Source organism: Megalops cyprinoides, chromosome 13 (genome assembly GCF_013368585.1).
Source record: "Megalops cyprinoides isolate fMegCyp1 chromosome 13, fMegCyp1.pri, whole genome shotgun sequence".
NCBI classification, from domain to species: Eukaryota; Metazoa; Chordata; class Actinopteri; order Elopiformes; family Megalopidae; genus Megalops; species Megalops cyprinoides.
Genome location: NC_050595.1, coordinates 20,356,510 through 20,408,381, shown reverse-complemented (window position 1 = coordinate 20,408,381; position 51,872 = coordinate 20,356,510). Strand labels below are relative to the sequence as shown.

The 51,872-nt window shown below is 40.3% G+C and overlaps 1 protein-coding gene and 1 long non-coding RNA gene across 3 annotated transcripts; both read right to left on the bottom strand.

Annotated features, from left to right (window-relative positions):
- Nucleotides 1-741: 741 nt before the first annotated feature.
- chd2 (chromodomain helicase DNA binding protein 2) lies at nt 742-29,672 on the bottom strand. 2 transcript variants are annotated; one of them, XM_036543398.1, is made up of 39 exons: nt 29,060-29,672; nt 28,588-28,706; nt 22,092-22,326; nt 21,550-21,636; nt 20,699-20,760; nt 18,926-19,054; nt 18,297-18,458; nt 17,413-17,552; nt 16,840-17,065; nt 16,625-16,725; nt 16,007-16,048; nt 15,506-15,687; nt 15,010-15,134; nt 14,626-14,842; nt 14,416-14,505; nt 14,089-14,279; nt 13,576-13,764; nt 13,124-13,286; nt 12,870-13,022; nt 11,857-11,928; nt 10,777-10,926; nt 10,490-10,638; nt 10,008-10,104; nt 9,656-9,748; nt 9,353-9,526; nt 8,628-8,797; nt 8,396-8,437; nt 7,994-8,133; nt 7,725-7,863; nt 7,208-7,361; nt 6,435-6,557; nt 6,157-6,279; nt 5,495-5,635; nt 5,083-5,199; nt 4,711-4,889; nt 4,307-4,406; nt 3,955-4,156; nt 3,465-3,714; nt 742-3,054 (listed from the first exon to the last, which is right to left on the bottom strand). In XM_036543398.1, the coding sequence occupies exons 2-39, from the start codon at nt 28,647-28,649 to the stop codon at nt 2,745-2,747; spliced, it is 5,481 nt and encodes a 1,826-aa protein (XP_036399291.1). In that variant the 5' UTR covers nt 28,650-28,706; nt 29,060-29,672; the 3' UTR covers nt 742-2,744. The 2 variants fall into 2 exon arrangements, with proteins under 2 accessions (XP_036399291.1, XP_036399292.1); XM_036543399.1 differs by lacking the exon at nt 18,926-19,054.
- A 1,085-nt stretch (nt 29,673-30,757) lies between these two features.
- LOC118787752 lies at nt 30,758-40,562 on the bottom strand. The gene is made up of 5 exons (XR_005005391.1): nt 40,264-40,562; nt 38,237-38,298; nt 37,997-38,058; nt 37,271-37,321; nt 30,758-31,121 (listed from the first exon to the last, which is right to left on the bottom strand). It is a non-coding gene; the product is annotated as an uncharacterized LOC118787752 (long non-coding RNA).
- Between the last annotated feature and the right edge of the window lie 11,310 nt (nt 40,563-51,872).

Sequence of the window (51,872 nt, the reverse complement as noted above, 5' to 3'; positions counted from 1 at the left end):
CTGTTGTGCATGTGCCATGATGATCAACTATACTGCAAGAGCAGGCACTCTGCCTAGGACACCCAACAGATATAATTTTTTCATTGTAACATGAAAATATGTTAATATGCTTTACAAGTTGGAATTGAAAAGTATGTCAAGTAAGTCGAGGAGGCTGATACTTTTGAGGGGTGGTAAACTTGTAAAATGGTAAACCAGCCGATGCACTTTGGATGAATGTTTTGACAGGAGCAACTACAAAAAAGAAGTTTTAAACTAGCATTTAACTAGTCTTAAAATGATGAATTTACAGTTAATGACTCTTGGATGTCACCGAGTTAAATTTTGCAGTGCCCAACACACTCTCACTGAAATACTCAATTCTGGCCCTCATTGTCTTATGAGGCAAAAGCACTTAAAGCTATATGTTCCTCTACAGCAAAGCAGTACAAGCATGAAAGTTCAAATGCCTGGAGTCAGAGCACCACCTGGTGGCAAGTAAGGGTCATAGCTTAATTTAGTTGAAACTGCATGTGTAAATATTTCATCAATGTTCCATCTAATTATGCAGTTATGCATTCGTTTTCCACCATGCCAAAGCAGGAGTATCCATTTCATGACCCCAAACTGTTGAAACACATTCTGAATTCTGAACAAGCAGGTGAACAAAGACATAGACAAGCATTTCATATTGTAGGAAAATTTAATGCATATAGGTCTATAAACGACATATTTACAGCAACATTTACGTGAACAGTGGCTTTCTCACAAATATAAATTATTTAGATTGGTTTCTTCAAAGTTTCCTTTAGAGAGTAGTACACATCCGAGGAATCGAGGAACCAGAAAAAAAAAAAAAAAAAGACGGAGAGGGGTCCACTGCCCCCGACTCCTGTCTCCTTGTTGTGGATGTCCAGTTATCTGGGGGCGTGTCGCCTGCCGCTTCTTCTGTGCAATGAAATCCTTCCTCACGATTCTTTGGACTTTTCAAAGTTTAAACACGATCAACAAAATCCGCCTTCCCTCCCCCCGGCTGACATTCTCGGCGGAACAAGCATTTCATACCACGACTGAAAATTTTTTTTTCTTTTTTTGCGGTTTAATACTGCTTCCTCTCTGGAGTTCAATGATGACAATATCTGTATAGCCATACTTACATATACATACAGTCTTTCAACAAGAATAAGGCACAGCTGGAAAGCACACTACACCGTCGGACAATCGTTAACGGGACAGGACAATTTGTGATATGGCACTCAAAGTGTTATCATCATCACCCTCACTGTTCACAGCCAAGGAACCTTTTTTGTCATCAATACTCAGACCTTTACACAAACCAATTGGCATTCTCATGGTTTTGCGGGTTGTTTAAAGGCATAATTTACATATATTAACTTTAAAAAATATATATGTGAACTGGAAAAAAAGGAGTATTTTCTTTCATTATGCTGTATTGTAGATTCATGTTACATAAGAATCAGCAGAAAAGGTAGAATACTGTACTTGTAGTGCAAGATCAGCTGCACAAGTCTCATAGATTTGTTGGCCCTGTATTGACATTATTCATCCACAACAAACCCAGAAGAAAAAGTCAATTAGAATAGCTTACTTTTAATTATAGTGTTTTAATCATTTGCACATGGTCTGTATTAACCTGAAATACTGATGAGACCGAGCAAATGTAACTCGCCATTATCAGCTAACCTCTGGGTTTTTGACAGCTATGGACTGACGACATGACAGGGCAGGGGGTGTGATTTCATTACTGTATTACAGAAGTAACTACCCCCCGAGATCAGTAAGTTGGCCTTCTTGAAACGTTAGGGGAAATATCCTCGTAGAGCAAGGATCACATGAAGTACTTCATGAAAAGGTAGAACCCACTCCCACTCACATTTTTACCAGCAAGAATAATCAACTTAAGACAAATGTCTGTTTTTGTCAAATCATAACCTACACATTGCCTCTGCCATGAGAAGCCATGAGCTTCTGTAAGACCCAGATGACGTCAGTGTACTCAGCTTTACACAATACTTGGTAGCAAGAGGTGACCTTATTTTGAAAACAAATTTTAAAAAAATGCCACGTTGGGGGAAGAAATCCCTACACATTTAATATCTGTCAAAAGATAGGCCAAGTGTTTGAGGCACTTTCATATTCCAAATCCAGACTAATTGTTAATGTGAAGGCATTGAACTCTCCCCCATAAACAGTCCATGGGACTAACCAAGCTTGACAATTCAACTCCTTTACAGCACATACCTGCCCAAAGGGAGCTTGCGCTCAACTTAACCGTGTTAAAATAACAGGTGTTTCAGACTTCAACATGATTCCTCACGTTTTCAGCTCATTTCCACAAGAATACCTTTTACTACACTTTTGATTTTTAGTCTGTGCCCATCACATTACTACAGTCACACAAACAATGAAGAGAAAAAGGTGGGGAACGGGGCGGAGGGGGGCGGGGGGGGGCTAGCTGCTGGTCAACGGCGCTCTCATCCTCTCTGTGTTTCTCCCACCTTTCAGTTTTATTGGCAAGTTGAGCCTAGAACTTCACAACAAAGAGAAGTGAAAGTCTTGCCAGGACTGGCCTTTTGTTTAGCAGCACACTCAGCACGCGCACGTGTGTGTGTGTGTGTGTGTGTGTGTGTGTGTGTATGTATATGTGTGTGTTCTCCTGCATCCCTTTTTATTCTGTTTTTTTTATTCCCCCAGCGTGTTGTGAGCACGCTCAGTCTGGCCCCCACTGGGTGAGCGCGGCACCCTCATGTCTTTCTATTGTTCCAGTTGAAGTCGGTGGGGTTTTTGGGCTCTGCGGTCCTTTCCTGCGGCGAGCGCGAGTCGTGCGGGGATCTCTGGGCCTGCGGGGAGCGGGGGTCCAGGAGAGGGGGCGGCTTGTAGTCGCCCGGTTTGTCCGGGTGGAAGGGCCGGTAGTGTTCTGGGGCCATGGGCCCGTGGTTGGGCTGGGCCCTGTGGTCCGGCACCCTCCTGAAGTCCTGCGGGTGACCGCCGCCGCCCTGGTGGTAGTTCTGCGAGCGGAAGTCGTCGGTGCGTCGCCTCTTTGGGTCCGAGTGCCTGCAACAACAAGGGACCTTTGCTGATGCGACCACAGTACACTGCTATGCCACAGTCAAGGCAGTCAGCTCACTGTGCTTCACATTGGAGGCTCTGCCTCACTGTTGAGCCTGTAAGTGTTCTGATTGGCTAGCTTAGTAGGAACATGGTCAACAACAGAACACCCACAGCCTGCACAACAATGCCAACAGCAACAGAACCTCCCAGACAAGCAAGTACAGAGTACAGAAGGATCACAAGAACTGCACATCTGGTCATGCTATTAAATATCACTGGCTACAGTTTTTCTTGCCTTCTCCAATGCTGTTGTGGAGCCAGCCAGTGCAGTTTATTTAGTCTTTATTCTAAAGAGAATAAACACCTCTCAGCCACCACTCTGAACTGCCATTTAGTTTCACCCCTTTGCTCACCTGTCGTAGTAGTCACGGTGGCCCCGGTGATCACGGTCATTGCCGTACTGGTCATACGGCCTCTTGCGGGGGGACCCGCCCATGCGGTAGTTTCCGGAGCTCCGGTAGGGGTCGCCATGTGGCCGGCGATCGCTGTAATGGTGATCCTTGTAGCGATGCTGATCGTACGGGTGATGGCGTTCCCCCTGCCATGACTGATTGCTGTTTCCGGGGTAGTTATACTTCCGATCTCTCTGCCACTCTCCTCGGTCTGGATTGAGCGATACAAAAAAACAAAACACATTACTACTTGCAGGTAATGCTTTTTCCTGCATTCACGCTCTGAGAGATAAAACTGAGAAAACTACATTCATCTAGATTGGTAAAAATGGGTACCTGGTGCCGGGGATTGTAACTGAATTACTCTTCTGAATTCTTAATCCAACATAAAATGTCACCACAGAGAATGAAAGTGTCTGATCTTGCCATTGTTTAATAAACTTGCGCTCACCGTCACCCCCGAAGTGCCGCTTATTGGGCTGGTTGTAGGGCTCTCTGTGGTGCACATGGGTGGGCGCCTGGGGTGGGTGAGACAGAGGTGGGTGGGACTTTTGGGACGGCTGGGCGCCCATGGAGTCTCGGCTGGAGGCAGACGGCTCCGGCCTGAAGGGCTTCTTCCTGCTGGATGAGTCCTCCTTCTTCTTCTGTTCTTTCTGCATGCATTGAAGCCAGCAGAGAACGAGACGGAGAAATGAGTTACAGTACAGCAGCAGATGGCAGGCGCTTAAAAAGAACAGAAAGAGCGAGAAGCAGGCTTCGCAGAGGACTTTTACAGTCCTGTGTGCCAGGGCCTTGTCTCTCACCTCTTCCTCCTGCGACCTCTTCTTCTGGGCCATTTTATATAGCTTGTGTAGTTTCCTGGCACCAAACTCGGTGAACTTGGACACGAAAATCCAGAGGTTTCTACCACAAAGGAAACTGTCAGTCAGCAATACTGCCGCCACTCAACTAAGAACACCCCCTCAGCTGGAGAGAGGTAACAGCTCAGGATCCATATAACATAACCACAAGTACACATAACAAAAATGACACTTTAAATGTAACATGAAAAGGACAAAATTTACCAAAGACAAAGTGCATTAGACTGAACCTGGGCCTAGGTCAGATGCTGCCCCTTCGTTATGACTTCAATTCTATTCAGACTTGCTTAACTGATCTGGAACTAATGACGGAGCCACTGTACAGATTCTGTGAGCCAATGTCTTACCGGCGCCAGGTCTTGACGTACTCTGGGTCGCTGTAGGCTTTGAGGCACTCTGTGATGCGGTCCCCAATCTTCAGCAGGCAGGTACGTGTGTGCTGCAGCTGCTCCTGGACCGACAGGCCCTCGTCCGGCTTGTCCAGCTGCTTCAGGGCCTTCTTCACCGGCCGCATCCTCTCCTTGCACTGAGAGGAACATAGACTGTTCTCATCCTCCTACTATACCAACATGTTCCCTCATGAGCACACTCCTCTTTGTGTCTGCTTATACTACAATGCGCACAGACACACACACGCACACATATAGCTCCCATCTTCTGTATATACTCACACATACACACAGGCTGTAATAAGCTCAGTGCCGGTGTGAGTCACTCACAATGCTGAAGGTCTCCTGGTCCAGCTCGTCATCCTCATCTCCGATGGGAACAGGTTCACTCCCTGCGGTGATGTGGACTGGGCCCTGCTGCTTCTTACCTCTGGACCCTGCTTTGGTCTGAGAGTTACAAAACACACACAGAACAGCAACAGATCATCAACACACAGACATGTATACACACAAAAAATATACGTATGCACACAGTACTGTGAGAAATCCTCAAAATACACACACACACAAAATATAAAAATACACACACATAGCACTTTGCGAGCCCTCTGAAAACAAACGCATACACATATGCACACATCACACCACTTGGTGGTGTCTATGGTTGACTGTATGGCCTTTCATATGTAAAGAAATCTCAGTGATGACCTTCTTGAACACACAGTGCGCCTGGCAGAAATACCTTCTCCTTCTTTGGCTTGGAACGCTTTTTCTCTTTGTCTCCTTCCTTCTCTTTCTTCGGAGTTCCCTGTTTTTCCTTGTTCTCTTTGTTGTCCTTTGTCTTCTGTCTCTTTTTGCTGGGGCTCTTCTCCGCGCCGTCATCCTGGGCAACAATGTAATAAAACACAGTTAAATTCTGCATGTTACAGCAGTGGCACTACTATGTGAAGAACGCGCAGCTCAATTTAAATATCCTACTCTGGGACCTAGGAGGTGTACGAATTTTCAAGTATCCAAAAACGTATGGAAAAATTGTGGCATGTCTGCACATTAAAGGTAATGGCCACCATACATAACAGCGTGGCAAGTATTTCTCAGAAACTGCATTAGGGTACAACCTCAACATTACTAATGCCAAATATGAACTGCTTTTTTCTCTTTTAAACAACGTACAAAAATATTCTGTATGCAAATTCAGAATAAGGATCATCGTTCCAAGTTTTATGCGGGTCAGACTATGTCAGGATAGAAAGAGAGAAAAGACCTGACTATAGTGACAGATTTCCCATCATCGTGGCCCTGACAGCCAAAATGAGACCACCGTGGCCTTCCCCTGAGCGGGCCTGGCTTGTGTAGTATGCGCCAGTGAAGGGTGGGGGTGGCAGCTGTGCAGGTAGCACGCACCTTGACCTCTCCTTCCTCCGACGGGACGTCCGAGAGCCGCGGGGAGGCCATATCGTTACCCTGCTCGTCTTTGGGAGCCTTGTTCTCCTTCTTCACGCGCGGCTTCCTCTTCTTCACTTTGGTCTGAGAGGAGCGCAAATTATTGTTAACATGACTAATAACAATAATGATACCTGTGCTGCTGTAATATAATCGACACACCTTGCCCCGGGTGACTGACCGTTCATCAGAGGGTAGGGGTGTGTGACCATGTGACCGCGGCGGGCGCCTTTACTAACCTCGTCCCCCGGTTTAGGGACATCTTTGCTCTCCAGCTCTTTCTTCAGCAGCTTGAGGAGGTAGTCTGCTCTCGACTGCAGCTGTTTAGCCTGTGGCTTCTTGTCCGGGTCGTCTGGAAGAATCTGTGCACGACAATAAGGACGTTAACTGGAGCCGAACCACAAATCTGGATGAAATTAAATCCAGATGCACCTTTTTTTTATGTGATCTGTTTGCTTAGGGGATTCTGTTATCCAGGGTGACTTTCAGAGCTCCTGCACGTCATATTATTCACGGCAACAGCTGAATATTTACTTAAATAAACCAAGCGTCTCATGGGCACCACAGTGGTGACCATCTTGGATTCAAATACTGCAAGGTTCAATTCCTTGACTAGTCCTCTACATGGCAGCCCTCAGAATCATAAAAGCCTCATCTGGGTCAACATCAAATAAGCATGATGTTTTCCATGACTTTTCAATGGCATTTTAAGCACGAACATATGCTTTACAAGACGTGCTTTTTATTGTATCAATATTCAAATTCTGGTGAATTTGGGCCACTTCAAAGATGGAATTATTGGGGGAAATACTTTTGAAGACATATTTCAAAATATTGTGTATTGGCAAAGTTGGATTTGGATCACAGTTAAAGGAGAAAGAATGCTATTTTCTTTCTAGATAAGGGTCAATTTCCATGACTTTTCAGTGCCTTTCCAGGGTGAAAGTATTTAAGCATTTTCCACAATCGATGGGAACCCGGTCTATCTGGTTTAGGCCTCTTTCCAGAATACCTTAGTGGAGAGCTTGAGATCTGGGTCGGTTTTGATCAGATCCCAGTTGCCATAGCCATGCTCGTAAATCCCCAGCAGGAGCCTGGTGTCGTCCTCCACATCCCAGTCCACGTCAAAGTGTGGCATCTTCACCCGACAGGTCAGCTGGAAACCCCTTTTACACACAAATCGAGTAACATTTCATTAAAAGGCTTTCATGGGTACTGCAGACCATATTCTGGAAAAAATAATCATTTAACACATGGGTGTTACATGTAAATGAACACCAAAATTATTGGTCCTTGAAAAAAAAAAAGTATTCGAAAATTAACCCCTGGAAAAAATGTTCCAATTTACCTTTTAAAAGCCTTTGCTTCAGTAGGTCTGATTTAAAAATGCCTGACACATCCTATAAAAGGCTTTATTTAACTGATTTGAATATGCAGCCACTCAATGTGCCCTTTTCAATGCCAAAAATGTGTGAAATAGTAAACTAAAACTAAACTACTGTCAGAAAGGTAGTGAATGTTTCATTTACTTGGTCCTCTCTGCAGGATTGGAGGGAATAGCTTTGTGCAGGGGCTCAAACTCCTCCTCGTGCTGAACAATGGACTTGGCGTTGACCTGAACCCCAGAGATCTTGATGTTGATGCCTCTGCGCTTCCCTGGCCCTTTTGCTGCAGGAAGCCAGAAACAGAGAGAACAGTCAGGACACAGGCGCAAGCAGAGCTAATTCAACTGGCTGAGCGGTTTCAGAGCACCTCCTGGTGGCCACTGTAAGACATGCGCTCTCTCTTTCTCTCTCACCCTCGCTGGGGTTCTCCTTAATGTGCTCCTCATGCTCCTGGACTGCAGTCACGCAGCTGCTGTGGACCAGCTCTCCCAGCCGCTTCAGGTCAGCAACCGACTTGTCCACCAGCTCCGCATCGCGAGCGATGGCCTCGAGCCTGAGGAAAAATACACACACTTTACTCACACACAGCAGTCTGGGCCACCTAATGCTGGCTGCTCATTGGCTGAGACATTAAAAGAAACACGTCCACTCTGTTCCATCGAAAGCTAGCAGAGTCACTCGCAGAAAGGTTTTTCATGTTTTTAATGAGAGCAAACACTGATGCACTTTAAGACTAAAGGATTCAATTAAGCGACCAAACTGTGGCGAGGCTTCAGAGCGTTTTGACGCAGCTCCAATGATATCATTCTCCATACCTTTCTAGAGGAGCTCCAAACTTCTTATAAGCCTTGATGAACCTGAAAATGAAATAGATTCATAAAATAAATTATAACTCACAAAATTCCAAAACTTTCCCAACTTTAGAAGAACATTAGTAGTACACTGGATGAGTGTATGTGCAAAAAAAAAAATGCTGATTAATATGAGTATTAATGTTGATATATGATAAGAACTGTCTGCTGAAGTAGTCCCGGGGCGTCCCGTCACCTGCGGATCTCGGGGTCCGTGAAGCCCTCCACGTTGTTCTTGCGAGCTCGCGGTCTCCCCCGCCTCTTCGGCCTTTTGTCATCCTCGCTGTCGTCCGTCTCGCTGTCCGATCCCGAAGACCTGTTTTTCAGCTTGGAGCCCACGTCGCTGTCGCTGTCATTAGCCTGAGCCTGGAAAACAGCAAAGGAGTACTCAGCAAGTGTAATGCATGGAAGTGTGATGCACTCAGGTACTGTAATGCCCGCATATTGAAAGTGTATTCTGACCCACAGGCTTTGAAATGAGATGGATTTATAGACAAGCAGACACTGACAATGTGTGTGGCTATGTGTGTGCGTGTGTGTGTTGAGAAAATGGGGCCTGTAATTCATCTAATATGTCTCAGAATGAAAAGCAGACATTTGGAGGACCACAATGTGACATCCAAAGGGACACGTCACATCTATAAACTGTTATGAATAATTATTCACACTTTTGAAATGGTATCCAAACAGGGTGTGAATGACCCAGCATAGTTCCAAAGGACACACTCTGGAAATATTTATACTGTCATCTGGCTCGAATTCTATTAATAACAAGCTTCCGTTAGATTTGGTTTTGTTAAAGCAGTCTTTAAAATCACTTTAAAATCCACAGGCTTTGTTTTGACTGCCTTCCTAGGAGCACTTGAATATGAATGTGCATCTGTATGTTAAAGGAGCTCCAGTGCTTCTGCATCTGCTCACCTTCTTGTTGGAGCTCCTGCTCCTGGGAAGCATGTAGATGTCCTCCATCTCCTTCTGCTTCTCCTCCTCCTCCAGCTTCCTCCGCTGGTCCTCCGGGATGATGTCATCCCAGTCGCGCACGGGCGGGGCCTCCAGCTCAGGGGTGCTCTCATCCATGGTGGAGAAGTTGGCCACCTGTGGGAAGGTGAGGAGGTGAGAGGTGGCATCTCTGAGGTGTGACGTAAGATGAGAGGGTGACTGAGGACAGAGGGACACGATTTGGATGGAGACACCCTCATCACAAATTCACAAACTACTGAATACCTTAAACTGGGAGAGCAGTTCGTCTGTGGCACTCGAACCCTGGTCACTCTCCCTGGTTTCGGCCAGGCGCAAGATCTCATCGATGTCCATCTCCTGCAACAGGGAATATTCTTCATTACTAATGGTGCATTTAACTTATTGCCTGATAAGTTCATAAATTCATATGACAGCAGTGCATCTTTGGGGTTATGAAATAATATATGTAACCACCAGGTGGCCTATCAGAGTCCAATAAGGCCAGTGCCACTGGACCCTTGAGCAAGGTGCTGATGCTAAGCTGCTTAAGGAGAAATGTAAATATACAAGATGGCAGTGCGCAAGGTGAGAGGTATTCAAGTGGCCCCGAAATTACCTGTGGTTCTGACTCCTCCCCTTCAGGCTCCTTGAAAAGGTCCTCAGCTCCGAACTTTAAAATGGCCGTTAGCTCCTCCTTGTTGAATGGATTTGAGCTGTGGAAACACAGGACAACACGTGCTTGACACTTTCAGAATCAATGCAGGCAGGCTGTCCAATCAAAGTGTGGAACCATAAATGAGTGTTTGTGTGTGGAAACTGTAACCACCCACAGTCAGCTGTGGCCAACATGACATGCTAAAGACTAGAAGTCTGTTCAGTACCAAGCACACATTAAAGCATTTTTTATTTATTTATTTTTTTTTACATTTAATTTCATTTCTGCCAGCAGCCCTCTTCATGAGAATGTTATTTACTGCAACAGTTGCACAGAGGAGAATACGTTGTCATATATAGGTAAGTTCTTTAATGTTTAAACCATTAATGAACATTTTTTTACATGTATGGTTTATGTATGCCACATAAATGACAAATACTCACTTTGAAGTTCCTGAGTTGTTGTCCAGTACAGTCCGTCCGGTCGTGTCCATTCTCTGAATGACCAGATGGTCTAACACCATCTTCTTCTTTGCTCTTTCGATGATGTCCTCCTCAACCGTTCCCTTGGTGACAAGACGATAAATATTTACCTGCAGAATGAAAAAAAGTCAAAGAGGAAAAAAGGTTACTCCAACATCCGGTGTGCTCTGGCTACGTCAAACCCACGACACCTACGACACCTCCCCCTCACTCTTCTGGGATTTCACTGGTTCAGGGGGGTACATTACCTGTTTCTTCTGGCCTATCCTGTGCGCCCTGGCCTGCGCCTGCAGGTCGTTCTGTGGGTTCCAGTCTGAATCGAAGATGACCACCGTGTCTGCAGAGGCCAGGTTGATGCCCAGGCCGCCGGCTCGGGTGGACAACAGGAAACAGAAGTCCTGAAACACAGAGGAGCTTCCTGTTCTCAAGCAGTTCAACAACTCCAGCTAAGTCAGCATCTAAGCAGCATGGATTTTGCTGCTGCAGTTGCTCAAAATCGTAACTTTAACATGAATTTAAAGTCCTCCAGAATTTACACCCCCTGCAAAAATGATCAAATGTACTGTCTGGTTTTCCAGACTTAAACAATTCCTTGACTATTTATGTCCAGCGTCATTCACTCAATTCAACCTTTTTTAAAGCACACTGCTTTCCAAAAACAACTGTGATCATTTATGCATGCTGACAAGGTGATTAACACATTAGCCTAATGCTCCCAAGGGGTATTACTGTTAAATACAGTGGATAATTTGCACAGCACACTTAGTATAAAATATCTTGCCAGCAGAAGCAGAGGATATGTTTTTAGTCATAAACGAGGTCAGCAGCCGAATGCACTGCTGAGGCACGGCGCTGTGCGCGATATTAAAACGCGCCTGAAAATAGTCCTCAGCTTTGTACCTCCATTTACCTCGGGTTCTGAATCTCAGGGGGTTTATATGCAACACAAGATTTGCACTCAGCCATGCAACTTCATTAAGGATGCAGGAGTATGTACTTCACATTCAAACTTTAATAGTCACAGAGCACTTTAATATCTTTGGAGTCACCTTATCTTTGTGTTCGCCGAGTGCAAACAAATTGTTCTTGTTGGCATGTGCAAGGCTGATAATGTAATTGTTAAGACTGCAGCATAATCATATATTAAAGTCAAGCTTTCCTGCACCAGATAATTCTAGTGGCATGTTTTAAGAGAGCTGCATGCACTTATAACAGATCTCGATGCAGGTTATGTGCTGAGATTAATGAGTTCATTATCAATGCTCCTGTGATAAACAGCCAAAATGCAACCACTTGCACCTGGACAGAAACAGACTGGTGCTACATACCTCAGAGCCCTCAGCATTAAAGTGGTCAAGTGCTTGTTTTCTGATCTCTCCCTTTATCGAACCGTCCAAGCGCTGCAAGAAAAAGGAAAAAAAAAACAGCTTTGGTTTCACACCAAAACAAATTCCTGCCAGGCTCCCGCAACAGAAGGAGAGACTCTAAGTTCTGAAACGCAGGTCGACATTTTCCGTTATAAAAAGAAAATCTGACAAGCGGTCAACGGCTCGCATTAGTCAGCAGATTACAGCTGCTAAAAGCTAGACCTGAGGGCACGAGCAGATTGGGGCTACTGCTCTGCCAGTCCCCATTAAAAATAAACCAAGTATAAAAATAACCAGGGGCTCTATCAGAGCCCGCCAAGCATGTACACAGCCATACTGACACTCGATACCCGCAAAGCTGGAGTCAACAACTCCAGAACTGCTTTCAAAGCCCCTTCCTGCCCTGCAACTTCGGACATGGTTCACAGTACACTGGATTACTTTTATATACACTGCAGTCTGTTCGGAATTACTACTACAAAACCTAACCGCATAGAGTGATCAAAAACACCAGAACTAAATAATTCCTATAATAACACCTTCTACATACTCTCCTTGTGTGAATCAAGTAATCTGCTTATAAGAACCATTTTGGGCTCACTCACAACATGTAATGCAATACTCACAGTTAAGTGCAAGTGGTAGGTGAAAAAACCCTCTTACAATTTCTTAAAACCTGACTGCAGTGAATCTCCTATCTTACACTAATTATAGTAATGCAAGAATAATACTGTGCAGTTTAGTTTTGAGTGAAAATGGTAGAAAAAGAGGCTTTTTTATTAGGAAAAATATATTTAAAAATATAAAGTTTTGTATTACTCAGCCATGGAGCTAACACTGCAAAACTGAAAATAAAATTTTCAACACCTGACTTTTGTGAATGATGACCTCACAATAGGTGAAATGTTAGCGTGGCTCTAACAGTGCTGTGATCATGTGACCTCAAGGCACGCCTCTCTGTCGCCCCCCTGTACCTGAAAAGGGCAGCGTTTGAGAGCCAGGTACTCCGCCAGGATATCCAACATTCGGACCATTTGGGAGAAGATGAGGACACGGTTCCCCCTCTCTCTCAGCCTGGTCAGCAGCTTATCCAGGAGAACAAGCTTACCACTGCCCCTCACCAAGCCCTGAAGCAACGGTAGACACAGGGGAGACACAGGTAAGGTGAACATCAGTGCCCTTGCGGGATTAGAACCGGCACCCTTCCGTTCCGGTCCCCTCACCCCACCTGGAGGCGCTCCTGCTGGGTGGCATTGTCGCATTCTTCAGACTGCTTGATGAGGAAGCCGTGGTTGCAGCACTTCTTCAGCTCCATGACGATGTTGAGGAAGCCGGAGGAGCTCCCGCGCGTGCCCTTGGAGAGGGCTCTGTAGTTCCGGGTCAGGATCCATCTGGTGGGGGACAATGGTGCAAGGCCATTAAGGGAGGAAGAGCTCAAGTCTTCCACATTAGCCACAGGGTACTCCCATCATAGCTAATAACACTTAACTATTACTGATACTACTACTGGCAAAAATGCTTAAAATAATTTTCACATAAATATATCATGAATATAATACATTGTGACCCATTATAAATATTATAAGTTTTATTAACTGACTCTTAAATGTTTACAATAAACATCAGAACATGCTTGCTCTTTGGACTTCAGTAAAATTTGCCACACAGAGGGGGCCTTACTTGTAGAACTGCTTCTGCTGGGCCGTCATGTCCACCCGCAGGATCTGCTCCACTTTGGCCGGGAGGGACTTCTCCACGTCCTTCTTCACTCTCCGCAGCAGAAAGGGCTCCAGGACTTTGTGCAGGCTCTGATAGCCGTTCTCCCTCCCTTTGCCATGCTCCTCCTCAAAATCCTCCCAGGACTCAAACCTGCGAGACGGCAAGACACAGGGATTCACGCCAAAGCCTCATCGCCTACTAGGCTAAAGGCCTCAACCCATTCATTCAACCCATTTCTCCATTTAATTCTGTAATGGCAAAACACACTATACAAACATTTTAGGGAAATACACATTTGCAGTTTTTTTTTACACAACGCACACTCAGAAGTGCAGTAAGATTACGTCAAATATCCCGCAACGTAGTATGGGAAGCACAGCAAAAAGATTTCAAACCTCCCACAATGTTCTATGGGAAGTGCAATATGATGATTTAACTATTCTGCAGTCCAATAAGGGAAGTACAGGCCCTTACTTGTCAGGCATGAGGAAGTGAAGCAGGGACCACAGCTCCTTTAGGGAGTTCTGCAGCGGGGTCCCGGTGATCAGCAGCCTGTGGTTGGACCTGAAGTCCATCAGCGTTTTGTACAGCAGAGAGTCATCATTCTTCAGTCTGTGGGCCTCATCAACTCCCAGGAAGGCCCAGTTTATGTTTCCCAGAACCCCCTGCAATGAAAGCGGGACCACTGAGCAGAGTACAGACTTCATTCAAATTCAAATGAATGAAAGAATAGAGGGTCACGCCCTGACTGGACTTATGGATCTGTATCAGCCATATTTGTGTCTGGGGTCCTTTACTTACCTTGTCTTTCAGTAGAATTTCATATGTGGTCAAAAGTGCATTGAATCTTATTCTCTTCGTCTGCTGGTTGACCCACTCGTAGTCACGGATCTGGTTTAAAAAAAGGCACAGGCACAGCTAGAACTCATTCCTTTAACAATGTCTTACAATGAAATAGTTTGTAAGGAGGAAAAAAAAGCATAATTCAGTGCCATAATGCAGCTCCCATACCGTCTGCCTGCTTAGGACATCCCCCAGGTAGACCACCACATTCATGTCCGGGGCCCAGGTGTCAAACTCGCGCTGCCAGGAGGTGAGTGTGGACAGGGGCACCACCAGCAGGAAGGGGCCGTAGAGCTGGTGCTGATGGAACAGGTAGGACAGGAAAGAGATGGTCTGGATGGTCTTACCAAGGCCCATCTCGTCGGCCAGGATCACGCTGTTACACCTGGGAACAGAGAAAATCAAGCACCCAGACTGAGCTCTCAGGAAATCCACATGGACTCACAGTCTGCCAAATAAGTCAAATGTTCGATCTATAAATATTACGGCAACACACTACTGCCACGTGCTTCTGGGGAGGATAGAGGAGACATGTGACACTGTGATCAGTACCTGCACCAGGAATGGGCGAGCCAGTTCAAGCCTGCCAGCTGGTAATCTCGGAGTTCCAGATTCTCTCCCCCAATGTACAATGGCTGTTTCTTCAAGGTGACAAACCTTGGCCTCTGTTTCAGCACCTGAAATGAAGAGATTTAATCTTTAGGCCACACAGAACAGTATTATCAGGTCATCACACACTTACTCACCACATGAATACAGCCATATACCACTCTCTCACAAGGCCTGTATTTTTATTTTTTTCATTATTTCTACAATATTAAGATTTGAGGGCAGTACTGCAAGTTTCCCTGAATGAACTGAAATTTGTTTTTATATTTCTAGCGAGAAGGTAATTGTGTTTCACAACACCGTCAGTTTAAAAGGAATCTGATTCCAGCAAAAAAAAAATAAACAAATAAAAGATGAAGCCTATCTGGGACCCAGATCCAGAGATGGGTTTCTGAAAGTTACCAACCTTCCGTTACAGGGTCAGGCTGTTTTCACTCACTTTGCAGTCTTTGGAAGGGATGGTTTTGCTGGAGTTCCTGCTGTTGAAGCTGTCTATGCAGTGCTGAAACTTCTTTCCAATGAGAGCTCCATCCTCCCAGCTACACTCGGCATAGGGCAGACCCATCCACTTACACAGGTACTCCGGCTCGTTGGAAGACGACGGCGTCTTGTGACTGTGCGCTGTCAGGGGAAAGACAACGCCCTGCCGATTTTAGCAGTGTGTTTTCTCTAATACATCCGTGTCCTCTTTGATCGCTCCCCCGAAAAAGGCTAAAGATATAATAATATAATACACGCTCTCTAAACTGAGTTCAAATGAAACATGTTTTGCTACAGTGCTTCTGACGTGTACAGGGCCAGTACACCTTTGGCGTTTTCTGTTGCCATTGGGGATATTATACCCCATGCAGTTTGAGATGTTTCCAGAGCATGCTGGTGAGTGGCTAAGCCTGTGGTGCTGAACTGTGATGAGTGTTGGCAGATCAGAGAGGTCACTCACAAGGGAAATCAGAGGAACCCTGGCTCTTCCCGGTCTTTGTTGCTGTTGGAGAGAAAATAAACCCCGTGTTACATTTTACAAAGTCTCATTACACATTGGGAGGTTATATACATAGGTGTACAGTTACGCATCGATATACATACACAGACGTATGTATAGGAGGGGCGGCAGTGTAGCATAGTGGTTAAGGAGCAGGACTCATAAACGAAAGGTTGCTAGTTCCGATTCCCCGCTAGGGCACTGCTATTCTACCCTTGGGCAAGGTACTTAACCCACAATTGCCTCAGGAGATAACCAGCTGTATAAATGGATAACATTGTGAAAAAACTGTAATTGATATAAGTCACACTGGATAAGGGTGTCTGCTAAATGCAAATGCACAAATATAGATGTATATCAATGTGTCATAACTGAAAATACACAAATGCATTGCAACTTCTTAAAGTGTGAGTTTAGGAGCTCCAGAGATATATATGCCTTGACGACATATATATACATTTATATATACATATTCAGTTACATGTATAATGGAAACCAGTCAAGCCTACCTCTGAAGAGGGTACACTGCACCACATAAAATGAAAGAGATAACATCTGCTTCCACTACATAGTGCTTACCTATGACTCTCTCAACAATCTGAAACTGCTTGTTGAGGTCAGAGTTCAGCTCCTGTTGGCAGTTGTAGTACTCCAAATCCTCAGGGGACGCCTTCGCCAACCTGGAACAACGAAAATGATAACATTACCTGGACCCACTATTGCGCCACACACAAAGAAAGGCGAGGAAGCACATCCCTGTACAGTGCCATAATGCCCCTGTCTGCCCCCCTCACCAAGCGTTGAGCTCCTCGTTCTTCTTCTTGAAGTTCTCCAGCTTCTTCAGGCCCTTGACCTTCTGCTGGGTCAGGGACTCCATGCTCTCCCAGGTGTTGTGGATGTAGGACCAGCCCTTCCACTTGATCAGGTACTGGGTCTCGCCCTCGTCCTTCTCAGGGTCGAAGTCTGCGCCCGGGTCTCCGTTGGCCTCCACAGCATACAGCGTGGTGGCAGCTCCTGTGGCTGATAGGTGACACCACAAAAACATTCAACATACATATGCACTTTACCTCATCTATATCCGTACACATACACGTAGGTAATTCTCTGATCAATCCGTGCAAAGAATGTTCGACTCTGCCTCAGAACAGTTTCATTCCCTTAACTACATCGGTTTCTTCTCAGTTCTTCAACTACTTTGTGGCTTCTCTTCTGTCAGAGAAAGTGGAGTAGCCAGCTAGGACGATGCTCAGCCTACCCCATGCCATGTATACCTCATTACCCTGAGGGAACGTCTTCAAATGGCAGAGCTAAAATTCAGCCAAAGTGAGAGCAGAGGCCACAGCCTGCAGCGCTAGGAGAAAAGTTACCTCCTTTTTTGCCTGTTCTGGTGTCCATGACCTTCTCAATGGTTTCGCTGTCATCGTCCTGCTGCTCCTCCGCCCCATCCCCCGCCATCTCGATGAGGTCGTCGGAGTCCGTCTCAAAGTCGTTCTGATCTTCCTTATAACTAGGAAAAGAGAAATGGAGACACTTTAGCACAGTCATGGAAACAGACATACTTATTACCTTATTCCTAGTCATTATCTACTTACACTCAATAGCCCTTATCTGGGCTACTTACACTGCACTTCCATGAACATACTATGCATTTACCCAGCTGGATAATACCTCAGCTGGACACCTGCTGAGACTGGGCAATTTCAGTATTTTCCTCAAGGGTCCTTTGAACCCAAAACCTGTATTCAAGTCCAGCCCCGCCACAAAGCCCAAAAAATCCCAAAGAAACTGAACCAGATTCTTTAAGAACAACATGCCAATATGTAACAGCTTAAGCCTGCTCTTCGTGCCACTGCTGTCATTTCTAATTATGGTTCATGAGAGAGCCTCTTTTTTGAAAAAATGAGGCATCAGCACACGCACGCACGCGCACGCACACACACACACACACACACACACACACACACACACACACACACACACACACACACATAAGCGTGGTGCTGCAGAATAAATCCCCATCAAGCTGCACTTCAAACGAAATAAATCACATGGTTCTGAACACATTTCACACTATAAACACTTAACACTTCACTGCAAAAGATCTTTTTTTGACTTGAACTGAATAAACCTTTGCAGAAGGAAATGAATTATGTGTGAGCCTATTTGACCTCTTCACCATAATTAACCGTCTACATCATTTTCTGTTCTCTTTTGACTCTCTGAGGCAAAAAGCCAGAATACGTTTTCTCACCTGACTTTTGTAGCTGCTCTCCGCCGTGTTTGTCTCTTTGGAGTGTCTTCATCATCGTCATCATCTTCCTCCTCCTCCTCATCATCAGACGACTCCTGCTTCCTAGGTTTCTTGGTCTTTTGTGATTGCTGCTTTTTGACCGCAGCTGTTTTGGTCTGTGGTCTAGAAAACATCAAGCAGAAACAGGCAACCCCATCAAAACATCATCTGCGTCATGGTGCCTTTGTAAGGACCCTTTCCTGATTTCGTAATCTTTGTGTAGCGATCCAGTACCACCTCCAATGGTCTGCACCACGTACCAGTGGCCTTGAGACAGCTTTGACCATCTTAAATAAATATATTTCAAGATAGTATTTATCAGAAATGGATGAAATGTAAATGTTGAAAAATCACACAGAGGGGCTCATTTCATTTAACACCACATCACATTTATCTACTATAGTAAAGAATCTGGGTTAAACAGATGAGTTAGATCATTTAGGGTATGATTTTGGTAAAAATCAACAACGTAAGTTTGAAAGGCTTTTTCCATAAATGGGTGATCAAGGGAATTGGATAAATCGAGAGTGATTGACAAAGCAACCAATCGGAGGAGCTGTCTGAAGACCAGGCTTCGCTACACCCCTTACCTTCGAGCTGGGAGTCGTCTGGATCTAACTTTTTTCTCTTCCTGCTCACTGTCTGAACTGCTGGCTTCATCCTCATCCTCATCCTCCTCCTCCTCTTCGTCGTCATTTGAGTCATCTTTCCAGGTATTTCTTTCAACACAGAAATACCACAGTTTCACCCATAACGATCCTATCCCCTGTGTGCTCTTTGTCCCTGCGTCCAGGACGCTCCCACTATGATCTTGTTTGAACCTCTCCACAGCAGAAATTTCATGCGAATACACATGTTGAACCCCTCAGAACGCGATGGAAGAGTGCACTGTCCAGGGGTACAGTACCAAACCTTCCATGTGGTGGCAACAGTTAAAAATGTGCTGGTCTATCCTTCCCCAAATCAAGAAAACTTCAGCAATACTAATAACCTGAGAGGAAGAACACTAATAACTTACAAGAGGAGGAACACAACTGAAAGGAGGAATAACAGAGCTTAAATTTAGCTCTAAATGTAAAACATCTTGTAGTTACGCAACTGCTAAACCGTATCTAATCTGTAGTTGTTACAGCGCAATGGTGATATGTTATTTTAATAAGGGAAATAACTCAGTTTCATATAATCGCTCAAGCTGTACCGAGTATATAAAGGACTGATTATTCTTCGACAACCATGTTTGCTGTGGTTACTTTTTGTGCTGAACACCTTAGCTCTGCCACCTAGTGGATCTGGATGAAGTGCCTACATAGTCTATGCGCAGAATAACAGCAAAGCAGCAGAATCAGCTACACATCTCATGAGATGTCTCAGTAAGCAGCATCACTCTGTAGGTACACACACACAGTGTGCAAATCAGCCTGACCCTTCTTTAAAGCCCTACTGCTCTGGTAGACCGCAGGACTCCACTTCTTGCATTCTGGACCTTCAGGATGTAGCCTAGGGCCTGCCTTCATAGATGAGGTGTGATTTCACTTCCGGCCTCCAGCAGCACATACACTCAATCCAAACTGAACACCAACCTTTCCCACTGGCAATACACACGCCTGACCTAGGCTACTATTGTGATAGAACCTGTATTCAAGAGGCAAATGAAAACTAGCCAGGCATGAGACAACATGAAATAAATGGAAAATATTCAGCATGTGATTAAACCAAAATGCATGAAACACCGTGACTGTGCAAACAGGAACTGCAAAAAAGCTAAAAATTCTGATTTATGCCTGTTTTTAATACTAACCAACAGAATCACATCCCAAAATATGTTTCACTCACAATTATCATGGAACTGTGAAAACATATCACAGATGCAGAGATACAACATGAAGCTAATGTTTCTTTCACAACAAATAAATCTAAAGATAAATTTCGATGACCTGTTCTTTTTGTAGTGCACTAGTTTAAAGTAATTTTTACTTGGTTTGTATTTTATGGGGGTCCTTGTATTTTGTCAAGGAGGGCCAGACTTCAACATGATGGCAAAAAAAAAAGTCTCCCGATTTGCACACATCTTCCCATTAATACTTTAGTATTGCTTTACCATTCACTAATACTTTCCAGCCAGGCTAGTTTTACGTGTACCCTTAGAACCTGTGACCCTAACTAGTGTTAGTAATACTTCAGTATTTTGCACTTTGATATTTACTGTTTTTGATTAAACACCCATCATTTTCTGAACTCCTGCTCAGCATTAGAGATGTAAATATATGTAATGACAGTTGACAAAGTGATGGAAATGTAACACTCCAAACGCATGATGAATGATGGAGAGATGCACCCTCACTGTCTGTGTCCTCCATACTCACTCTTTCTTCTTCTGACGGAGTCCTTTCCTTTTTGGACCCTCACTTTCTGATTCACTGCTACCCTGCAACAGTGCAATACACAAATTTCTCTGTTACTACAAGCCAAGGAAACACAGACATCTCTTTAACAAAAAAGACACTTCTGGCCCAGCACAATGCGAAAACAAACACGACTGCAGAATGCGAGTGTAAAATGCGACAGTCCTATTTACTATTGTTCTGAGCTTAACTGGGAACATGCTCAGGCATCATAAATACATTCTGATTAAGATGGAAAAAACAAGGGGGGAAAAGGATGAAATGAGAACAAATCACCTTTATTTCCCTTTTTCATTCATTTTTTTCTACAGGAGGAGAATTTTAATGGTGAAATTTTTTTCAATTGTTGTTCAGTCATTCCAGTGGATTCTTTCCACAACCACTAGATGGCACACCATGAACACCCTGCATTTTGTGCCATAGCCACATAGTGGCGACCAGGTAATCTAATTTCACCCAACAAATATATCAATACTAAGTTAAAACACTCCATTCAATCTTCTCCCAGCTGTAGTCTAATATTCTCCCATAAGTCTCCCATCAAAGACAGAAGACAATGGAAATACTTCCCAAAAATCTAGTTGCGTTTAAGTTCTAGGTTAACAATTTAATCGAATAAGAATTCATAAATACGATTTTTGAGTATACTGAATAACCAAGGTATTACTATACAATTTTGGCCAAAGAAAACAATGTGAAGCCAAACATCTGAAATGGGAATGATTTCTATTATCCGGTTCACACAAGGAGTCATTGACATTTCTGTCAACATGCAGGAAGTCACCCTGCATCTTCCTTCCAGTCTTGCCTACCTCTGCACCGATGTTCAGCCGTGCTGGTTCCTGTCTGCTACGGTTCGACCGCCTCACACCGTACACATCTGGATGTTCCTCCCACATCTACATGGACCATAAAGTGATCATAAATGACCATACAATCATAGCACTGTAATGAGCTATGAAAACCCTCACGACAGAACAGCAGAAGATGACCGCGTGTCAGAGATAGAGGTTTAAATTATTAAATCTGGAAATGATTTCTGTGTCGAAGGAAAATTTTCTTCATTTTAACATTATCTTGTGATTTATTATTGTCATATGTTGGATAATTGTTTCATTTCACTCATGGGACCATATTTTTGGATATACAAAGAAAACCGAACAAAGGAATTTTCTTCATATTGTGGCAAACTATTGTCTCTGGAACATTGTTATTCCTGCTTCCCTGACACCTCTGTAGCTGCTGAGGTGATTAGAGTACACACAGGTGTCCTAGAGCAGCATGTGGACTTCAGGGGAGTCAGACTGGGGAAGGGCTGATGTCACACATTAGATGACAGCTGCCAGACAGGTACCTTCTTAACGTCCGCTAGATTATCCTTCTTTTTCACGGGCTTATCCTTGACTTCCACTGCGGCATGCTGGGACTTGGACCCGGTGGACTCGCTCTCAGACTCGGAGTGGCTCTCTGACTCTGAGGTGCTGTTAGACTCGGAATGATGGGATCGTCCCCGCTCGCTGCCCTGCTCGCTCTCTGATTGGCTCCCAGAGTCCGAGGCGGAATGGTTGGATTCCTCTGAAGCCGAATTGCTACAAAGCCAGACAACTGCAAATTTAAAGGCTGCTACCAACGTAAACAGGAGGAAAAACTGCAACCTGAATCATTTACACTGTAACAGTTTGCGGTTTCAACCTCTCCGTCCATCCACGACAATCACCCTGACAGTGCAAAATGATGAGTCACATGGGACTCAGCAATGCATGGGAGTGTGCTGCTTCATCCGAAAAAACAAAAGGAATGGAAAAATTGCAGAAAAAAATTTGGAAAAAATGCACATCACAATTTTTTAAATATTTGATCTTAAGATAAAGATATGAGAGGATAGCATTGTTAAAGAAACGGAACATTAAGTGAAATGTACCTATTACGACCATGCTTGTTCACACTTCAATCTAAGCCAGTCTCCTTCTGGCTTAATAAATACTCTTAGAAATTGACTCATCTTTAAAAATACTCGAAGGCATGACCCAGTGTGTCTCAATCTTGCATGGTAGCTTGGGCAGCAGCAATAATATGAACACAAATTAGACACAAATTACACCAGTGAGCCACATCCCGAATATTGCTGATTTTGCACGAGGCCCCTTTTAAATTAAATACAAATTAAATACATGTAATGTTTTAATAAACACAAACAGCACATATGAATTATTAGCAGTCTCTGAGCTGTCTTGATGGAACACTTTCTGCAATCTAATAATATCAAGAGGACGGAACAGACTGGCCTTTCCACTTCCTGAAAGACATACACAAGAGCAGCCAGTAGGGGGCAGCCGAACAGCTTATGCGAGACCAGGAGAGACTTCCAGAATGGTCTCACCGTTAGATAATCGGGCTCAGTTTTCAGCGCCATTTTAAGATATCCATCTCACCATCTTGCAGCTCACAGCAAAATTAACACGACCTTCAAAGACACCTGGGCTGTCAGAGGAAAAAGTGACTCCGTCATATTTGGTGCTAATGTAGGCTTTAAATAGGTGACCTGTGACTGGAAAGGAAATGGCAAATCCCTCCTTGCCCCTGTATCCTTTGGCTAACTGTGGTGCACAGAAGAATTTAAGGTTGTGACAGATGAGTCACAAACTATCCTTCAGTCATGTAACTCTACCAGAAGCTTCCCTGCTGACATTCCCTTAGAGCAAACCAACATGCACTGTCCCACTCAGAATGGTTGGACGCCTGCTTCAGTGCATACATATGGCCAGCAGTTAACACCTCATTTATTTTATAAATCGTGTAAATTAAATAAACAGCATGACTGCATTAAGAGATCCTGTAGCCTGGACATCTTTCAGTGGTTATGCCCTTACTACAAAGCAGAAAGAATAGGTTGTATGTATATATTTATGCAATATGAAATAAAAAAAAAACAGCACAGGTAAAAACAGAAAAAAACTTTTCACCTTTGTACATCCAAGTTATTCCATGCCTTCTGAACTTAAAAGAAATTACTCACAGTACAAGTGTTGGGTTAAAATATGAAATTTAATACAACTATTGATCAATTAACACATGCTAAATAGTGATAAACTGCGGTCATTAGGTTAATCCACACAGAACTGTACGGAAATTGTTGTAAGTCTTCAATTTGATTTACTATTTAAACAAGACAATGACTGAATTAAAAATCAGATTTCCATATTAGTTATTACCTGCTTTGTACATTTTCATTCTTCCCATAAACAAAAGTGTTCTGACTTTTGTTACACCTTTCTTACAGGAAGTGAGGTTCTGTCAGTAGTCATTTTAAGCCTTTTATGATTACCAGCATCCAGACTGAGCTGTGAAAACCTATGTATGGAATGATTTTCACCAGATAATACCTGTTCAATCAACAACTGCAAAAGTTTTTTTTTTTTTTTTTTTTTTTTTTTTTAAGGTGTCCACTGTGTGAATCTCATACAGCAATAATGGCATCCCACTCTTCAAGGAAGTAAAAATGTAGGTGGGAGTAAGCAGTCATCTCTAAAGTAGACATCATCATTCTGAGTAATGTGTGAAGCAGAATGCCATTTTTGGTTATGCATACAGAGGCCTGACTGTGAGGTTCAAAGTCTCACAGCACAGATATGAATGTCAATACTCCAGACTGAGATGCTTCTTCTAAAACGAATCACCTTCTTTATTTCTAGAAATATGTTATTTTAGGTAAATACTCTTAATGGTTAGGATTCTTATATCAAAAAAGGAAACAAATAAAAACTCACAGGATCTTGTACATTTCCCTAGACAGCATTTATTGAAACTGTGTGGACCTGCAATACCATGGGTAACCGCCAGGGGCTGAAATATCCCAATTTCTTATTTTTCACCGTGATTCATTAATAAAAACAGATTACAAATATATTCCACCTTTGACTGAAATGATGTGAAATGGCTAATATCAGGAACAGCACTCTGAACACAGGAATCCAGCTTTTATTTAATAGCCCTTTTGTTTGCATAATAAATGCACTGCTAAACCCTTCATTCAGTTTCGTTCTGCAAAATATATATAAAATGGTAAATATGGTAGTGATAATAGTAGCAATGCACACCTCCAAAAACACAATGTACATTGTCCAATTAATATGTAACCCTTTATTTGCAATGAAGTTTTAGTTAAGACTAACTCCCTTCCATTTTTTGCAATAACTGTTTTACCTTATTTGTTATCTTCTGTTTTGCCTATCAAGTGTCTACACATAAGTATCCAAAGTCTATTACAGTTGGCACTGCAAATAACAGGTCAAATACCCCTACATTTACATGTAAAGGTGTAAATGTACATGTGTAGGTGTAAAACATGCACTAAAACCCTGGAACTGAGAAAATTCTGTAAAATATTTTAAAATGATCTTTTTTCTCAGGTATGGATAATGCTTTGTTGATATTTTACTAAAAACGTAACATTTTTTAATTCACTGATCAGAAATTGATTCAAAAAGAAAGCAATGTAGGTCTAAATCCTCATCATTTGCCTGTGCGAAGCTGTCCTGGCTAACAAAGCAAGCAGGCAAGGCAGTTTCTGCCAATACAGAGGGTGATGTAAGAAGTGGGCAGAACAGACAGCTGCACTGAATTACTATAGGCTGCCGAGTTGCTATGAAGGAAACTATCCAATCCCTATTCAAAACACACCAGAGTGACCTTTGAGCCACTTCCTGCTCCAGCTTCCTGTAGTTCCAAGAACACACTGGGTAATGCAGCATGTCTGACTAGCTATGCGGCACAAAAGCAAGAGCCATTTTGTGACTTTGAAGTGGACGTGCAGCCATTTAATGAAATAAAGTCACACACTTACTGGTAATATAATGCTAAAATTATCTTTTAAGTGTTGAGATTTTCATTACCAAATATGATGTCATTTCATTCTCCCCAAACCAGTTAGAAGCGGACTGACTGAACTGTAAGCTTCTATGTTGGTTATGATTCTTTATGAAGCTGTGTCTTCATAAAATGGCTGCCGTAAAATAACCAAAGCTAAAAAACAGAAAAAATTAACCCTTCCAAGGAATTTTACATTGCTTGTTCAGCTGTGTCAGTGGAGCTACCCTGTACACGCTGCTTAAATACTAAATGTCATTATTCAGTCTTTACAATAAACATTTAAATGCTTTATGATTGACTAAACAATTAAACAGCTTTATTTTATACTTTGAGCAGTCCAATGATAATACACTGCATATTCATACCTGTTTAAGCACTCAATCTCAAACCGATGGGGTTTCCAAATAAAGACCTACAGGTCATTAATCAGCTCACATCAGGGTGCAACACCTTTAGTTAAAAAGGTAAGGTGTAATTAGTTTAGCATAGCATTGAAACGCTTGTGTCCAATTCAGTATGCTTCTGTCCTTCAGCACTGGTTTCAAAATGTAGCCTATAATTCCAACAAACCTATCAATCCAGTTTTGAAAGGACTTAAAATCTTATGGGTAAATATCCAAAAGCCTTTGGCTCTACCTTCCCCACCTCCCCAATTTAACAATGTGGATATGTGGATTTGTGTAATGTTTTGATGTGAAGTTACACTGTACCAATAGGTAGCCTACTCAATATATACTTACCATCTTGGAAGCATCCTTCACCATAAACCAGAAAATTTTTCCCCGTTGCCGCTTTCAGATTGAGCCGCCACAACCAAAAAAAAACTAATCACCGAAAACCAGTCATAGAATTGTTGAAAATGTCACTAAAATAGCTATTGTGAACTGTGGCACATCACTTCCCTTCTGTGAATCTAAGAAGCCACTTCTTCGATGGGACATGTGCCTTTGACTTTTGAAAAAAAGTTGTGATTTCATAGCATTATCCTTTATTAGTACAGGAGAGACAGAGGTACAAGTAGACATTTTTACAGCTCACATTCTCTGCCCTTTCATACGGGCCAAACCAACACAAAATTTTAAATACTGTGCTTCACTGCCTTCATCATAACACACTGTGGTTTTGCCCCTGATTGGCCAAGACACGTCACATGGGAGATGCTCTAACTTGAGTTCAACTGATATCTAGGGCATTTGCTTCAACCCAAGTGTTCACTTAATATTTAGGGTCAGCCATTTGAAAAATTGGTCAAAATTTCATGCCTCAACAACCCCCTCAACTTAATTGTAAAATGAAATACGACTAACATGGGTATTCAAAATTGTCCTTTCATATATTTTATCTTAGTACTTTCCAGTGAATTTCTGCTCTGGAATTTGATGAAATTCCACAGTACAAACCAAGCTTCAATCACATTGGAAAATATGTGGCTGAACTTTACTGTGAGTAAGTTCATGACTATAGCTGCTCAGAGCTTCAATCATTACCACAGTGCTTCACAGCACTACCACAAGACTTAACATTAAAGAAATGGCTCTTCAGTTGCCATGCATAGGCCACAAAAATAATCTATGATAAAGAATCTTTCCATCCCTATAAATTCCATAAGATCTACTGGATTGTGTCACCTGCTCAGAGTGAATTATCAATGAGCCTATGAGGTAAAAACATCTATATAAATGCATGTCTGGTAAAGCAGATTCCACAGGTATTTTAAGTGTAGTCATGGCTAGCTAAATATGAAAGCACATGGCTGAATTCATATAATGTGCATAAGAAACAGGATACACTAAACACAGACTTTAGTATTCACATAACATATACCCTTCTGTTATTAGAAATGTGTTTGAGGGGTGCATATTATTCCACAGCTTTTTAGTTTTTACTGAATGAATGAATAGTGTGAGGGACTGGGCCACAAATCATGCTAAACAGCGTCTAATTTGCATGCAAATACTTATGTAATTATGACATAACATTGACATGTATACATAAAGTATGTATCCAGTACAAAGACTCATATTCATTTATTACATGAAATCATTTTTTGTTAAACACATTAGTAATCTTTGGAAACCATGACAAATGTTCATAAACAAAACCTTTTCCAAATAAAGCCTTGCTTTTGTTTGTATGTTCAGCCTACAGTTGTGTTCTCATTTTCTGTGTTTTAGAAAGTGTCAACAGGCAACAGATAAATGTATTTACAGGACATCACATGAGAAGAAAAACACTGTGATCCTACAATATGTACATACAGTCTGCCAATTACTGTGAACTTTTAGTAAGATGTCAGGGCCTATGAATTAATTTTGAGCCATAAACAGCTTCATCAACAAAGGGTTACTAAGTTGTGTATTATAAAACAATGTACAAAAACATACTGAGGTCCTTAAAAATAGGTAGGCAGAGCCATTGTTTCGGTTTTCAATTAAAAGTATTCACAAACTGGAGTTTACATTTGCAACTTCATTCAGGCCCGTAACCTAAGGGATTGTGAAAGGGAGGTCCTTCAAAACAACTGGCTCAACACAAAAACCTTCTTTTACCACCTGTAATTTTTGTACCACGTGTGAAGAAAAAGTCCTCAAAATGTTTTAAATGGGAATGAACATTGTATGTAAAATGGTGCAATGCAGTACTTACTAATCAGACAAGGTCATTTTATGCCGTCTCAAACGGGCACAAAAAATGAAAGAAACCCTGTGTCAGGTTTTCAAAAAACCTGAAGACTTCATCGGGTTGGTACACATTTGAGTACCCGATGCTGTATGTGGGCCCAAGAGTCCAGTCTTAAGTTTTAGAAATGCTAGCAAAAATTAGGGTGTGGCTATTGAAGAATCCCAAGGTCATTGATGTAAAATATGAGTAAATCGAAGAAACCGACCTCGAAAAACGTGTACAGGTGAGCACCCATGCTTGGCAAGGTAAACAATCAAGGCAGATGTCAAAAAGGGTAGAATAAACTTTAAAGATCGTACCTTGATGCATTGCTTTGGGTCGAGCCGTCATCCTCTTGTTTTTTGTTCTTATTCTTCATCATCGTTTAATCCTGAAAAGTTTTTTTTTTATTTGTGGTGCTCTGTAGTCCCGGTATTTACTGTCAAATGTTAAAAGGAAGGCAAGATGTCATCTAAGTTATATTTGCTGGCTTTTGCAATGAGGAAAGCACAGCCTCGACGTTGCGACGACATTATAGAAACAGAACAGCATTGTCTCGGACGTTTAAAACTGTAACAATGTACATCGTGTAAACTATCGATAAATATTTGACAGCTGATCACATAGGTATCGATGTAAGATAACCATGTGCTGAAAGCATTTCTTTAAAATGCATGTAGCCAGCTAGCTACAGCCATGCATTATAACTGCGTCATAGGACAAAAGACGTTTCAAAGACGATTTTAGAAATAAAACAGAAAAAAATAATAAATAGGGTAATTGTAAACATACCGATTCCATGTAGAGACAGGTAGAATAGTCTTGCTTTCCAGTCTGGCAAACAAGTATTTATTCCGTTTCGCGATTTCAAAAAGAAAATATCTCGTTTAAAATATATACGGATAAATTCGTTTAATTTAGAAATCAAATTTAGTAAGAAATACCCGCCGTGTATAATGAAATAGCAGTCAAGAGAAGCACGTTAGCAGAGCGGACTAAAAATGGAGGTGCGCCATGGCTGCCTAGCGCTAGGCAGGGAAAACAACGACTCGCGCATAGACAGCACTGTAACACTCCTCTCGACGAAAGCGTGAATTAAACACAAAAACGGCTTTAATTTTTACATTAAATGAATCGTACGCAGTCTATATTTTAGTTCATTGGCCCTCGCGACAGTCTGAAAGTTTTTAAAAGTTACGGGAAAGTGCCCGAGAAAGCCCAGCGACTCTCAATGCGCTCTCCTCGCCAAGGCTCAGCCGCCATCTAGGGCTCCTTCCCTGCTCTGAAAGCTCAGCCTTTGATTGACGTTCTTTCCATTTACCCCAGTACCCAGGTGATGTACGAAAGACCCACCCCTTTCATTTTATACTGAAAATACTAAAATTCTATGTACATATTTCCCCTATAACATTCGTCCATCCTTTTGTTAAGACTGTGAGACTATTCCAACACACACCCCATTCATGGCAAAAAGTGGGGGGAGGGAGAATATCATTGTAAAGTAAGATATTTGGATAATTTTTAGTCTTAGAGCCATCACTTCCTGTTCAGACAGGAAATGAGACGACTGAAGCCATTTTATGAAAGCAACACAAAAGAGCCTTGGACACCATTACAGCTAGTGCCTCCACATCTGATTTAACTCTTTATGCCTTGTAGGGTTATGCAATAAGATTATTTAGTAAAGTTACAGGGGAAAGAAAGAAAACCATTACTTTGATCCACTGGTTGCATCCATTTTTGTATGAAATTTCCTTTAAAACAGCAAGGACTGCAAACCAAGTGTCTTGATGCCTCCAAAATTACAAAATGTATAAAGCAACTGCCAATTAACAGTTGCAGAACTGACAATGACAGACAACTAACTTCATACTCAACAGTCTTTGAGACAGAACCCATTTAACATGCCAGTATAACCACAAAAACACAATGCAGAGTTTGAGACGCCATTAAACAAACTGAATTTTTGTTCAGTTGAAACCATTAGATAAGATGGCTCAATGTCATTTATCATTTAATGGTCAAGCAGATTGCATGAGGTTAACTCTAATCATTGTCCTATGCATGGCTCAACCAAACCAAACCATTAATTGCTTTAAAGAAAGCGCAGCATTTTTATTTGACAAAAAACACCTCCGAATCAACCACTGCTTAAGATATGGCCCTAGTCCCATAACCATGACCAGAGAAGCCGTAACAGGCACAAACCATGAGTAGCAGCATGTTATTTAGTTTTACTTTAAAATAAAAACCTATATACAAAAACCCAATGGTGGGAAATCACTGTTAAAAGCACAATCTTTGAAAAGTTTGACTGTAACCAACAGGTTTGTCCATTTGAGCATTCATCCTTCATAAAATAAAATGAAGGAACAACCTGAGAGGTTGATTCCAGTGATTTCACCTGGCAGACCTTTGATTTGTTCACCATGAATGGAAAAATTCAATGGAAAAATGTCAAGTTAACAATTTCTTTTTATTAAACACCATCAAAACACTCCAATTGTTTGAAAATAACCGACATAATACAGAATCAAATTCTGAGAATTGGAAGCAATACAAGAAACAAAGCACCACTTTCATAAACACTGTTCACTTTGTCAAAATATAGGCCAAGGCATCCAAGCACTTTTAGATTGGTTTACAATCATTAAGGTACTTCTCCAGAAAAACAGAACCTGGGTAAACGTGGCATAGCATGTAAAGGCGATTACAAGGGGTAAAAAAAAAAAGAAAAATCAGCCTTCCCAAATGTCAAAGTAATGCCAATAATACAAAAAAAATCTCAGAAAGGAGGCGCCATCTTGCTGACATACCAGTTGACTCCACTTGAATCTCTTCAGTTGTGGGAGGTCTTAATGGAATTAAAGGGAAAAGGAAAAAAAAAGTTGTAAACCCCAATTGCACATTGAAAATTTCAAAACAATCTCTACAACATCCTTTCATTCACAACGCATGCCATGATCTCAGCATTAAGAATGACATGGCAGCAATGCAATGGTTGTGTTAGTCTGAATGGAATAGACTGAAACAAAGTACAAATTTAGGGGCTGCATTAATTACATTGTCACCATGCACCCACTAAAGTTCTAAAAACATGTTCTATCCTTGTACTAAACAGGATAGACAAATGCTAATTTATGTCTGAAAATTCTGAGTGCATGACAATTACTCCACCTTGATTTAAATGATTCAACTGCATTTAACTCACCAACTTGGAACACTGCACCTTTCTACAAGCACACAGCAGACGCACGATCTAATCAATCCCCTAAATGCAATATTGTCAATCCAATTTCTTCAAATAAGGAATCGTCAATAGACTACTACAAAAAGCTACAAAAAAATCTACACATTTTATCAATTTAATCTATGATCCAAATCTACCATAATCCAACCCCAGAATATTAACACAATCATATACTCTGTTACTTTTAACATCCTGGAAATATCCATGTCCTTAACCAAAGTTTTAACAAAAGCCTTTATCCTATTCATCGTAACTGGTCCAAAAATAATGCCATACCCCAAATGTATCTGAATGCCTTTCAGTTAAATAAGAAATAAAACAGTTGGATATTCCTAATCCAAGATCATCACTGGATACTGCTGCATTCCAACACATAACCAACAGAATGTCATAAAGGTGAAACTAAATGTAATGAGCAAATGCACTTTTCCTTTTCTTTCAAAGTTTGGCAATTTAGCATTTTTCAACTGGGTCTTAATATAAAGCAGCAGTAGCCAAGATGAGACCTAAACACATGCACAGGACATAAAAAAAAAACATTCAAAAACAGAACCAATATGTATTACATCAGATGTCTGTCTTTTAAAGAAAGCAACACAAAAGTTAATTGCATGGTGGTTCAGAAGAATCACATTCCTCTTAAGGAAGCAACTAAAATCTCAAAGATAAAAGCACACACTCTAGTAAACTGATCTGTTACATGATCGCATATTCTTCCAACCTTGTTTCAATCAACTTTTCAATCAAAAGTAAATATACTGTTTAACCATGCTCCTTTTAAAAATCTCATGGTTGTGCCTTCTTCACCCTTTTTTTTAAAGTTTAAATAATAACTTAAATAATAAATTGAGTCCTATGCAAATAAGAAGTGCCTTGTTAATAGTGTTAATAAATACAGTCTCAAACATTTATAAACACGTAATAAGCCCTTAGTAAGGTTTCTATTTTGGGTGGTGATGAACCATGTAGATCAAGATTCGAGCCTAGGTTAACTTGGTGACTAAGTCATGAGGTCATGTTAATTTAGAAGAAATGTGACCATCTGAGATTTGTCATCTTGTACTGCAGGAATTTTGACCCATGTATTAGCTTTTTTTAAGCATGAGAAAAGTTTGGAGATTCCTGGAACTAAATCATGCCTTACAGAGTGAAAGTCACTGGATGATTTTGCTAAACCCGGATGAATAAATACCTCTGGTGACACTGGCCACGGGTTTTACGTACAGTCACACCACGCTTAGATTTTAGATAGGATAATCACAGGGGTTCAACTAGGTGATTGCACCAATCAGGTATCAAGTCAGACAGTGCAAACTGATTCAAGAGCAGTCGTAAGTCTCGTTTTTTTAATCAACTGACTCACTTTTATCTTGAAAACCATGACTGAGAATTCTGGAAGAAATAATCAGCTCAAGAATGAGAGAAAAATCAAAGGAAAAGCACAGCCTTGGCCAATTCTGTCTGAAGGTTTGAACAGAAAAAGAAGCTCATCAACAATGATTTCAAGCTCTTGATGATAATTACCATGGACGCACACAGGAACAAATGTTTCCTTCCAGTTTCAATCAAAATGGGCCAAATCATCTATTTGGACAGTAGCAATGCCATGGGAATCTGGACTCTACAAGAATCACGAGAAAATGGATCGTCTGTTAGTCTAGCTGTCGATCCTGCTTAACAGGAAATGCATACTGAGAAAGCAAAAGGAAGCCACAGGAAGACCGAGATAACGAATACAATAATCCATGCGATGCCAATTCAGATGGCTCACTAAATGTGTTGAAGCTGAACATACCAGCCAAGCCCTTGATGGAAAAATGGGAGCTGGTTTAGCAAGAGTGATTCAGAAGAGTAGAGACTGAATTCATGCAGCATTCAGTAGCCTGCCACATGATGTCATAATCAAGAGCCTCATCTTCCAGAACAAAGTGGAAAAGGAGACTGTGCTGAAAAAGTACAGGAGCACAAAGACTTGTTCCATCTTCTGTAGTAGTATTGTCTCCATCTAGGGCTCTGGGGGAGGATGTTACCAACAGCTGAGACCCATGTTTATTTAATGGCTGCAGTAACAGTTGTGTGTGAAGTCCAAAGTACCATGGTAGTGCTGACAGGCAAAGCAAGAGTTGAGGAACCTTTCATTTCATCACAGGTTTCTCTGCACAGGATTCAGCCTTGTTAGTATTTTCCTCAAGTGTTGATGCAGACAAAAATCAGGGTAGCATGCCACTCCGGCTCCTCCTTCACCTGCACCATAAAGCAGGGGGTGTGCTTTAGCAGAATCGGATTGAGGCTCTCAGCATATTTTGATTGGTTTTGTGTGGGACTGTTTCCACGATAAAATGTCCTAGTTATAGGAGAAGCATGCTTTGTAATAGTGGACTGAGGAAACCCAATACCACAAGGGATGTGCATACTGGGTTCTGTTCCCACCAGCCCTTAGAATAACTTAATTGTTCTCATTCAGATCCCTGAGGCCATCTGCATCCATCCTCGGGAGAGGCCAGTTCTTCCCCTGATATTTTCTTTGGTGATGAGTCAGTTTGTTTAACTTGTCAAAGTTTTGTTCCACAATATACAAGTTAACTACAAATCAAGAGAGTGACATGTTTTAAATTATTCTAGCTAGCACTCAGCTTCATAAATACATTTAGTCGTGCAGATTATAAATTTAACTTTGAATTTTTCCTCATTTATTGTTATCAGATGGAAAGGGGAAACATGGTACTGGGCGGCAGTGTAGGACTCTTAACCGAAAGGTTGCCGGTTCGATCCCCGCTGGGACACTGCTGCTGTACCCTTGGGCAAGGTACTTAACCCACAACTGCCTCAATAAATACCCAGCTGTATAAATGGATAACATTGTAAAGAGCTGTAACCTATGTAAGTCGCTTTGGATAAAAGCGTCTGCCAAATGAATAAATGTAAATGTTCAGCAATCAAACCTGTATCCTGCAACAATTTTATGGAAATGGCTTGTTATAATTGTGACAGCTAGATGGCGCTTAGCTGATGGCAAGAACGAGTAAATGTAGCTAGCAAGTTGGTATTTATGCTGGCAGTAGGTTGGCAGTATGTTAAAGTCCGACAATGGATTTGAATGGTCTTAACATTTCTTACAGGGTTATGTCTGCATATGAATGCATTTTTGGGCATTTGAAGGGGCCTTGATTATGGGAAAGGCATTCAGTTGCAGTGTCAAAGTGCAATAGAATAACCATTTCTTTCAGAGATATCTTGAAAATAAAGTCAAGACATAACTAGCTAACATCATAACCTGCAGTAAAACCAGATGCAAGTAGACACTTATTGTCACAGCAAAGAGGGGAAAAAAGTGGGCAAATCATATTTCAACAAGTGTAAAACTTATTTCAATATTTACAGCGGCTGTGAAGTGTCTCTAAGTATCGCACACTCTTCCTCTGTGGTGGATTGTTGTTGGAAATAACGTATTTTCTTAGATAAACTCTAACCGAAGGAAACAGCCAACTTATTTTAACTGTAGTTCTGTGACAAACATAAGGATTTTACAAGATGTCATCACTACTGGCTTAAATGAAACACAGTTTGACAGTAAACCCCTACAACTCCACAGACTTGAAAAAGACATTATGCGCTGACCAACGGTACGAAGTAAAAGTAATTTTATACAATGTACCATCACAGTCAAGGCATAATGCTACTCTACCACAGTTTAAGATACCCTTGACTTCACCAGCGAAATTAGAAAACCAATTAATGATGTTTTATACATTATTAATAAAGTATTTAAAACACATATTAACTAAACCACTGCATCTTTGATGAACAAACGTGACCACATTGTGGAAATTTAAAGGTAAACTACTGATTCTGCCATTCTTACGCATTCACACATCAGCACAACAGGAAACGTATGAGCTTATGTGCACACAGACAGGCACAGCCCTGTGTTACACAATTCCACAGGAAAATGCAATGCAAAACATATCAGTGGTACCAGCTAGCTTTATGCACCCAATCTTGAAATCGTACTACCTCTGCCACCAGTAGGTGGAGCGAAGGCTGTGTATGAGTGGTGAGTGAGTGAGAGTATGTGTGTGTGTGTGTGTGTGTGTGTGTGTCTACAAAAAATAAATACATACATAAATAAAAACTGGTTTTGATTACACTTACAACTATCTATGTAACGAGGCAGAAAATGTTTGTCTTTAGGGCTGGCATGACAACTATTAAAGGCTGAAGAGGTATGCCACTAATTGCGCATTGAAATGAAATATTTAAGTGGGGCAATGCATCTTCAAACAGGACCATCGACATTCTATGCTACAGTTCGGTGTCAGCTGCAGCTACAGGTTTGACATCAAAACAAGCACAGCTCCCGCAGCATTTTTATAACCTGGTATGTAACTCCACCCAAAAAGGAACCATGTTCATATCATTCACATTCCAAAAGTGTTCAGGGACTCAATTGCAGAAAAAAGTTGAACGTATCAGTCAGTGAAGGAAATTAAATACAGTCCTGGTCAGAGGTATATGAAATTGGTAGAATTTCCTTTTAAAAATCATTTTACTCCTAGATTTTAGCAATATTTAATTCTTAATTTATTTTAGTTATTAGTGGTACTTATTTATATTATTCATTACTTGACAAAAAAGTATTCAACCTTTCTGTAATGGTTAATAAACCTATGCATGTTTTACACGTGTAGGAAGACAGGGGTTGTGGATTGTTCGGTATACACACAAATGAACATTTTTTCTATAGAAAGCAATTTGTTTATAACGGGAAATGCAAAAACAAGCAGACACATTTAATCAAAGTAAGTTATTAAGACACAATGTTATTACCACAAAATCTTTTGGGATTATCAATGAATAAGCATTTTCTTATCTCAACAGTTACATACAACAACTCCATTGTACTGAGAAATACATTTTTAAGGATTGAGGCAAATTTTATCCTTTCAGATGTAATTATTTAAACAGGTTTTTCAGACTACATACTTTGAATAATCAGATGTGACTACCATATGCTTTGTTGTCATCTCTGTAAAATCTGTCTATAAAATAAAAATTGATGACGTTAGTCAACTTCAAAAACCCGAAGGTTGACCTGTTATTCATTATTATTTTTTCAATAGGTACCCCTATCCTGGACACCTTAGACTTCACGCTTCCCTTTTTTTATTTAACATGTACAATGACACAGCTGGATATTTCCTGAAGCAATTCAAATCATATAAGCCCAATGGATGAAGGCAGTGCCTTCTGGGAATCAAACCTGCAACCTTGGTGTTGCAGGTCATTTCTTAATCACTGCTCAAAATTCCTGAAGGCACCATTTCAAAGACTTTACAGCTTTGACATTGTCGTATGTGAAATTCAAGATGTGGATTTGTATGTCCAACAACTGACCTGCATACAAAAAAATAATGGAGCGCCAAGCCAAGGTGATTCTGTAAAACTTTGTCACCAACGGCTTGAGGCGTTTTGGGAACCCATGTAGAAAAATAAAAGGAGCATGGTAACATTGCTTCGACACTGTCCTGCTATCTGTCTTTGAAGCACTGTTTTGGTCAAACTGCACTGTTGCTCTGCAGTACCACAATTAAAATGAATGTCACCATCCAGCACTGTACCCACACCCCCCACCCCCACCCCCCCCATTTATAATCACCTGACCTTCAGGAGGGGGAATCTTATCTGAGGTGTACTGACAGACATCTGATGTAATACGCTACGTTTACATATGCATAATGCCATAAGAAACTTACCAGGCTGTCTTCACCTTTGAACGGGACCGCCCATGTTCTACGGGACCACCTCTGGAGAAAAAACAGGATGTGTATCACTACATGCTATGCAATGTTGGGACCGAACAAATTTTAGATGGCATGTAAAGCGCAGTAGCATTAAACACTCTCTGTAGTAACATTTCTGCCTCATTGAAAAAGCCAAGGTAAATTGAATTAAACCATGTAAAAAGAATTCATAAGAATTCATGTTGCTAAACAATTGATTCCTTTACTGCCCTCCGCTCCGCCAATCAAACCCATGAGCATAACGTCTATATTTTCATGTCACCCGAGGGCACTCCTGCTGGAAATCCCCAAACAACTTAAGCCACACCCACTTGCTGCAAAACAACCCCCTGTGGCTCCCCCCCACCCCCACACTCTACCCTCCTCCAAAGGTTCATGAAGAGAGAGAGGTAAGGAGTCATTGAATTATCTTATCTTATTTCATTGGTAGGTGCCCATGTCGCCATTTTGATATTTTTTTTGTTAAGTCTAAAGTGGAAATATGCAGAGGCATTGAACACAAGTGCATCTAACCATCATTTACAATTGCAACGTACATATAATGCAAATCCAGTGACTGACAACAGGAAATGTTATTTGGGGATTTTTTTTTTGGGGGGGTGGAAGCTTATTACAGCAACTTGAACGCTCAGTCAGCAACTTATTATATATTGCAGTTTCAAAATGAACAGTACTCACCACGTTCTGATCCTTCTCTGCCTTCTCCTCCAACGTTATGGCGAGGACTTCAGTAGATTAACCTTCAAGAACAAACAAGTGCATTTTGGGTAAGTAAAAAAAACAGAACAAAACAAGCATTCCACATTACAGCACATCCTACTGGATATTCCTATGTGAAACATGCTGTGGAAAAAAAACTGACAGTCAAGTGCTAAATGGCTATCACTCGAAACTTATTAATGTGGATCATACTCTCACCTTCTTCAAAATACTGAACACTTTCATCTTGTTCATCCATCTTCACTGGATTTCATTTGGTCCTGAAATAAAAGTAGAGGACTGTGTTAAAGGGACCAAAATACACCAGACAGATCTTTACTGTGTGAACCACCATCACCACCAATACAAATCCACTGCATTTTTTTCTGGTTACTTGTTTGACAAACAATATGTCAAGTTATCCCATTCTCTGGATTGACCACATGACATTACAACACAGAAATCTAGCAAATATACAACTGAAAAATATTACTATGTCTGCATTATAAATAAATCTGGAGAACATTATAATCACTAAAGGAAGACTTCACAGAACTGTTAGCAATTTTTTCAACCTAACATAATTATGGAAATATGCAAATTGTGATTAAATGGAATAGGACTATGTTCAATATAGTCCACTGTCTGAATAAACCTTAGTAGATTGTTGAAGGGGATCAAAAGAAATTTGTTCCAAAATTAAAACATTGGCATGAGAAATCTTCTGTTGACACATGGAATCCCTTTCTCATTAAGGTCTTCAATATTTGAATAATAAGAGTGATAAGCAATGTATACATACATATACATTTATACATCTATATCTATGCACACATTTTTAACCCAATCAATAACCATGAATAGTTTCCAGTATGTTACAAATAATTATGGTTTAGTAGGAAAGAGTATGTGTGTGTCTGACACACAGACTTACAAAATTTACAACAGAAAAACATTTTTAGTTCATGTTTTTTCTAATACTGTATGTAGAATGTCTCTTAAAATGACACAAATACAGTGAATTTTGCTATGGATTATTAAAAACAACTGACAAACTACCATAAAAGAATGAATATTCCAACTTCCAAGTGCCAATTGGGTTTCTAATAACTTGAAGTGGAAAAACAGTCTTCAATTTTATAATTATGATGTATGGAAAACTTCTAAAATATGAACCATCCTTGCCCTGTTTTCCTGTCACCAGGCTAGTTTTGATTTGACGTTCTTTACATTGACCTTGAAATGTATTCAAGTTATTTTTTTAATAAGAAATATTTACTTCTAACTTATCAATTCTATACTGTAAACAGTAACCACTCCTTGATAATGTTCATTACGTGTCTACTCATATACCCTCAATCTTATATTCATAAATACAGAACCAAATTTCAAAAAAGAATTTTGAAATATTTTTGTGTATTCTTTCCACACTGTACCACAAAGAGTTAAAAGCCAACACCCCGTTTTTTTACTTCGAAAAAAATACAGTTTAAATGTTCTTTAAACCACGTTAGACCAAACTGAAGTTTCTAAATAGTATCTAAAACAAAGCAACAAAAAATTAAATTAGATTTTCTCATTTTATGGGATGAGTGTTAAATAGACAGATTTATATGCTAAATCAATTCTAAAGTATAATTGCAGAAATCATAAAACATAACTATCTTGTTACATTTTCAAAACCCTGTTATCTAAACAGTTCCCCAGATTTGGATGTGAAACTGCGCAGTTTATATTAACAGGTAATTAAGTTGTATAGCAAAATACAGGCAGAAAATATTAAAAACATTGTCTTTAAAACGTGTCCTGAAATCATCATGATGTTGTTCCAAATGCTCTCATCAGTTTAGGTCTGTGCTCACCAACGTTTTTAGTTTCATAATTCTTGATTTAAAGCCATTTTCCCTGTTTAATTCCGACAAGGACATTTGCTCTCTCAAGGACAAAGCACATTAAAAATGCGTAGGTTCTAAAACTCCTTAATTTTCATTATAAAGATACTTCCCTATACACAAATGTTTGGCTTCAGAAAAGCCACGGTATTTTTTCTGCATCTTCCAGACGCCAAAATTTAGAAGTACATCGAAAAAGTCAGTCTAAACTGCCGATTTTCTTCTCTTGGCTGAAGACCCATCATGGCCATTTTAACAGTCGACAGTAGAACCCTCTTTCTTTCCACCATATTGTCACATCCCTGCCTGTCTCCTCGAAGCGACTAAATCACCCTTATTTCTTAAATTTCTTACCCTAACTCGGCTGAAATGTTCGCTCCTTCCTTCGTCTGCGCGACGGAGCGACACTTTTCCCGCAGATTTTGCTCGTTTTGTTAAGTTCTGGGTCCTGCCTGGTCTTCGCTTTCCTGCCATCTTGGACTGGGGTGGGTGTATGTGAGCCTGTCTGTTACGTTCGTCCTTCTCCCTGCCTCTGCTCGCTCTGTTATCCTCTTCAACACGGGCTGCCCTTCTTTTTTAATGTAATCGAGCACAACTTCCTCTAGCACACAAGCATGCTGGGTAGAGAGACCAGCTCTCGCTCCATCTTTGTAGGTGGAAACAGCACGGACGTCAATGGCCTAAGGTTTGGTTTAAAATGTGAACTAAGCCTGAGGATTTACGATTTCTTTATATTCTTTCACAATATTTATAAGGTGATTACTTTAATGGTATAGAAACAGACATATAAAAGCAACACATTAGTAACGGAAATACGTAATTATCTAAACAATTAGAAATTTGCCACCTTTTGCAAACATTTTTACAGTGTGACCAAATGTAGCAGTCTGTCAATTACAAATATCCAATATGTAGTTCGCTATATATCGATACGCTGCATACGTCAAAATGTAGCCATACTCAAGGTAGACAGACCTACCTTTAGATTCAAACTTATTTCTTTACTGACCCCTCCCGGGGTAAGTTTTCACTATTTCTAATGAAGTGCAGCCTGATAATGAGTGTATGTTAGGATGAAAATAGCGTAGTTTTTACAAACGCGGAGAGAAATAACATGTTATCAGGAGAAAATGGCTGGTTGGCTTGCATAATTCTGTGTTTGTGCTAGTATCACAAGGTAACTGCATTGACAAATAGTTATCCCTAGCACTACTAAAAAAAACTAGTACTGCTAGCATAGCAACAGCAGCCCTGAAGAAACGCTTTGACACATCTGTAGCTATAGTCCTAGGAATATGTTAAAAAAAAAAAGAAATCTTTCTCAAAAGTGGTTTCCAAATTTCAAGTGAGATGTAACCAATGTGATTGTGTTATAGCCACTATGTATTCAATAGACCGAATTGTGAAATCTCAAATCCAGTATGAGGCAATCATTGCAAACCCATTGGTTGGAGCGTGCCAACAGGAAGGCTGCTAGTATAGGCGTTTTGCTTTAAACAGTTGGTCTTTGGCCTAAGGGGTTTCATGTTTGTAGTCTAAGATGTGTGTGGAAGAGACTGCATTGATCTGATAATTCTTTATTATTAAATGAATTTAGCTACAGTCCCTATGACTTTATAGGTAAACCACCAATGCAAGTACAAGCATAATCAACATTGCATTGCTTGGCAGTCATAATGTACAAATATATATCATGCTTAAAGGTTTGTTGTTATTCTTTAAGTGTTGGGTTTTAAAAGAAACTTGTAAATTAAGTGTAAGTCAATTGCAACTTTTGGTACCATAGTATTATCCATTATAGGAATAGCTTTGCTAGAACGCACTGTTCTTTTCTATCTGCCCATCCCCCCTTCCCCGCTACATGAATGTACGAAGAAAAAAAAAATACTGTTTATTTTCTCCACCCCCACAACTGACCAATAAAATGTGAGTAGCAGCTGCTCTTCCGGTTCTCTTGTGGAAGTCTGCCACGGGGACAGCGTCAGCCTAGCAACAAGAACGAGCCAGTAAGAAGCTGTCATAACCGGCCTACTCTTAAGATGGGCAAAAAAAACACGTTGTAGAGCACTTCCTATGGTTTTCAGTGTGATGTGGACACACAAAAGTGTGTGTCTGTCTGTTTTGGTTTTATTGAGTGCTGTAATGTACCCTGCATAATGAAACCCCATGCCTACAGCACCTACATAAAATCTTAGACAGTACTAAAATTAAACGTATGGGAATCAGGGTTTGTCATTCACTGAAAAAGGTCTCCCCGTGGTGTGACACACTTTGTAAGAAAATATGGAATTATATCTGCTCCTTGTACTGTGCACAGTGAAAATGCACTGCAGTTAGCTTTGACTGCTGGCAATGCTGACCATTTTGAACAGCTCAGTGTTCTTAGATATTGAAAGACTCAGCTCAGAGATAATTTATTTCATCATTTATCATTTATTTTATTTATCAGAGATAACTTTCAGAGATAAAGTCCTATTTTCATCAATAAATAAACAGATCCGTTTAAGAAGGTATGACTTTTAATGAATCCTCAGGAAAATTTTATCATCATTCGTCCTAAGACATACTTGTGATAGTTTTTTTTTTTTTTTTCCTTTTCACATTCCAAATTGTACACAATATACTGTAGATACTGCTATGGGCAGGTTGTTAATTTCATGCAGCCTGAAAGCAGCAACCGTGGTTGAAAATGTTGGCAAGGCCATTAGGCTTTCCTCTTCTTTTAAACAGCCTGACTGCATACCACTGTTGGTATCTAAGCAACTGTAACTAGATCAGGTCTGAGCACCCTCCCATGGTGCAGCACTGTCACATAACTATTCTAGCCACGTAGGCAATGGAGCTCAATGGAAATTTACTGGGAACTGGCTTTAAAGGCACAGGACCTGCATTTCACAACAAAACTGGGTTTAACATAATGGGGCTTCATAGAAATAATGAGAGTTTAAACATATTAAGTAGACAGTATAGCAATGTAATGCATGTCACTTTTAAATAATTTATCAAGATTTTTAGCAAATCTAAATACTATTTATTTCCTTCACATAAAACTTGTTAGTGGTGTTCTGTGTTGAACATCCTAGGCAAACTACGCATAAAGTCACTTGGACAAATGTCCAGGCAATTCATACCAGAAACTTTAAAGATTATACATATCTCCTCTCTGCTGGTCACTCAGCATGAAGGAAATGGATTGTGAATAATGACCCTTCAATACATTGGTCTCCTGACCAGGGGGATTACTTGTACAGCAGCTGTTCCATGTCACACAGGCAAGGATCAGCTCCGACTCTTTGGGCCACCTAAGCACACACATAGCTGTTTACTCTTTACTTAGTAAACAATTAAATTAGCAAGTAAAGACTTGTAGTACTGTTCTGGGCTGCAATGGAATGCACCACCGGTAGCGCCCAAGGATAAGAGCAGGATCTCAGCTAAGTAAACAACGTTGCATACATAACTAAAACACAGGCTGCATCACCACCTCAAATTATAAAGAGTTCCAGAATGTTTGTTGCCAGAATTCCTTTCCCTTTTACCCTTATGAGCAGATTCTGAATGATGGACACACTACACAAACCCTTCTTAATAACCACCACAACAGTAGTGATTTTATTTGGAATAAAGAGGTTCTTGTCAATCAGTTTCAGCATTGAATTGTTTATCATTTTTCCAGTTTTCATTTCTTTTGAGACCAGCTGAAGCTGGTGTAACCCTGGCACTTCCAACCACAGCCCTCAAAATATACCTTATATAGAAATGACTGACGTTCTACATTAATTACAACACACAATGTTTTTTTTTTTTTTGCATATTTACTTAATCAAAAAATAGCCAAAGGTATCAGTAAATGCCCTTATACTGTATATCAGAATTCTAAATTGCTGTTAATTTTCCTTAAATCTTGATTTATTTGGCAGATTCTGTATGTATGGCAACTTCCAGTATATTAGAAGAAAGTCGATTAAAATCAGGGCCACTGTGCAAACCATCTTCATGTCTTACACTTCCCAGTATTCAGAAGTAGGGTCAGGCATCTCTATCAACCTGAGTGAAACACACCATCTAGTGGTATCTTGTAAATAACATTTAAGAGGCACTAAAACTCCACATACCTACTCCAACTCCATAGTTTTGTTTGACAAAGAATCTTAATTTTCTCGACATATTTGATGGTAAAATGTAGCATGATAATTCATCTTAAACACTCAATGGTTTATTTCACATAATTATTTCAGAGAGAGAGAGAGAGAGATGTTGATTCATTTTGAAGTAAATAGTGTTGAACCAGTAACAAATTTCAATGACTGTTTGTACTTTCATAAAGTGTTTTTCTTTTGTGAGTATTTGTTCCTTTCATATTCCAATATCCTTTGCATAGAGGCAATTTTTATCAAGTACCTTGTGATTCACTTGCAACATATTAAACACATAAGAATAGGGCAGTCAAATGAGTCAATGCCATTGAATCTTAGCTCATCATTTGGTTAGGAATGAATATATCACTATTTCCACATTTATTCACATTTCTACACTTGAACTTTGGTGCTGAACTGATTTTATCCAGCTTCCGCAATCCACCTTTATAGTCTCTTTTATGTGAAATAGTCATTTTTGTCCCTCTCATCCTACTTTTGCTGAGACTAAAAGGATGAGATGTCCCTCTTCTTAATTAATTAAACCTGGAACTAGTATTGTCCTTCACTGCATTTTTTCCTGAGCTCCTTGATTTTTTTAATAGTGCAATAACCATGACTGAAAACAGTTTTTAAAACATGCTCTAAGACACAGTAGAATGTCAGTTATAGATCAAAGAAGTCAAATTATACTCAGTGTTTATATATATAAATAAATAAATATATATATATATATATATATATATATATGTATGTATATACCCCAGGAATGAATTTCAGAAAAAAGTATTAAGTAAGAGTAAGAGTATTGCATGCAAAGAGAATTAACAATGTTCTTAGTTGAGAAAATGGTAAGCAACATTAAACAAACATTTCCACTACAATGCCTTCATCAGCTGTTCTCACAAAACGTATTGTAATGAAATGGAAGGTCTACATGTAATATATGAAGAAAATATGAACAATTTAGCCTATACAATATGCAGGAAGTACACAAAGGAAACACCAAACTATATATGAATATTGAACTGATAAAGAGTCAGACAGCCCGTTGCCTTTAGAACAGCTTCAGTCCTTGGAATGCTGTTATACAAATTTTGAACTGTTTCTATTGGGATTTTTTCCTTCAAGAAGTGAATCCTCCAGTTATTTGAAAGATGAAGGTGGAAATTTAATCTATTAGCTATATTCCAGAAGTTTCTATAAAGTTCAGCTTAGTCTTCATGAAACCACTCTTGAACCTATTTAGCAGTGTTTATATACCGATACCATATGGATTTTTGCACATTGGCCTTGCTTACAAGAAGAAGAAATGTAGATTGGGGTATAATGTCCTTTTGAGGCTGTTGTTTTGTGATTTGAAGCAACTATCCTAAAACTGTTTGCCTATCCCAGTTAGTGACCTTTGACTTGTTACCACTGTTCCTCATTCCTGATGCATTTTTTTCCTTGTTTGGCATTATGCTATCATGATAGTTGACACTGTTTGCCTTGACACATTAAATAATTTTGCCGTTTCCGTGACTGACGCACCTGCAGTTTGGGTACCAACTATTTGATCTCTTACTGTTAGATCTTAAATGTGTCACATGTTTTATGTTGTCTTAGAAGCCCACATATTAACGTTTTAAAGTCAAAACATTTTTTACAACAGAAACATTGGTAATTATGGTTGACATTAATATGAAACACGTGTGTCTTATGTTTAATTGCGATTTCGTTAGATTAACATACGAGTCATCTCATTTGGTGTTTGCATGATTCCATCATTGGTACTACCCTGTATACATAAATATGATATGATTTCATCAAACTAACATCTAGCGCAGGATCACATAGGTCCTTCCGCTTTTTCATTCGTACCCGTATGGACACATGTTGCACTGATCCTGGATCTGCTTCAGCTTTGGTCACATGTAGGTTGGGGTAGGTTGAGATAGGTTGGGGTTGGGGGGGCAATAATGTAATTTATCAACCTCACCCTGGATCGGACTTTGAGTAAAATAATTATCCCACGAGACCATACTCTACATGCCAAACCCGCATACTACAGCAGCACACCGAAACGCACTTCGTTAATGCATAGCTAACAAGCTAATGAAAAAGGTAGAACTGTACATTGGCTGTTGTGATAGTGAAGCCACAGCAAATCAATTTCTGAATCAACTTCTGCAAGACAGATAGCTAGCAGCTTAGCTATACATTCTATCCGTGTCTATTTGAACGCTCCTTCCCAAAGAGAAGCTTGTGAAATGCTGGCGAAAACGTGTTAACTAGCAGAACAAGAAATTAAACCAGATTCAGGAGGAATGACCAATCCTGCATGTACCTAGACCAGCTGTCTAACTACAATGCTGTGTAAAGTCCTTCCGGGTTTAGGAGCTCAGAACGTAATCAGAAGTATCAGTTTAGAGATGCTGCGCATGTCCAAAAAGCTGTACCTACCTCATGTGGATACGTCAATGTGGTTACTGGTGTGCATTTAGCTAGCGTTTCGTGACATGCAGATCTGTGATTCTGCGTAGCGCTGCTCTGAACTGATGCTCGATAGCCCTAAGCGTTACCTCTGGTTAACAGCGCGTATTCCATATAAAACAACCAGGAAGGGATTTAAATTGGGATATCATACCGACAAGCACGCAGGAGCGCGCTGCTACAGGACACGTCGGATTTGAAGAATGGAGTTCAAACTGTGCTGTTTTTAAGCATCTTGCACCTGCGGAGGAATTGCGCTGTTAATTTAGAGAGAACTGCAACAGTCAAGCTAAATCTACTTATCTAGCTAACTGAACAATGTCTCTTCAATAGGTAGCTAGCTTTCTTGCGAAGTCTGTGGATCTGTATGTCCCAAGGTGAAGCACCTTGGTGATCCAGCATGATGTTCCGACGCCTCGTTGTTTTTGTTTTGGTTATTGCGTTCGCTTGGTGTGCGTTAGGTGCACCACCAACTCTGCCTTCTCCTGATACGCAGTTAAATTCGTCTGTGCCCATCCAAACAGAGGGTGGTTTAAATACCACAGATAATGCATCGACTGTAGGTTCACGCATATATTCAGTCGTAAGAGACCTTCCTACGCTAAAGAACATTGTCATTTTCATCTGTGTGTTCACGGCTTTTCTGATCATTTGCCTGGTCATGAGAATATACAGGTAGGTTTTGTATCAGTAGCTTTGTTAGCTAGTAGTTTACTATCAGAGAATTGGCATTTGCCTGCTGTTCTCTTATTCTCTGGTAGGCATAGTCTGTCTGTAAACATTGTAAAGTTCATCAGACTATCCTAGCCGGCTATCTTGCGCATCACAGCTAATTCGATTAACTTAGATGTACCAGAACTAGGTAGCCATCTGTAGAGAGCCAGCTGCAGCGGGGATGTGAACTGCTTGGTGGTATTTCGTTGTAACAGCTGGTGCCAGGATTAGCTATGTCTAGCTACATATTATTTATCTAACGACTCACGTATTTTAAGTCAGTGACCTATACAGTTTTGTCAGTATCAGTGTTCAGAAAACAAAAAGCAATTGCACTATAGCTGGCACTTTCTGTTGGAATGCATAGCAAGAGTACTTAATATAGAAATAACCATCTACTTACTTGTTTTCAAGTACAGTTAGAGTGATTTTCCCCCATATAGATTAGAGCACCTTAGTGTTGCTTGCCGGGAAACAGTTCAAAGTGACTTGTTTCAAAATTCATAATGTATGTGTGGAAAAATAAGCTCAATAAATACAGGGATTGAGCTACTTTCTTAGAGTACATTTTGATGCTTAAGTGGGCCCAAAGTGGACGTCACGCCTGTCTCTAAAATTGTATTGAGAAACATTTGAGTTTTGTTTCGTGGCAGTATTTGTACACTTTTTGTTTTTCTGTAGATCGGGGAGGAGGATGAGAAAAACACGAAAGTATGACATTATTACTACGCCCGCTGAGCGGGTGGAAATGGAGCCATTAAATGAGGAGAATGACGACGAGGAAGACTCAACTCTATTTGATATCAAATACAGGTGAGCAGGCGTAGAATATCATGATGTATGCAGTTAGGGTTTGGAGTTTAAAACTGTCTAAAATTGAAAGGTCGGCTGACAGTTCACACCAACTGTGCTGCATGAGTGTGGCAGATGTATTGGCATGAGGTTGTTCTATAACAAATCACTTAAAAGCAAAATGAAGGTAAGATTTCTGTTTGTATTACTAAATATCTTAACCATTGTATTAATGCTTTTTTCACAGCATTTTAATGACTGAAAACTCATTTGCCTGGTTTGAATCAGTCTGGTTTAACAACAAAAGCAATTTTGCAAATCCACAATGATGTACATTCATGGTTATCTTGGGACAAAAATATCTATGTTCTAAGAAAGACATGTACCTTTGTCTCTCAGAACAAAAGTTCATATGTAATTCCTGTGCGACTGAAACACAAATTACAAAGGCAGTAGAATTGTTGCATCTTGAAATGGTTTGTTCTCAATTTTCTTTGATGGTGAGCAGCCACACTGTTCTTTCCATAAATGTAAAATTAGAAAATGGAGAGACGTTTGTTGCCATGTGTTGCTACAAAACAAGAAAAGCTTTGTGACCTTCATTAAGCTTTAAAGTTCAAACATCCCTAACTAGCCACAAACCAAGCGATATTGTGTGGGTGGGCTGTTAACTCAGCGTATTTATGCACATAACTCTGTAACTCATGAAAAACATAAAATAAAACAAAAAACCTCAATTTCAGTGCAATTAATTGTTTAATTGTTCAGAACAGCAACTGAAATTACACTGAGAATGGCTTTTCTGTAGCCAATCAATTTTTTTCTATGAATGTATTCTATTTATTTTAGTGTATTAGAAACAAGTGTATTCATGTACATTCAAGTTGTGTGTCATGTCTTCAATAAATTGCATTTCACTTGGCCTAACATGGATATTTAGCCTTTCAGGCCAGCATAACTGAAAGGATTTTATTTTGGACTTGTTTTTATTTCTTTGTATGAAATTTATGAAAAGTTCCTGCTCTTTAAAAGTAACATGTAAGCAATCATGTATTGCAGCTCTCGGTATATACCACAGGGAGATGTTCTTTATGCAAGATTTAACAGAAAGAGAACAGCAAGGGCCTGAATATCCATGTCATTGCAGCTTTGGCTATTTTGCCTCAGTTATGTCTTGGGTTTAAGCATCTCCATGTTGTATGCACACATCCACACAAAGGCTTTTGCAATCCACAGTTGCTCTCTAGTACTACAGTGCCTTCCTTTACCATTTATGGTCATCTTCTTCCTTAAAACCACTTGGAATCACAGTAAATCATTTACTCATGTTTGTGCTCAAGACATTAGTAACTAAATAACTAAACTTTCCAGTGTTCTGTGTCTTGAGGCCAGGTTCGATGCTAAACAGATTATTTCCTGGTGTGACTCATCAGCCCACTTGCCCCTTGGCTCAAATGAATAGAACAACAGCTAATTTGCCTACCATTTAGCTTGTTAAATGTTGAGCTTCACTTAATGCTTATCTGAATTACAATCACAAAATGGATATTCTCGGTAGTGGTCTACCAATCAAACCGATCTACCGATCTTCTTTCCATGAAAAAATGACTTGTATGACAAGTAATTATGAGATCCCTTGATTGAACCAATGTTTAGAATCAAGCTTGTGAGTTTATTTGTGGCCAGTGCAACAGCAGTTTTTCCTCCAAAGGTGGAGGAAAATTTAAGTTCTGTATTTAAATGGTGTCAGCCATTGATAATTGTTTATTAAACAGCATGACGTAGCTTATTCACTCTGAAACCAGATTCTGGCATGATGTTTGCAAGCAAATATTTACCCAAATGCACATTTGGATTGTTAGGTGCTTGAGCCAAAAATATTCTGTGGAAATTGCAAATAAATAAATAAAAAAACTTTGGGTAAATAAAACCTCAGATACTGGGAAGTGTAATGTAGCCTGAGAGAAGGAAGCCCTCTGTGTTATGTCTTACTGAGCTCTGTTTTTGTGCTTTCCAGGTGAAGACATGCAGCAAACAAAGGATGCTCTGTGCATAATCGCATCACTAATTCCACAGATTCCACACACTGGGGTGGATCCTTTTGTGCATATCTTCTGATTTTTGTTACCTGTATTTAATTTTTGTTTAATTTATTATTTTTTTTTCAACATTTAATCCCATAGAGTAATGAAGTACACTGCCTAGTTTGTAATGTTCAAGGTAGATTTATGTTGCCAAAGATGTTTTGAGTCATTACACTTTCATTGGTTTATAAGACTTGGTGATCATATCTGTTGAGGGAGATATGAAATGAAAATAAAACCGGATTTTGTGATGCGGCCATTCTCAGAATGGGAAGAACCCATATATTAAGTATATATAAAGTATATTACATAAATTGGCAAATGTTTTGAAACTGTGATGTAGAGAGCGATTTTTGCAGCTTGTAATCAAAGGACTGTTCATCCAGACACTCCTGTACCTTCAAATTGTGTAATCATGTAAATTGTCATATCCATATTTGCAGAAGCATTTAATTCCTGATAAACTGATCATAGAAAAGAGCCATATTTCTATAAAATGTGTTACAATCTTGGGATTTGTTATCCACAGGTGAGGCAGAGGTCATCCCCAATGCACATAGTCACTATTATTGGCCAAAACAAACTGGCCATGTTTCTGTTTCTGTGAGAACATACTTTAAGGCTTCTCACTTCAGCTACTGTACCAACTGGCCAATATTTCCAAGTGTGTTTCCTAGGAATACAAACCACAGACAACATTCCTGTAATTTAGCCTTGCTTTTATGATTCCATTTATGCTAAGAGCACAGTGTTGCCAATTACTCTGCCCCCTGTCTGCAGGGAGAGTGTCTGCCTCTGTTCCAGTAACACAGTGAGAATTTGCTATCTGAAAACAGACCAAGGGGAGAGTCCACCAGAAACCCTTGGAAGTGAAGTACATAACATTTCACATTGTATGCGTCAAACTCACTGCTGACTGCTTAGCATGCACCTTACCACAGCAGCCATTTGGTAATGCTGTAAGGAAGACTCACGAAGAGTAAAAATAAGACAAAAATTGTAAACAAATCACGTGTTATAAAAGCCTGTGTGCTGTTAAGGAAATGTTGACAAACCATATCATTTTGCAAGCTGTTTAAGCATTTCCTGGCATCTCCCATTTACTGTATAATAACGCATCTTTAAAAGAGGTATATTTTATAGAGATATATGGACATGGAGGACAGAGTATTATATGTTAAATAGTGCTATTGAAGGATTTATGATCCTCAGTTATTCTTTTGTATTGAATATTACATGTAATCTATCCACTACTTGTGTATGTTGACTGTGGATGCTGCATAGATTTTGCAGTACTACTTTAATGAGGGGACTTGGGATTGGTAGTTTTTTGTTTATGTGTCAGCTGAAGTCCCCAGTTTGGCTGCTGTAAGTGAAGAGACTTTCGCATAGGTGATTGCATGAAGGCACATCCGTGTAAACAGAATTATCCGGTTATTCAACATCAGAGGACAGACCTCTGTACAGTTTGGCCAGCTGTTTTGGATAAAAGCATATCCTGTTTTTTTTTTTTTTTCTTTAAAAAAAAAACCTGTATGTCCTGTTGGCAGAAAATGTGCCAGATGCACCAGCATTAAGAAAGATTTGGTGTAGCTTTAAAGCCACTGTCAGCCTGCTGAATTATGCTTCATTAGAAAACACCAGATATAGAAAATGATTCAGAATAAACGATGTTGAGGTTTAAAAAAAAGAAGTATTAATGTGAATGCTATAAATGAGTCATTCTTTCAAAGTGTTAAATACTTTGGTAAATAGGTGTGCA

Coding starts and splice junctions, on each gene's coding strand:
- chd2 (XM_036543398.1), bottom strand. CDS start 28,649: ATGATGAAGAATAAGAACAAAAAACAAGAGGATGACGGCTCGACCCAA. Junction 16,049..16,624: donor GATTGTTGAGAGAGTCATAG/GTAAGCACTATG, acceptor TCTCTCCAACAG/CAACAAAGACCGGGAAGAGC. Junction 15,688..16,006: donor GGGTTCCTCTGATTTCCCTT/GTGAGTGACCTC, acceptor TTCCCCTGACAG/CGCACAGTCACAAGACGCCG.